This window comes from Pan troglodytes, chromosome 3 (assembly GCF_028858775.2).
Source record: "Pan troglodytes isolate AG18354 chromosome 3, NHGRI_mPanTro3-v2.0_pri, whole genome shotgun sequence".
In the NCBI taxonomy this organism is placed as follows: domain Eukaryota; kingdom Metazoa; phylum Chordata; class Mammalia; order Primates; family Hominidae; genus Pan; species Pan troglodytes.
In genome coordinates, this window is record NC_072401.2 from 136,365,886 (window position 1) to 136,437,974 (window position 72,089).

General features: G+C 36.0%; 2 long non-coding RNA genes and 2 pseudogenes across 3 annotated transcripts; 2 read left to right on the top strand and 2 right to left on the bottom strand.

The window, feature by feature from the left end:
- Positions 1–14,315: 14,315 nt before the first annotated feature.
- Positions 14,316–15,801, bottom strand: LOC134809837 (uncharacterized). Its single transcript, XR_010156396.1, has 2 exons — positions 15,245–15,801; positions 14,316–14,644 (listed from the first exon to the last, which is right to left on the bottom strand). It is a non-coding gene; the product is annotated as an uncharacterized LOC134809837 (long non-coding RNA).
- A 55-nt stretch (positions 15,802–15,856) lies between these two features.
- On the top strand, positions 15,857–28,607 carry LOC107974114 (uncharacterized). Of its 2 annotated transcripts, none has more exons than XR_001716660.4 (5): positions 15,857–16,021; positions 16,109–16,260; positions 21,881–21,912; positions 28,167–28,271; positions 28,410–28,607. It is a non-coding gene; the product is annotated as an uncharacterized LOC107974114 (long non-coding RNA). The 2 variants fall into 2 exon arrangements; XR_001716661.4 differs by having other exon boundaries at positions 28,167–28,207.
- Positions 25,896–26,144, top strand: LOC100609677 (cytochrome b-c1 complex subunit 8-like; annotated as a pseudogene).
- A 5,172-nt stretch (positions 28,608–33,779) lies between the features above and the next one.
- LOC100611126 (small ribosomal subunit protein uS5-like) lies at positions 33,780–34,523 on the bottom strand (annotated as a pseudogene).
- Positions 34,524–72,089: the final 37,566 nt, after the last annotated feature.

Consider the following 72,089-nt stretch of genomic DNA (forward strand, 5'->3'; position numbering starts at 1 on the left):
AGACAGATATTGAGTAGTTCAATTATAGTAAGTAATTTGCATGGGATTACAAGATGAGAATCTTATTTAAGTGCAGACATGATCTAGTTTTCTTATGTGGACTTACATATTACTATGAGATAGCTTTTTGTCCAAGGAAAACAAATATGACCAAAAGTTAAAATAATTTCAAATTAGCATCTTTGATTCTCTGAATCACAAAAGATGAAATTACAACTCAAAAGTTCTTACTACTACTACTAAGTCTTCTAAGTGCTTTTAAAATTCATTTAATCATTTAAATATTTCTATGAGGTTGGTAACATTATTATTGCCATTTCATAAAAAGGGATTCAGATACAGACAGCATTGTAACACAGGAAGTACACACAGCAAGGAAGTGGAATTCCTACCCAGGCACTTGGGCCTGGCCCAGTGTCTCTGCTCTCTATCATGAAACTGTTCAGCCTATCGGTAGACTAATGTATTTAGTTAATTAATTACATATAAAAACCATTAATAAAATATCATGAATTATTTACATTAAACCTTTCTCTCAAACTTTTAGTTTTTATTTTGTGTGTTATAATGTACATACTACTCCAGAGTAGAAGTATATGTAAATAACCTACATTTCGGAAGTTAGATTGTAAACCATCTAAACCACCTGTGGCTGGTAAAGGGAAACCTATCAGAGCCTTTTAGTTCACAACACATTTTTCCTCTTTTTGTTTTTTACTTTTCTTTCCTAATCTTCTACGTTTCGATTTCTATTATATTCTTCTCACTATCTGAGGGGAAATATGCATTTATATAATACAGTTTAATATATTTGCTATAATAATACACAAATATCTGTATAAATGCATAAAATACAAATATATATTTGTATCATATGTATTATATAAAACAGTTTAATATATTGAAATAAAATTTAATTAAGGTGTAATTTTATTTTTAAAGAAATCAAATGCTTGAAGAGCCAGTGATATGCAATGTTTTCACAGTAACATATATAAAGAGAATATTTGTTTAAGTTCCTTTCTTTATTGTGGTGTTTCAAAACCAGGGTAAGTAGTCATGTCTATTCCTCATACTCACTGAAATAGTTTTTCTATTATAAGGCATGAAATTTTATTTTAATTCATAGCTTTATTTATGTACACATTTCACTATACAAAATGCTCTACCTTCATGCTAAAACATGTTCTGTTAAGTAGTGCTCAGATAGTTAAGAATATATTACAGTAAAACAATATTTACTAAATATGTAGAAAAAAGAAAATGTTTTTAAAGCTTCATTTTTTATTTCTATTATTTTGATGTAGAGAAGAAGCAAAGAAGAGGTCCATTGTATATAACCAGAAAGCCTCTACTATTATTATAATAAATAGCTTTTTTACAATAGATTTTAAAATATATTATTATTTTTATATGCTCTAGAATTACCATTTTTATATAACTTAGTAACTTTATTAGAAAATAAGTACTAATTACTTTCATAGAAAAGTGATAGAAATTCTAAAATAATTTTTACATTGTATTTTTCTTTTAGCTTTCTTCTTTCTTGCTCAATCTTTCTTTCTCCTTGCAACTCCATACTCCCCAAACTTGCACTGCATTAAAAAAATGAAGCTATTACTTGATATCAAGAAAAATGAGAAGCCATATCCTTTCTTGGCTCAGAGAAAAGGAGAGAAGAGTATTCCTTCCTGAGAATTTTCAGCTGTGATAACAGTTTCTACTGCTGTAAGTTTAATCGGTTGCATAGCAGCTTACAGTAAAATGGGAATAGTTAATTAGAAGGGAGATAGCGACAAGTCCCTCAGGATCTTCACACCTTAATTCCCTAGACCTCTAATTTAGCTTCCAGAAATTTATTTTATTAACAGTGAGCGCTCCCTATCGGCAAGCCACAAATATTCTGTATCCACGATATTCATTGGTAACTCATGCTTTTTATATTATTTAGATTATCTAATATTGCGTTCAAATCTACTTAATTCAAATTCTACTAAAATGCTTTAGTACCAGGTGTTCAAGACTGGGTGTTCAGATTTTTCAAGCATTTTATTAATATCCACTGGCCAAGAAAATAATCATATTGGAAGAAATGGGCTGGGCGTGGGGGCTCACCTCTGTAATCCCTGCATCTACGGAGGCCGAGGCGGACGGATCGCCAGAGGGCAGGAGTTAGAGACCAGCATAGACAACGTGGTGAAACCCCGTCTCTACTAAAAATACAAAAATTAGCCAGGTGTTGTGGCACACACCTGTAATCCTAGCTACTAGGGAGGCTGAGGCAGGAGAATCGCTTGAACCTGGGAGACGCAGGTTGCAGTGAGCTGAGATCGGGCCACTGCACTCCAGCGTGGGTGACAGAGGGAGACACCGTCACAAAAAAAAAAAAAAAAAAAAAAAAAAAAAAGATTGGGAGAAATGGAGTTAGATGTAGTGTCAGAATAGATCTGTTCAATAAATCTTTTTATGCCTTTAGAAAAACTGGAAAAGTATTTCTCATGATATTTGTATTTTTTTTCACAACTCATTTGTGGAATCCTCACATGATGTCTACTTCTGATCACCCTATGTAAAATTTCTCTCCTTACCATCTCATTGTTTTATCCTCCTTTTAACAGTAGGTGACACATCAAAAATATTAAATTATGTAAAAATTTCTCAGATATATTGCCTCCCTTAGTGTGATTGCAGACACTAGGAGGCTAGGAATCTGTTTCATTAACTAATCTAAGCCAAGTGTCTAAAATAGGACCTAGCACTATGAGGCATTCAATGTATACTTGTAGAATGTATCAGATCTAGCTTTAATGGTTTTAACTTGGATATTTTAGTTTTACTAGATAATCACATTTATTTAGAGCTTACTTTACATCATCTACCATTCAACATACTTCAAAATATCAATTTACAAAATAACCAAAAAAATTAAAGGCGGGTGCAATGATTACCCATATATTACAAATAGAAAAACTAAAGTTTAGTGACGTGTGTTCTCTATGTTCGATATATGTTTGATATATGTTTAACAAGTATAAAAAAAAAAGATCTTGACTTGTAGTGTTTGCCACTTTCTATGGTGCAAACATTTTTAACCACAGGTGATTCAAGCTACGAACATGACATTCACTGGCTCACAAAATTTCAGTAGGATCACAAACACTGATATTAGCCACTGCAAGCACTCCACTGTGAAAAGTTACATATAAATTATCTAAGATGGCTTAGTAAGAAAGAGAATATCTAGGTTATAAAATCAGAAATATTGGCAATGCCTTCCGGGTGCAGAGTCTGGTGAGAATTTTGAATAATATTCTCAATTTATATCAGGTAACAAAAGGTATAATTAATCTTTTTTTCTGAGTATTTCCTTCCAAAATACTTACATTTATTTTTCAACTAATTGTCATCCTGGTTACTGTAGTTACTAAATTAATATTCTTATTTTAATTACTAATATTTTATTGGATTGCATTTGTCTATAAAATATAACAATGTTGGATTGATAAAGTCATTTTCCTATTGCAGATTTTCTTTTCCTTTGATAAATATTGCTCTACCTAGCAGTAATATTTTGAGGATTGGGAGAACTATCTATCTTAAAGGATATATTGGATTCATCCATTTGAAATCCCCTAGCACATATTGCAGTAGACTAAAGTAGGCATTTTGAAATTTGAATCAAAATATAAATAGCAGATAGTCAAATTAAATCTCAAGGGTGAGAAGATGGAGGACATTTGAATCATATTACCAGATGTTCAGCCTCTACTGTGAATTCAAAAACAAGAAAAAAAAAATGTTAATTGGAAATATTTTGAGGTCATCATATATTTTAAAAATACATTTTAGATCTTTATATCATAAGCAAATGCAAGTCTTAAATTAAAAATGTTTTAAAACCAAAACACTGAGAGAAAAACTATATAAATAGCTTGATTTTCCAGACTTATAAAAGGATCTTACCTCTCATAGAACTGACTCTTCATTCTCTTTGATTTTACATGGCAGATTTCTATTATTCAGTATTTCAACTATAGGCACAATAACCAACTCAAGTATTGAAAATTCTATCATTCCATTTTAGTAAATTTCAGTTCCTATGATCTAATGCATTAATGGTTAGACAGAGAGAGGGTTCAATATTAAATCCTTTTTTTTTTCAATCAGTTTCAGGTGGTTCTATTTCCAAAACTATTCAAGCAAAGGCATTAATTATACATTTCCATTATGACAGAGCCAACATCAGCAGTCACTAAGGCATAATTTCTTTAGGAGGAGATGCAGCCTGTTTTCTGATCAAGTTTTGTTTCCCACAGGGAGGCATCAGTCTTATGTTACATAGCAAGCAGGCAAGAGAAGGGAAGCAAATTATAAGCACTTCACAGGGGAAAAAAGAATGAGGATCTGACTCAGGGCATCCTATTGAAAAAATAAAATTGTCTACTTCTGTTAGTTATTTTGATTCACACACACTTATATGCACACTTATATACAGACTAGACATTCAAGATATTTATGAATTTTATTTATTTTGTTATCTTAGTAGAAATTTTACTTGACATTTTCAGGATTATTTTTTTCTTTTTCTTTCATCTTTTTTTATTATTATACTTTAAGTTCTAGGGTACATGTGCATGACATGCAGGTTTGTTACATAGATATACATGTGCCATGTTGGTTTGCTGTATCCATCAACTCGTCATTAACCTTAGGTATTTCTCCTAATGCTATCCCTCCCCTAGCCTCACACCCCCTGACAGGCCCTGGTGTGTAATGTTCCCCGCCCTGTGTCCAAGTGTTCTCATTGTTCAATTTCCACCTATGTGTGAGTACATGTGATGTCTGGTTTTCTGTCCTTGTTATAGTTTGCTGAGAATGGTGGTTTCCAGCTTCACCCATGTCCCTGCAAAGGACATGAACTCATCCTGTTTTATGGCTGCATAGTATTCCATAGTGCATATATGCCACATTTTCTTAATGCAGTCTATCATTGATGGACATTTGGGTTGGTTCCAAGTCTTTGCTATTGTGAATAGTGTCGCAATAAACATATGTGTGCATGTGTCTTTATTGTAGCATGATTTATAATACTTTGGGTATATACCCAGTAATTGGATTGCTAGGTCAAATGGTATTTCTAGTTCTAGATCCTTGAGGAATCACCACACTGTCTCCCAGGATGGTTGAACTAATTTACACTCCCACCAACACTGTAAAAGCGTCCCTATTTCTCCACATCCTCACCACCATCTGTTGTTACCTGACTCTTTAATGATCGCCATTCTAACTGGCATGAGATGGTATCTCATTGTGGTTTTGATTTGCATTTCTCTGATGACCAGTGTTGATGAACATTTTTTCATGTGTCTGTTGGCTGTATAAATGTCTTCTTTTGAGAAGTGTCTGTTCATATCCTTTGCCCACTTTTTGACGGGGTTGTTTATTTCTTTCTTGTAAATTCGCTTAACTTCTTTGTAGATTCTGGATATTAGCCCTTTGTCAGATGGGTAAGTTGCAAACATTTTCTCCCATACTGTAGGTTGCCTGTTCACTCTGATGGTAGTTTCTTTTGCCATGCAAAAGTTCTTTAGTTTAATTAGATCCCATTTGTCAATTTTGGCTTTTGTTGCCATTGCTTTTGGTGTTTTAGTCATGAAGTCCTTGCCCATGCCTATGTCCTGAATGGTATTGCCTAGGTTTCTTCTAGGGTTTTTATGGCTTTAGGTTTAACATTTAAGTCTTTAATCCATCTTGAATTAATTTTTGTATAAGGTGTAAGGAACGGATCCAGTTTCAGCTTTCTACATATGGCTGGCCAGTTTTCCCAGCACCATTTATTAAATAGGGAATCCTTTCCCCATTTCTTGTTTTTGTCAGGTTTGTCAAAGATCAGATGGTTGTAGATCTGTGGTATTATTTCTGAGGCCTCTGTTCTGTTCCATTGGTGCGTATATCTGTTTTGGTATCAGTACCATGCTGTTTCGGTTACTGTAGCCTTGTATTATAGTTTGAAGTCAGGTAGCGTGATGCTTCCAGCTTTGTTCTTTTTGCTTAGGATTGTCTTGGCAATGTGGGCTCTTTTTTGGTTCCATATGAAATTTAGTTTTTTCCAATTCTATGAAGAAAGTCATTGGTAGCTTGATGGGGATGTCATTGAATATACAAATTACTTGGACAGTATGGTCATTTTCACAATATTGATTCTTCCTATCCATGAGCATGGAATGTTCTTCCACTTGTTTGTGTCCTCTTTTATTTTGTTGAGCAGTGGTTTGTAGTTGTCCTTGGAGAGGTCCTTCACATCCCTTGTAAGTTGGATTCCTAGGTATTTTATTCTCTTTGAAGCAATTGTAAATGGGAGTCCACTAGTGATTTGGCTCTCTGTTTGTCTGTTATTGGTGTATAGGAATGCTTGTGATTTTTGCACACTGATTTTGTATCCTGAGACTTTGCTGAAGTTGCTTATCAGCTTAAGGAGATTTTGGGCTGAGATGATGGGGTTTTCTAAATATACAATCATGTCATCTGCAAACAGGGACAATTTGACTTCCTCTTTTCCTAATTGAGTATCTTTATTTCTTTCTCTTGCCTGATTGCCCTGGCCAGAACTTCCAACACTATGTTGAATAGGAGTGGTGAGAGAGGGCATCCTTGTCTTATGGCAGTTTTCAAATGGAATGCTTCCAGTTTTTGCCCATTCAGTATGATATTGGTTGTGGGTTTGTCATAAATAGCTCTTATTATTTTGAGATATGTTTCATCAACACCTAGTTTATTGAGAGTTTTTAGCATGAAAGGCTGTTGAATGTTTCACAAAGGCCTTTTCTGTATCTATTGAGATAATTATGTGGTTTTTGTTGTTGGTTCTGTTTATGTGATGGATTAAGTTTATTGATTTGCATATGTTGAACCAGCCTTGCATCCCAGGAATGAAGCTGACTTGATCATAGTGGATAAGCTTTTTGATGTGCTGCTGGATTCGGTTTGCCAGTATTTTATTGAGGATTTTTGCATCAATGTTCATCAGGGATATTGGTCTAAAATTCACTTTTTTGGTTGTGTCTCTGCCAGGCTTTGGTATCAGGATGATGCTGGCCTCATAAAATGAGCTAGGGAGGATTCCCTCTTTTTCTATTGATTGGAATAGTTTCAGAAGGAATGGTACCATCTCCTCTTTGTACCTCTGGTAGAATTTGGCTGTAAATCCATCTGGTCTTGGACTTTTTGGTTGGTAGGCTATTAATTATTGCCTTAATTTCAGAGCCTGTTTTTGGTCTATTCAGAGATTCAACTTCTTCCTGGTTTAGTCTTGGGAGGGTGTATGTGTCTAGGAATTTATCCATTTCTTCTAGATTTTCTAGTTATTTGCATAGAGGTGTTTATAGTATTCTCTGATGGTAGTTTGTATTTCTATGGAATCAGTGGTGATATCTGCTTTATCATTTTTTATTGCATCTATTTGATTCTTCTCTCTTTTCTTCTTTGTTAGTCTTGCTAGTGGTCTATCAATTTTGTTGATCTTTTCAAAAAACCAGATGCTGGATTCCTTTATTTTTTGAAGGTTTGTTTGTGTCTCTATCTCCTTCAGTTCTGCTCTGATCTTAGTTATTTCTTGGCTTCTGCTAGCTTTTGAATGTGTTTGCTCTTGCTTCTCTAGTTCTTTTAATTATCCTGTTAGGGTGATGATTTTAGATCTTTCTAGCTTTCTCTTGTGGGCATTTAGTGCTATATATTTCCCTCTACACACTGCTTTACATGTGTCCCAAAGATTCTGGTATGTTGTTTCTTTGTTCTCACTGGTTTCAAAGAACATCTTTATTTCTGCCTTCATTTCGTTGTTTACCCAGTAGTCATTCAGGAACAAGTTGTTCAGTTTCCATGTAGTTGTGCGGTTTTGAATGAGTTTCTTAATCCTGAGTTCTAATTTGATTGCACTGTGGTCTGAGAGACAGTTTGTTGTGATTTCTGTTATTTTAGACTTGCTGAGGAGTGCTTTACTTCAAATTATGTGGTGAATTTTAGAATAAGTGCAATGTTGTGCTGAGAAGAATGTATATTCTGTTGATTTGGGGTGGAGAGTTCTGTAGATGTTTGTTAGGTCCACTTGGTGCAGAGCTGAGTTCAAGTCCTGGATATCCTTGTTAACCTTCTGTCTCGTTGATCTGTCTAGTGTTGACAATGTGGTGTTAAAGTCTTCCATTATTATTGTGTGGGAGTCTAAGTCTCCTTGTAGGTCTGTAAGGACTTGCTTTATGAATCTGGGTGCTCCCATACTGGGTACATATATATATATATATAGGATAGTTAGCTCTTCTTGGTGAATTGATCCCTTTACCATGATGTAATGGCCTTCTTTGCCTCTTTTGATCTTTGTTGGTTTAAAGTCTGTTTTATCAGAGACTAGGATTGCAACCCCTGCTTTTTATTGCTTTCCATTTGTTTGGTAGATCTTCCTCCATCCCTTTATTTTGATCCTATCTGTACATGAGATGGGTCTCTTGAATACAGCACACTGATGAGTCTTGACTCTTTTTCCATTTTGCTGGTCTGTGTCTTTTAATTGGGGCATTTAGTGCATTTGCATTTAAGGTTAATATTGTTATGTGTGAATTTGAACTGTCATTATGATGTTAGCTGGTTATTTTGCCCAATAATTGATGCAGTTTCTTCATAGCATCAATGGCCTTTACACTTTGGCATGTTTTTGCAGTGACTGGTACCAGTTCTTCCTTTCCATGTGTAGTACTTCCTTCAGGAGCTCTTGTAAGGCAGGCCTGGTGGTGATGAAATCTCTCAGCATTTGATTGTCTGTAAAGGATTTTATTTCTCTTTCACTTATGAAGCTTAGTTTGGCTGGATATGAAATTCTGGGTTGAAAATTCTTTTCTTTAAGAATGTTGAATACTGGCCCCTTTCTTCTGGCTTGTAGGGTTTCTACAGAGTAATCTGCTGTTCCTCTGATGGGCTTCCCTTTGTGGGTAGTCCGACCTTTCTCTCTGGTTGCCCTTAACATTTTTTCCGTCATTTCAACCACGGTGAATCTGACAATTATGTGTCTTGGGGTTGCTCTTCTCAAGGAATACCTTTGTGGTGTTCTGTGTATTTCCTGAATTTGAATGTTGGCCTGCCTTGCTAGGTTGGGGAATTTCTCCTGTATAATATTGTGAAGAGTGTTTTCCAACTTGGATCCATCCTCCCCATCACTTTCAGATACACCAATCAAATGTAGATTTGGCCTTTTCACACAGTCCCATATTTCTTGGAGGCTTTGTTAGTTTCTTTTTACTCTTTTTTCTCTAAACTTATCTTCTCACTTTGATTAATTTGATCTTCAATCACTGATCCCCTTTCTTCCACTTAATTGAATCGGCTATTGAAGCTAGTGCACACATCACGAAGTTCTCGTGTCATGGTTTTCAGCTCCATCAGGCCATTTAAAGTCTTCTCTACACTGTTTATTCTAGTTAGGCATTCTTCTAACCTTTTTTTAACCTTTTTTCAAGCTTCCTTGCTATGAGTTAGAACATGCTCATTTAGCTTGGAGAAGTTTGTTATTACCGACCTTCTGAAGTCTGCTTCTATCAACTCATCAAAGTCATTCTCTGACCAGCTCTGTTCCATTGCTGGTGAGGAGCTGCAATCCTTTGGAGGAGAAGAGGCACTCTGGTTTTTAGAATTTTCAGCTTTTCTGCCCTTTTCTATCTTTATCTTTAGATAAAACCATCTTTGTGGTTTTATCTACCTTTGGTTTTTGATGTTAGTGACTTACAGATGGAGCTTTGGTGTAGATGTCCTTTTTGTTGATGTTGATGCTATTCCTTTTCATTTATGTTGATGCTATTCCTTTTTGTTTGTTAGTTTTCCTTCTAACAATCAGGTCCCTCAGCTGCAGGTCTGTTGGAGTTTGCTGGAGGTCAACTCCAGACCCTGTTTGCCTGGGTATCCCCAGAAGAGGCTGCAGAACAGCAAATATTGCAGAACAGCAAATACTGCTGCCAGATTCTTCCTCTGGAAGCTTTGTCCCAGAGGGGCACCCACCTGTGTGAGGTGTCTGTCGGCCTCTACTGGGAGGTATCTCCCAGTTAGGCTACATGGGGTTCAGGGACCCATTTGAAGAGGCAGTATGTCTGTTCTCAGAGCTCAAATGCCGTGCTCAGAGAACCACTGGTCTCTTTGGAGCTGTCAGGGAGGGATGTTTAAGTCTGCAGAAGTTTCTGCTGCCATTTGTTCAGCTATGACCTGCACAAAGAGGTGGAGTCTATAGAGGCAGTAGGCCTTGCTGAGCTGTGGGAAGCAGTTTGAGCTTCCCGGCCACTTTGTTTACCTGTTCAAGCCTCAGCAATGGCAGACACCCTTCCCTCAGCCAGGCTGCAGCCTGGCAGGTCAGTCTCAGACTGCTGCACTAGCAGTGAGCAAGGCTCCATGGGCCTGGGACCCACTGAACCAGGCACGGGAGAAAATCTCCTGGTCTACCAGTTGCTAAGACTATGGGAAAAGCACAGTATTTGGGTAGGAGTGTCCCATTTTTGCAGGTACAGTCTGTCATGGCTTCCCTTGGTTAGGAAAAGGAAATCCTCCAACCCCTTGCACACTTTCTGGGTGAGGTGATGCCCTGTGCTACTTTGGCTCACCCTCCGTGGGCTGCACCCACCATCCAGCCAGTCTCAATGAGATGAACCAGGTACCTCAGTCGGAAATGCAGAAATCACCCGTCTTCTGCATTGATCATACTGGGAGCTGCAGACCAGAGCTCTTCCTATTCACCCATCTTGGAATGGAAAAACCTCTGTTTCTTTTTTCTAAAAAATGTAATTATTACCTCACAAGAATTATTTTCATAATCAAATAGTTATTCATTGAAACTAAGTAAAGCAACTGTTTGATTTTGCTGTACTCAAAAATATTGTGTACTTAACTTCATTAACTAACAAAATATTGCCGTAAAAAGTAGCTCTGTTAATTCTTCAGGCTAATAAGTGACACATAAAAGTGCAGGGTAAACTCTTAGAAGATAACATAAAAGTAAACCTAGACAACCTTTGGTATGACAATGAGGTTTTATTTGCAAAACAAAAGGCACAATCTGAGAAAGAAATCATTGATAACTTGGACTTTATTATACATAATTTGGTAAAAAAATTATCTGTTCTACAAACCCCACTGTTAGAGAATGAGAAGACAAGCCACATACTAAAAGAAAATATTTGAAAAAGAAATAAAAGATAAATGATAGTCATCCATAATGTATAAAAGAACTCTTAAAACTCAACAATAAGAAAGTGAGGCTGGGCACAGTGGCTCACACCTTAATCCCACTAGTTTGGGAGGCTGAAGAGGGCAGATCACTTCAGCTCACCAGTTTGAGATCAGCCTGGGCAGCATGGCAAAACCCCATCTCTACAAAAAATACAAAAATTAGCCAGGCGTGGTGGCACACACCTGTAATCCCAGCTACTCTGGCGGCTGAGGTGGGAGAATCACTTGAGCACAGGAGGCGGAGGTTGCAGTTAGCCGAGATTGCACCACTGCACTCCAGCCTGGGGAAGAGAGCCCAATCTTGTCTCAAACAAACAAAAAGAGAAAGAAGAGAAGAGAAGAAGAAGAGGACCAACCCAGTAAAAAAATTAGCAAAATATCTGAACAGTGTGCTCAGATTGCAAATAAGCATATGAAAACTTATTCCATAATATATGTCATCAGAGAAAGACATATTAAGGCAACAATGAGATACTACCACACACCTATGAAATAATCAAAATCCGAAACACTGACAATACCGAATGCTGGGAAGAATATGGAGAAACAGGAACTTTTCATTCATTGCTGCAGGCAATGAAAAATGGTACAGTCACTTTTGATGATGGTTTAGCAGTTTCTTACAAGGTATACATAGCTCTGAACAGAAATTTTGCATCTTGGCATTTACCTAAATGAGTTGAAAACATGTCCACCAGAAAACCTGCACATGGATGGTTTATAGCAGTTTTATTCATAATTGCCAAAATTCGTCATTAACAAAATAACTAGAGGTCCTTCAGAAGATGAATAAATAAAAAGTGTTTTTTATGGGATGTTATTCAGTACTAAAAATAAGGGGATGTTATTCAGTACTAAAAAGAAATGAGCTATCAAACCAAAAAAAGACACAAAAGAATCTTAAATACATATCACGAACTTTTTTTTAAAAAGCCAATCTGAAAAGGCTATGTATTGTATGATTCCAACTGTATGACATTTAACTCTTATGCTATTGCTAAAAGTTTCTAAAAATTTCTCTCTGACACTGTGATCATATGACTGATATATTTCTCTACCACTTCAGTATATGAGCATTATCACTAAAATTTTCCTTCCCAACTTATTTATTTTCTACCTTGTCCTTGATTGAAACTGTGCTCTCCAACCTACTTTGAAGGCCACAGCGCAGGTACCTAAGCGAGAGTTAGTAGGATTACAGGAGTGGTTCCAATGGAGTAAAGAAGGCCACAAGAGTTTTGCCAATTCTCACATGAAGACATATAGTCAAGTTTCCTTTCCTTTGAATATGGGGTGCCCTTGATACTTACTGTGACAAATAAGATATGACATAAGTGACATTATGATACTTCCAAGGCCAGTTTTTAAATAAAACCAGCAGTTTCTACTTCCTTCCTCTTCAGGAGATGCAGCCATCATAGTACAATACTACATACTACATACTACAGCCATCACATGGTCAGAGTTCATAAGTAACGAGGCATCTCACAGAGAGAGAAAGGCCAGGTAGAAAGCCCTCGAGACCCAGCTATGAGCGTGAAGCCTTCTTGGACCCTCCAGCTCAGCCTATTCTGCCTGCTGAATTCAACCAAGTGGGTGACTTCAGCCAATACCAAGTAGAGCAGAACAGCTATGAGGTGAACTTATTTGAAAAGGAATAAATTATTCTTAGGTCAATAAATTTGGGGATTGTTTTTAATGAAGCCATATATAAATGAAATCGTTTTTGACTTTGGCTGAACACTTGAATCAACTAGATGGTAACAATTTTAAATGATCTGGAACCAAGCCAAGAAAATTGACATTTTTAAGGGTAGAGTCTTAGCATCCCTATTTTTAAAGGCTCCCAAAGTGACTGCAACACACAGGCAGTGTTGAGAACTATGTAGTTAGTGTTGCTTGTGCCCAGTTCTGCTTCTAAATAACTTCTCCTGTAACATTTAAAAATTCCCCACAGTTTAGCCTTATGTCATCTAGCTCTGTTGCTTTCAATTCTTTAGTCTGAAACGTTTTATTCTTCAAGAACACTCAGTCCTAAGCATTCTGAAAATAATATATCTGTTTGATGTGAAGTGTAATTAATGGATCATAACTTTAATGATTTGGTTTTCTATGTGTTTGTCTGCTTGCCTGTTTTTAACAGTCTGTTTTGTGTATCTGCATATATCTCAGTAGAAAGAGAGTCAATAAATGAATAATCAACTCATTTCTGACATATGACTCATCGAACATATATCTAAATCTTCAGAGATCATTTTTTTTAACAACTTTTTCAGGTGTTTTAAATCTTACATTGCTAATGTGGGAAGTTGTCAGTAAATGATTCAGTGTTTCTATAAGCAGATAATTTCAGTATTTCAAATTTCTTTATATGCCTAAGAGAGACAGGTATCTTTTCCAGATGTTAAGTAGAGACATAAATGCGAACTTAGATTCAATTAGCAAGTTCATAAAATAGCTTATATACTTAATAGATACAATTAACTGATATTTTGGCTTTTATCAAAATAAATCTTCTTTCAAAGATTAACACATTTTTATTGAGGAGTAATTCTATTGGGTTTATAAAAATCTTGAGAGTGAAAATGAGTCTTGCCAGTTCTAATTTATAATTCATTACTGAAGTGCTTGCATTAAAATACATTGGAGATGGACAAAAACAATCATTTGAATCTAGGTTCCACCAATAACTGACTGTGTGAACTTGATGAAACCACTTAGACCCTCTCAGTTCAGTTCCTCATTTATAGTAATAATAGTATCTATATCCCAAAGCTATTTTGAGGCTTAAAATAAGATAATGTTTCACTTGCAATTCTTATAGGAAAATTAACATTAAGTAAATATTATCAATCTTAATTATGTCTCAGTATCATAATAATGAGCTTGTTGAAACACAGCTAAGAAACACCTCCTACACATCATACCTCTCATCCTTCACTCCATGGAGAAATAAAAGAGGCAGGAGATATTTGAGAAGAAATTCATGAATGGCAACGTAGATTAATTGCCCACCCCTTAAAACAAACATGGATGGCAAAAAATAACATTTGAAAATATGCAAAAAATGAATGAACATTTATTGAATGCCTACTATATGCTATGTACTTTGCTAAGAGTCAACCAAAAAGTTAACAACACACTTCAGGAAGAAAGATTATTGTCAAGTCTTATCAATTATAGATACAATTGTCTCAGAATGTTCTTGGGGTAACCAAAATCTTGCTGAATAGTGTTTAGCTAGCAGAGTGATTTTAATTAGGATCACCTGATTAATACTAGCTTAGTATCCAGGAAGCTAATTTCATTTCTATTTATGCATAGAATCATGTGTAGGATCCAAGACTCCCGAGTTCCAGAGAGGTGCGCTTTCCATTACAACTTGCAGCTGTAGAAATAAAAGAGAACAGTAAATGCTACTTGAATTTCATGATTTCAAATATCCAGTAAAGATGAATTCACTTGCTGCACCTGCTTGTTGTTTTATCATTCCATTTCCTATCTCCCATGTGAATTTGCCCACAGACACAACATCTATTTAAAATGATTGGATCTTGAAAAAATGTAAATTGATATTTTATACCCCATAAGTTCTTCTGCACTGGTAATATCTGTGCTATATGCACATTGAAAATTAAATCATTTTTAAGCTAGCATAGGGCCTGTCTAATAAAAATCCTTCTGAAACCCCACTGTGTCTTCTCAGTAGCAGCTTTTCACAGTGAAGCATTTAAGCTTTTAAAAAGCACAGAACAAATGTGATTGATTATCAGTTCACTTGCCAGATTCTGCATTGAAATTAAAGAAAGTAAAAGCTCTTCTATGAAAGTGATATAACCACCTGCAATATTAAACCAATAAAATATGTGTTCAGCTATTTATGAAGTGTCTTGACCCAGATATATAAAGTAGCCTTCTAGTATGTAGGAGACTTATATAGTAACTGATCAATCCTTTCTAACTGTGGCAAAACAGTAAAAAAGCATACCAAATTGAATAAAAGGCCAAAACACTCTGAAAGAATTCCATCGTTGAAACAAATATGAAGTTAGCCACACTTGTGATAAGCAGGACAAATGAAAAAATGCAGCCTGTTAGTATGGATGTAGGAGATATTCTAAGAATTATTAATTCATTAAAAAAGATTCCCGGTGCCTGACACATAACAAAACTAGATTTGATTGAGCATTCACTTGTTTTTCTGCTTATCTAAATATTAGACAATGCCCTGATGATTTTCAAGAAGCTGATACAATTCTTTGCAAATAGCTCTGTTATCTATAAATACCCCATTTCTACTTAGCCTCCATATCATCTATTTTAAATGGCTACAGATAATATTTGTGCATGCTTTGTTGTTTAAGAAGTATAAACACAACCAATAAATGCTTAATTATCTAATAAATAGTAACTTTGGGATTCAATTTAGAGAGAAGCCAATCTGAAACTTGGATGAATCTATTCAATAAATCTTCTTTTTGGAAGGGAAGATCTTAGCAACAGAGAATACAAGGTAGGCTAGAGCAGCATGCGATCAACATCAAAGGTTACTAGGTTCCAGGTTCCTAGGCTACCAGGAATTTCCCAGAATGCTGATAAAGTATTGAAAGCGTCTTGTAGCTGTGGGTTACGTAAACCTATATGAATGGGTGACAATGAAAGGGCAAGTCTTCATTAAGTAGGAGGACCATGTTTTAAAAAGGCAACAACTTTGCCCCAGACAAATAGAATGATTGACTATGGGACAAGATGGACAAACTAAAATGTGAGAGAAATCAATAATGGATTACTAAAACATGGGTGTAACTCAGAGAATTGGTTATAAGAAACAAAGATATTTCTTATTTTACAGGAATCACCGAACAATGTTAAATCAGTGACAAAAACAAGAGACAAATAAACCCATTCATTTACTTCATCCTGGGGCTGCTTTAGATTTAGGCCTTTGATGTGGTTTATGCAGCCTCACACGTATAGTATACGGAGACAGTGGCAGGCATGAAGGTAAGCTTCTGGCAGGGAAGAATGGCATTTATTCCACGTATAGCAGAATTCTTCACCTTTGGGTGTGTATATGGGTGTGTGAATGAAAATTTTCTGTTTGTATTGCTTCATGCAACCACTATTTATTGATGATTTAAACATCCTCAATTAGGGCAAGATTTTAATGTACGTATATTTAATTTTTGAAATAAAAATTCCATCAACAACGTGATATTAAAGCCAAGCCACTACCATAATGAGTAAATATAAAACTGAAGATAGCAGCAAGATAGAGCCGCAGATATAAATAAAAATCAGTAAGCCTAATATTCTGGGAATATTCATCAATTATTGTTTAAAGCAAGTCCAACACAAAAGTTCAAAATGTTTTAAGTCATGACTACATGATCATAAAATAAAGAGGACATCACCAAGGTGGCCAACTTATTTGACAACCAATTCTGGTAACGATAATGAAATATTTCTATGATGTATAATCACACCGTAAATATCGATAATTCTACCCAAACTTTGTAGCAAAGAAATACATTTTTGTCTTCTACCTCAAAACTTTGTATAATAGAAATGTAGACACTATGTTAAATATTATGAACTATATTGTTCATATTTTCAGAGCAAGAAATAAATGTTTACTTAAAATTGAAGTTGTTTTTCTTCAAAAATTACTTATTCATATATGGAATAAATAGCCAAGAATAAATACAAAATATTGAGTCTTCTGATTGTCACAGTTTCAGTCATAGGTTCTGGATTTTTCATCGAATGTGCATGTATTCACAGGATTGATAATCCAATAAATTGCGCCCTACTCTCAGTCTGATGATGGATGAGGCAGTGGCAGTGTTGCTCTATACATGAGCACCCCCTTCTGGCCCAACCTGGATACCCATTTCTACTGTAACAACAATTTATTTGGAATATCCCTTACTATATCTTAGATAAATGCTATCCTATGCAAATATGTAAATAGTGATATCACCTCAAGAACTTAGCTCAAGGTACCCTGTGAATATTTGTTTCATTTTAAAAGCAAACAGAATGAACAATTAGATTAATTTATATTACTTTCCCATTGCTACTGCAAGAAATCACAACACTTTTAGTGGCCTAAAAGAATGCAAATTCATTATTTTACAGTTCAGCAGGTCAGTTGTCTGACATGTGTCATTCTGGGATAGAATCAAGGTCTCAGAAGGGTTTTTAGTCCTTTCTGGTAGCTCTTAGGGAGAACGTTTCTCTGCCTTTTTCAGCTTCTGGAGAATGTCCACATTCCTTAGGTCATGGACTATTTCCTCCATGTTTAAAACCAGCAAATTTGCATTTCTCTGTATTTTTCTCTCATATGTCTCCTTCTTTTTCTCTCCTCCACATACTACTACCATTTTAAGGACCCTTGTGATTACATTGCTTCTATTCTGATAATCCAGGTTAATGCCTTTTTTTAAAAAAAATCAGGTGACTAGCAACTTAAGCTCATCATGCCATGACCTGAACATATTCACATGGTCTGGGGATTAAGACCTGGGCATTGCTATGGTGTGGATGTGTGTCTCCCCCTACCCCCGAGCCCTGCATTCATATGTTAAAATCCTAACTCCCATGGTGATAGTTTTAGGACATGAAGGCTTTGGGGGGATGATTAGGTCATAGAATGGGAGCCCACATGAAAGGAATAAGTGCACTTATGAAACAGGCCCAAGATAAGCCCCTCATCTAAATAAACTCAAAATAAAGACTCAAATAAAATCAGAAATTAAAAGGGTGACACCCCAACTGATACCACAGAAATACAAAGGATTACAAGAAACTATTATGAATAAATATATGCCAACAAATTGGATAACCTAGAAGAAATGGATAAATTTTTTGACATATATAATCTACCAACATTGAATTATGAAGAAATAGAAAATCTGAACAGACCAATAATGAATAAGGAGATTATAATTAGTAATAAAAAGTCTCTCATCAAAGAAATTCTCAGGACATGATAACTTCACTTTTGAATTCTACCAGACATTTAAAGAAGAACTAATACTAATTCTTCTCAAACTTTTCCAAAAAATTAGAGAGGAGGGAATATTTCCACATTTATTTTACAAGGCCAGTATTATCCTGACACCAAACTCAGACATGGACATTACAAAAGAAGAAAACTATGGGCCAATATCCCTGGTGAACTTAAGTGCAAAAATCTTCAACAAAATATTTTCCAACCAAATATTATGGAATATTTAAAAGATCATTTACCATGATAAGATGGGATTCATTCCAAGGATGCAAGGATGACTCCATACGCAAGTCAACTAATCTCATACATCACATTAACATAATAAAGAAGAAACACCATATGATTATTTCAATAGGTGTAGAAACAGCATTTTACAAAATGTCACATCCTTTCATAATTAAAAAAACCTCTTAGCAAATTAATTACAGAAGAGATGCATCTCAATATAATGAGGACTGTATATGACAATCCCACAGCTAACACCATACTCAATGGAGAAAAATTGAAAGCTTTCCATCTAAGATTGAGAACAAGACAACAATGGCCAAGCTAGCCACTTCTATTTAACCCAGTACTGGAAGTTCTAGCTATAGCAATTAGGCAAGAGGAAGAAAGAAAAGACATCCAAATTGCAAAAAAAAGGTAAACTGTCCCTGTTTGTAGATAACAAAATCTTAGATATAAAAATCCTAAAGACTCCACCAAAAAACTGTTAAAACTAATAAATGAAATCAGTAAACTTACAGAATACAAAATCAATACAAAAAATCAGTAGCATTTCATACACTAATGGTGAGCAATATGAAAAAGCAATCAAGAAAACAATTTCATTTACTATGGCTAAAAAAAGATATAATAATTAGAAATAAATTTAAACGAGGAGGTGAAAAATCTCTACACTGAAAACTATAAAACAGTGGTTAAAGAAACTAAACAAGACACAAATAAATGTAAAGATATCCCATATATATGGTTTGGAAGAATTAAACTTGTTAAAATGTCCATACCACCTAAAGCGATACACAGGTTCAATGCTATCCCTGTCAAAATATTACTGTCATTCTTTACAGAAATAGAAAAAATAATCCTAAAATTTGTTTAGAACCACAAAAGTCTCTGAATAGCTAAAGCAATGTTGAACAAGGAGAACAAAGCTGAAGGCGTTGCATTACCTGACTTCAAAATATACTACAATATAGCAAACAAAAAAGTGTAATACTAGCATAAAACAAGACACATAGACCAATGAAACAGAATAGAGAGCCCAGAAAATCCACACCTTAATAGCCATCTGATTTTTTATCAAAGTGCTAAGCACACACAATGGGGACAGGACAGTCTTTTCAACAAATGGCGGTGGGAAACTGGATGCCTGCATGCAGAAGAGTGAAATTAGGCCCTTATTTCACGAAAAAATACAAAAATTAACTCAAAATGCATTGAAGACTTAAATGTAAGACTCGAAACTATGAAATTACTAGAATAAAACACAGAGGAAAAGCTTCATGAAATTGGTCTTGACAACTTTTTTTTGGATATAACTTCAAATTGCAGGCAACAAAAACAACTATAGACAAATGGGATTACATCAAACTAAAAATGTTCTGCACAGCAACAGAAAATATCAAGAGTGAGGAAACACTCTTGAGGTTTGAAAATATTTTCTTGAGGAAGAAAATATTTGCGAGCTATGCATCTGATAATGGGATAATACCTAAAATTTATAAAGAATTCAAACTATTCAATGGCAAGAATACAAATAACCCAACTAAAAAATGGGCAGAGGACTTAAATAGACATCTCTCCAAAGAAAATATACAAATGAACAACAGATATATGAAAAAAAATCCTTAACATCACTAATTATTAGGGAAATGCAAATTATACTGTGATGACATATTACCTCACTTCTGTGAGGATGGCTATTACAACAAAGACAAAAGATTACAATGATAGCGTGGATGTAAAGTAAAGGAAACGCTTGCACACTGTTGGTGGAAATGTAAATTAGTATACTCATTACGGAAAACAGTTACGGAGGTTCCTCTAAACTTAAAAATAGAATTACCATGTAACCCAGCAATCCCATTACTCAGTGTATACCTAAAGGAAAGCAAGTCAGTATGTCAAAAGCATATCTGCCCCCATATGTTGACTGAAGCATTATTCACAATAGCCAAGATACAGAATCAACCTGTGTCCATCAATGAATGAATGAATTAATTAAAAAATATGACATAGACATATCTTGTTTCATTGCACTTTACTTAATTATGCTTTACAGATTTTAGATTTTTAAGAAGGTTTGTGGTAACATTGCATCAAGCTAGTGTATTAGTGCTACATTTCCAATAGTATAGTATCACTTCGTGTCTCTCTGTCACACTTTGGTAATTCTCACAATATTTCAAACTTTTTTCACGGTTTTATATCTGTTATGGTGATCTTGGATCACTGATGCTTTATGTCACTGTAATAATTGTTTGGGGGCACCACAAACCTCAAACACCCATGTAAGACAGTGAACTTAATTGATAAATATTGTTTGTATTTGATAGCTTCACTGACCAGCCATTTCCCCTTCTCTCTTCCTCTCCTTAGGCCTCCCTCTTCCCTGAGACACAACAATATTGACACTAGGCCAATTAATAACCTTACAATGGCCTCTAAGTTTTCAAGTAAGGAGGGTTGCATGTCCCTCACTTTAAATCAAAGCTAGAAATGATTAAGTTTAGTGAAGAAGGCATGTCAAAGACTGAGATAGCCTGTAAGCTAGGCTTATTGTACCAAACAACCAAATTGTGAATGCAAAGGAAAAGTTCCTTAAAAAAACTAAAAGTGTCACTCCAGTGAATACATGAACAATAAGAAAGTGAAACAGTCTCATTATTGATATGATATGGAGAAAGTTTTAATGGTCTGAACAGAAATCAAACCAGCCACAGCATTCCTTTAAGTCAAATCCTAATTCAGAGCATGACCCTAGCTCTCTTCAATTCTCTGAAGGCTGAGAGAGGTAAGGAAGCTGCAGAAGAAAGTTTGAAACTATCAAATGTTGGTTCTTGAGGTTTAAGGAAAGAAAGCTCAAGGTAAAACAGCAAATTATCCAGAAGATCTAGCTGAAATAATCGATGAAGATAGTTACACTAAATAATACATTTTCAATGTAGATGAAACAGGCTTCTATTGGAAGAAGATACTATCTAGGACTTTCAAAGCTAGTGAAAAGCCAATGTCTGGCTTTAAAGCTTCAAAGAACAAGCTGAGTCTCTTGTTAGGAGCTAATGCAGCTGTTAAATTATTTCTTATTTTAAAAAACTGCCACAGTCACTCCAGTCTTCAGCAACCACCACCCTAATCATTAGCAGCCATCAACATCAATGCAAAATCCTCCGCCAGAAAAGAATTATAACCTACTGAAGGCTCAGAGAATCATTACCATTATTTAGCAATGAAGTATTTTTAATTAAGGTTTACACATTGTTTTTTAAACATAATTCTATTGCACACTTGATAGACTATTGTATACAGTAAGCAAAACTTTTACATATCCTGGGAAGTCAAAAAATTTGTGTGACTCACTTTATTGTGATATTCACTTTATTGCAGGGTTCTGGAGCTGGACCCACAATATCTTCAAGGTATGCCTGTATGTATACACAACGAAGCACTATTCGGCCATGAAAAAGAAGAATAATCTGTCATTCATGACAACATGGAGGACATTATGCTAAGTGAAATAAGCCAGAGAGAAAGACAAATACTATATAAGCTCACGCATGCAGAATCTAAATAAGTTGATCTCATAAAAGTAGAGAATAAAATGGTGGTTACCAGAGGTTGGGGTGGCTGTGAAGAGGACTGGGGAGACATTGGTCAAAATATATAAAATTATAGTTATATAGGAGTTATAAGTTCATGAAATCTGTTTTTCAACATAGTGACTATACTTAATAATGATGGATTACATTCTTAAACAATGCTAAGAATGAATGTTAAATGTTCTCACCATAAAAATAACTGTGAGGAAATGCATATTTTAATTAGCTACACTTAACCATTCCAAAATGTGTAGGTACTTCAAAACATCACGTTACATATGATAAATACATTCAATTTTATGTCTCAATTTAAAATAAATAATTTTAGAAAATTAATTTTTAAAATTGATGTATAATATTTGTATATATTTATGGGATACAAAGTGATGTTTCAATACATATATGTGTCGTGATCAAGACAAAAGTAATTACCTCTGGTTATAGCACCCCAAAAAAACTGATCATCATCTTTAACTCTGACAATCTCTAGGTGTGGGAGAACAAAAGCTGTTTTCATCTTTAACAATGCATTGGATCAAAGTTTGTATTATCAAGAACATACATTCTTTCAAATGTTTTTCCAAAAAGGAACATGTATTTTTAATATTTTAACTCCCCAATTGGTTGGTACCCATATACCAACCAATCTCATTAAGCTGTCACGGCTGTTAGCTTTTCTTCTTTTCTAAACCATTAAATTAAAAAAAAAAAAAAACGCAAAAGATTTTATAGATCAAAGCCAATTAATTGGTACCCTGGTATGCACAAAGTTAAGGACCGAGTTGTTTTATTTGAATAGTCACACTGAGAAAGCTCAATATTAATTCACTCTGTCCCCAAACATGCATATTTTAAATGCAAATCCTTTTAGAAAACAAGGGGAACATAAGATAGTGCTTGATTCTTTTTCCTAAATGCTTTTTCTTTCCTTCTTATTAATTTGAAAGAAGGATACATTAGTTAACTTTTTTTATACCTTTAAGAAGATTTAATTTAGTGTTTCTACCAGGCACTGTGAAAAAAAAATTGCTTTAAAAGACAAACAATAGCAAGAAATACATTGAATCATTATTCTAATAGGGCGCAAATACATTTGAATAAGCGATTAAATAGACATTTCAAACAAATTAATAAAAACATTGATTCTAACTTTAGTGAGATAACACTGATGAAAGAGTCTCTTAGTAATGGGAGGGGAACAGCATACTTTTCCAGAGAAAGGAACATAGCTCTAAGTCTCCAAGAATGAGTGAGTATTATGAGGTAAAGGTCTAGCAGGGAGGTCAGCAAGCGCTAAAAGTGGGGAGAGTGGAATATTCTGTTGTTATCAAGGGAGGAAGAGTAAAAACTTCGATGTAGACTAAATAGATATGGTGAGTAGTGTGGAGTAGGAATGAGGCAAGATTTAAATTAAACTGCATGTCAAGAACTTCTGGTTTCTAATCCAACATGTAAGGAACTTTGAAGCCATCACTGCATCCTAACCACAAGTAAAAATCTGATCAAATTGAAAACTAAACTGCTCTTCTTAGATTGACTAGAGACCTGAGGTCACAGAACAAACTGCTGTGGAGTTTGTAGAGAGGCAGCTACAGAGAATTCAACTTAACAGAGCAGAAACATACTCCTGCTGGAGCCAGTACCAGGGTAGGAAAGCTTGAATTGTCATTAATGCTGGAGGCTTAGTGTGGACAAGTCTAAGATGAAAAATAAAAATAAAAAATAAAAAAAAACTCCAGGGGACCCAGTCTTAGTGAGGCTTTTGCATTTTTTTGAGTTTTATCTTTAGCTCTACGAAGTTCTCAAGATGAAGATTAGAGAAAAATTTCTTTGGGCTTCTCGCAGGGGAAGGAAAAGTAACAATTTTAAAATACACCACAGCATTCCATTATTCTTAAGAAGACCTTATCTTGAGAAAAACTATTTTGCCAGAGCCTAACCTACTGGGGTTTTAGCAGAGCCTAACTTATCTGGGGGAAAGGAGGTACCTAACTCCATCCTCCACTAACCATCCTATATCACATAAAGAGCAGAAAGAAAAAAATTGAGATGCATTTGTGAAATTCACACCACAGGAGCAGAGGCTCACTAAAAGAGTAAAATCTAAACATGGGGCTGCGGAAAGCTTCCGCTCCCTCTACACCTTACCATGATGTTATAAAACTCTATTTTCCACATTTTCCTTTACCAGTGCATCACATCTGCTGTTTAACAACAACAATAAAAACCATTAAAAGGCATACTTGAGAAACAGAGCAATGGGGTGGCATAAATGTTGAATTTATCAGATTCAGTTATGACAGAAATGTTGACATTATCAGACCATGAATATAAACCATATTTGGTTAATATGCTAAGGGCTGTAATGAAAAAAAAATACACAACATTCAAGAACAGATGAACAATGAAAGCAGAGAAATTGAAATTATAAGAATACATAGAAAATAAATGCTTACCATAAAAACCTGAAACAAAAATAAAGAATGGCTTTGAGAGGATCATTAGTAGACTGGACAAGCCTACGGAAAGAATCTCTGAGCTTAAGGATATGTGAATAGAAACGTCCCAAACCAAAAAACAAGGAGAAAAATACACCAGAAAAATGCAACAGAATATCCAAGAACTGTGGGACAACTACAAAACTGTAATATCTACATAATTAAAATAAAAGGAGAACAAAGAGAGAAAGAAATAAAACAAATAGAAGTAGTAATGACTTAGAATTTCCCTAAATGAATATCAAACACCAATCCACACATACAGGAAGCTCAGAGAACACCAAGTAGTATCAATATAAAAAACTACACCCAGGAATATCATATCTAAACTGCAGAAAATCAAAGATAAAGATCAAATGTTGAGTTAATCCAGTGAGAAAAAATACCTCTCCTATAAAGTAGAAAATGTAAGAATTAATCCAACTTCTCAAAAAAAATATAAGCAAGAAGAGAGTAGAGTGAAATATTAAAAGTATTGGCAAAAGAAAATAAAGCAAGACATACACACACACAAACCACGTCACCTTGAATTCTTTCGCTTGTAAAATTACAATGCAAAAGTGAGGGAAAACTAAAGACTTTCTCAGACTGGTGAAAATTGCAGGGTTTGTTGCTAATAGACCTACCTTGCAAGAAATGTTAGAAGTTTTTTAGAGAGAAAAAAAGTAATGTAGGCCAGAGACTTGGAACTGCATGAAGAAATAAAGAATATTAGAGAAGGAATAAATGAAAGTAAGATTGTAAGTTTTAGTTTTCTTATTCCTATCTGATTTAATAGATAATGGTTTGTTCAAAATAAAAATAACAATAATGTAATTGATGATTACAGCTTTTGTATAAGTGAAATGAATGGTAACAATGCTACATGTGATTAGAGGGAGGAATTAGAAGTATGTTGTTATTATAAGGTACTTGCACTACTTCTGAAATTGCATTTCAAAGCAACCACTAAAAAAAAAAAATAAAAATAAGTATAGTTGATACAGTAAGAAGAGAGAAAATGGAATCATATAAAATGCTTAATTGAACCTACAAAAAGCAGAAAAAGAGGGGAAGACAAAATAGGAACAAAGAGCAAGGGCATCAAATAGAAAACAGTGACAAACATGATAGACATTAATGTGACTATATCAGTGAGTACTTTACATATCAATTGTCTAATAATACTAATTTAAAAGACAGCAATTGTCAGGGTGAATTAAAAAACAAGACTCAACTATGTGTTGTTTATAAGAAATCAACTTTAGGAATGAGTCCGCCGGATCGGTGACTGCGGAGGGCTAGGTGACCCCGGCCGCCGCCATGATGGGCAGCGAGTTTGGGAATCGGACGTAGATGCAACATGTGATCTCCTACAGCTTGTCACCTTTTGAGCAGCGTGCCTTCCCGTACTACTTCCGTAAAGGAATCCCCAACGTGCTGCGCCGCACTCGGCAGTCTTTCCTTCGCGTAATGCCGCCGTTTGTAGTGTTTTATCTTATCTATACATGGGGGACTCAAGAGTTTCAGAGATCCAAGGGGAAGAATCCAGCTGCCCATGAAAATGACAAATGAGCAACACATCTGGATGATGGTTCCCTGTCCCTGGAAGAGCTTTCTCTGGAAGAGGAGTCTGCATTTTAGTGTCTTAACGACACAATAAACTTCCTATGTTCTGCAAAATAAAAAGAAAAAGAAAAGAAAAAGAAAAAGAAAAAAGAAAAAAAGAAAATCAACTCTAAATATGAAGACACATATAGATTGAAAGTGAAGGGATGGTGAAAATATGCCATACTAACACAGATAAAAAATCAAGTATCTCTATCCACTATAATAATGTCACACAAAACACACTTCAGAGCTAGGATAATTATCAGGGATAAAAAGAGGCATTACAAAATGATAAAAGATTGACTCTCCAAGAAGATAGCAATTCTTAAGGTATATGCATCTCACAGAATGCCAAAATACATGAAGCAAAAGCTGATAGGACTGCAAGGAGAAATAAATGAATCAATTACTATAGTTGGAGACAGCATCACTTCTCTATCAAAAATGCATAGATCCAGCAGGCAGAAAATTAGTAAGGACATACTTTAACTCAACACCACCATCAGTTAACAGGATATAATGAATATCTACAGAATAATTCATTCAACAATGCAGAATACACATTCTTCTCAAGCTTACATGAAATTGCCACCAAAATAGACCACATTTTTGGACATAAAAGACAACTTAACAAATTTAAAATAGTAAAAATCATGTAATGTCTACTCTCAGATTATGACTCAATCAAACTAGAAACCAGCAACAGAAAGATAGCTGGAAAAAACCTCTCAAAATACTTGATTAGAATACATACTCCTTAATGATACATGATTGAAGAAGAAATTTCAACAGAAATTTAAGGTGTTTTGAATTAAATACAACTAACAAAATGTATGAGATTCAGTGAGCAGTGGTTAGAAGAAAACTGTAGCATGTACCAGAAAATAAATTTTAAAAAATCAATTATCTACATGTTCACCTTAGGAACCTACAAAATAAAATAAGTTAAATTCAAATAAAGCAAAAGAAAAAAATCAGAGCCAAAATCAATTAAAGCAAAAATAGAAAATCAATAAAGAAAATCTATAAAATAAAAATTGTTTTTTTTTTTGAAAAAAAAATCTGTACAAGTGATAAGCCTCTAGACAGGCTAACTTTTAAAAAAGAGAGAAAACACAAATTAGTAATAACAAAAGTGAAAATGGTGCCACTACTGCAGATCTTATAGACATTAAATAAGTAATAAAGGAATACTACAAACAACTTCATGCCCCACAATTTAATAACACAGATTAAACGGCCTAATTTCTGGAAATAAACAATCTGCTAAAACCTACCTAAGATGAAACAGACAATCTGAATACGCCTATATCTATTAAAGAAATTAAGTCAACACTTAATAACATTCCAAAAAGAAATCACGAGATCTAGATGATTTCACTGGTGAATTCTACCAAACACTTAAGTGAGAAATTATAAAATATTTTCCAGAAGATAGAAGCAGAAGGAAAACTTCATAATTCATTCTATTGCTATGTAACCAACACCATCCTAACACCAAAACCAGACAAATATATTACCAAAAAAATCTAAAAACCAACATCTTTTGTAAACATAGATGGCAAAATCCTCATCAAAATATTAACAAATTAATCAAAAAAGTATCAAAATAATTATACATTATGACCACATGAGATTTATTTCAAGTATGCATGGCTAGTTCAACATTCAAAATTCGATTTATATAATCCAACACATTAACAGGATAAAGAAAAAAAACTACATGATCACATCAGTAGATGCAGAAATAACATTTGAGAAAATTTAATACCTATTCATGATAAAAACTCTCAGCAAACTAGGAATAGAGGGGAACTCCCATAACTGGATAAATAACATGTACAAATAATCTATAGCTAACACTATCCATAATGGTGAGAAACTTGAAGCTTACCTGTAATATCAATGTTTAGTCCATTTTCTGTTATTTTGAATAGAATACCTGAATTTGTGTAATTTATAAGCAAAGGAATTCCTTTCTTACAGTTCTGAAAGCTGAGAAGTACAATGTCAAGGGACTACATCAGGTGAAAGTCTTCTTGCTGGTGGGAACTTTCTACAGAATCTCCAGGTGGTACAGAGTATCACATGGTGAGAGGGCTTAGCATACTAATGTGCTAGCTCAGCTCTCTCTTCCTCTTCTTATAAAGTCACTAGTTCCCCTCCCATTACGAGCCACTAATCCAGTAATCTATCTATTAATTCATGAATGTATTAATTCATTCATAGGTGCAGAACCCTCATGATCCAATCTCCTATTAAGGGCCCCACTTCTCAACACTGCCATACTGTGGACCAAGTTTCAACATGAGTTTTGGAGGGGACATTCAAACCACAGCAATCTAGAACAATGAAAGGATAACGCCTCCCGCCATTCTTTATCACATCATACTACAAATCCTTCCTAATGCAATAAAGTACATAGAATGGAAAGGAAAATATAAAACTGTCTTTGTTCACAGATAATATGATCAACTATATGGAAAATCTGAAAGAATCCACAAACTCCTGGAACTATTAAGCAGTTACAGCAAGGTTATAGTGTGTCCGGAATTGGTGGGTTCTTGGTCTTGCTGACTTCAAGAATGAAGCTGCGGACCGTCGCAGTGAGTGTTACAGTTCTTAAAGATGGTGTGTCCCAAGTTTTTTCCTTCAAATATTCAGATGTGTCCAGAGTTTCTTCCTTCTAGTGGGTTCGTGGTCTTGCTGACTTCAGAAGCGAAGCTGCAGACCTTCGTAGTGAGTGTTACAGCTCTTAAAAGTGGTGTGTCTGGAGTTGTTTGTACCTTCCAGTGGGTTTGTGGTCTCGCTGGCCTCAGGAGTGAAGCTGCAGACCTTTGTGGTGAGTGTTACGGCTCATAAAGGAGGCGCGGACCCAAAGAGTGATAAGCAGCAAGACTTATTGCAACAGCGAAAGAACAAAGCTTCCACAGCGTGAAAGCGGACCTGAGTGGGTTGCCACTGCTGGATCAGGAGGCCTGCTTTTATTCCCTTATCTGGTCCCACCCACATCCTGCTGATTGATCCATTTTGACAGAGCGCTGATTGGTGCATTTACAAACCTTTAGCTAGACACTGAGTGCTGATTGGTGCATTTACAATCCTTTAGCTAGACACAAAAGTTCTCCAAGTCCCCTACCTGATTAGCAAGACACAGAGTGCTGATTGGTGCATTTACAAACCTTTAGCTAGACACAGAGTGCTGATTGGTGCATTTACAATCCTCTAGCTAGACATAAAAGTTCTCCAAGTCCCCACTAGATTAGCTAGACACAGAACACTGCTTGGTGCATTTGCAAACCTTTCGCTAGACACAGAGTGCTGATTGGTGCATTTACAATCTTCTAGCTAGACATAAAAGTTCTCCAAGTCCCCACCAGATTAGCTAGATACAGAGTGCTGACTGGTGCATCCACAAACCCTGAGCTAGACACAGAGTGCTGATTGGTGCATTTACAATCCTCCAGCTAGACATAAAAGTTCTCCAAGACCCTACCTGATTCAGGAGCCCAGCTGGCTTTGCCTAGTGGATCCTGCACCAGAACAGCGGGTGGAGCTGCCCACCAGTCTCGCACTGCGTGCCTGCACTCCTCACCCTTTGGGCGGTCGATGGGACCGGGTGCCACAGAGCAGGGGGTGGCACCTGTCAGGGAGGCTCTGGTGGCGTGGGAGCCCACCAGTGGGGAGTGGGGCTCAGGCGTGGCAGGCTGCAGGTCCCAAGCACTGCCCTGCAGGGAGGCAGCTGAGGCCCGGTGAGAATTCGAGCATGGCAAGGGCAGGCCAGCAGTGCTGGGGGACCTGGTGTACCCTCCGCAGCTGCTGGCCTGGGTGCTAAGCCCTTCACTGCCCTGGGCCGGTGATGCCGGCTGGCTGTTCCGAGTGCGGGGGCCGCAGAACCTGCGCCCACCTGGAACTCACCCTGGCCTGTGAGTGCCGCATGCAGCCCTGGTTCCCGCTGGCGTCTCTCCCTCCACCCCTCCCCGCAAGCAGAGGGAGCTGGCTCTGGCCTCAGCCAGCCCGGGGAGGGGCTCCCACAGTGCAGCAGTGGGCTAAAGGGCTCCTCAAGCGTGGCCAGAGTGGATGCCGAGGCCAAGGAGGCACCGAGAGCGAGCAAGGGTTGCTAGCACATTGTCACCTCTCAATAGGATGTAAAGTTAATATACAGAAGTCAACTGCTTTTCTACAGACACACACAATAAGTCGAATTCGAAACAAAAAACCATAAAATAAATAAATGATATAAACTTATCATTTTCATTTGCACCTCCAGAAATGAAATACTTAGATATAAATTTAACTATATATATATATAATATGTATATTAGGAGAATTATACAATTCTGATGAACGTTACAAGGAAGGACCAAATAAATGGGGAGATATTCTAGGTCCATAGATAGGAAGACTCAATATTGTCAAGATGTCAGTTTTTCCTAAGTTGATCAATACATTCCTAATCAAAATTCCAGTAAGTCTTTTTGTGAATATTGACAACCTAATTAGAAAATTCATATGGAGAGGCCAAAGACCCCAGAATAGCTAACTCAATATAGAAATAGAAAAAAAATCAGAAGACTGACACTATCTGACTTCAAGGCTTTCTATAGAGCTACTGCATCAAAATAGTGTGATATTTCCAGAAGAATAGGTAAATAAATCAATTAAACAGAATAGTAAGCCCAGAAGTTGACTCAAATATAGTTAGTTGATCTTTGACAAAGAAGCAAGAGTAATGCAATGGAGAAAAGACAGTCTTTTCAACAAATGGCACTGGAATAATTGAACATTCAGGTTAAACAAAAAGGATTAATACACTGTTTACAAAAATTAACTAAAAATAAATTATAGACATAAATAGGAAATGCAAAACTATGAAATTCCTAGGAGATAATATTTTTAAATATCTGAATTCCTTTGGTTTTGCTGATGATATATAGAGATAATACCAAAGCCATGTTTTTTGAAATAAATAATTAATAAGCTGAACTTTATTAAAATTTAAAACTCTGCTCTTCAAAAGACATTGTGAAGAGAATGAGAATATATGCCAGACTGGAAAAAATATTTGAAAAAGACATATCTGATAAACAACTGTTACCCAAAATATATTTTAAAAACTCACTTAAAACTCAACAATAACAATAATACTTGATTAAAAATGGCCAGAAGATCTCAACAGGCACCTCATCAAGGAATATAAACAGATGGCAAATAAACATATGAAAACAAGCTCCACATCATGTCCTTAGGGTATTGAAAATTAAAGCAACAATGAAATACCACTAAACACTTATTTAAATGGTTGAAATTAAAGCACTGAAAAAAGCTGGTGATGATGTGGGGCAACAAGAATTCTCATTCATTGCTGGTGGGAATAAAAAATGTTACAACATCCTTGGAAGCCAACTTGTCAGTTTCTTACAAAACTAAATATACTCTGGCCATACTATTCAGCCATGACACTCCGTGGAATTTATTCGAATGAGTAAAAAATTTATATTCACACAAAAATCTGCACATAGACATATATGTAGCTTTATTCCTAATTGTCAATATAGTAAGAATTTCATTCAGTAGGTGAATTGATAAATAAACTGTTGAACATGAATACTTTAGAATATTATTAAGTACTGAAAAGAAATGACTTATCAAGCCATAAAAAGACATGGAGGAAACTTTAATGCACATTGCTAAATTAAGAAAGCCAATGGGAGAAGGCTACGTACTATATTAGTTCAAAATATGACATGCTAGAAAAGACAAAACTATGGAGACATAAAAAAGATCAGTGTTTTCAAAGGGTAAGGGAAGACCCATAAAATCCATAACATCAAGAATGAACCTAATGTCAAAACTATGAACTTTGGCTGTGTAGGTTCAGTAATTGTGACTAATTTACCACTCTAGTGCAGGATATTGATAGGGAGGAGGTTGTAAACATGTGAAGATACTAAGTATACGGTAATTCTCTATACTTTCCACTCAATTGGTCAGCAATCCTAAAAGTCCTCTACAGAATAAAATCTATTTAAATTTTTATGTCAAAGTACATGTTTAGTGTTCATTTGGCGAGCAATTGGAAATCATTACTACCTTTTGCATATAAAAAATGAATTCCTTTAAATCTGTTGCAAGAAAGAAAATAACTCACCAACTGGTGAGTTAACTCACCTACCAATCTCATTAAGCCTTTCTTATCGTAACATTGTAACATTGTGGTATTATGATTCAAATACTTCTTTAATGAGAAGAAAAGATCAGTGTCTTAGTAGACACTTGATTTATCTGAATTTTTAGGCCCATTAATCTTGCTATATTTCTTGGCAGATTACGAACTACTCTATAGCCACTGTGTTAGATTACTAGATTAATTGATGAGACTATTGTCAAAATAAGTGAGGCCATTGAGCATTAGAATAAAGACTCCAAAAATATTTTCCTTTGTTTAGTTTTATTTTTTAACAAAATTAAAGTCGTGGTTTTCCCTTGTCACCAGTTGTACATTCTTCACTTCAGTTCTTGCTAAAAGAAAGAGATCTAAGTAGTAACCTCATAATTCTCCAGCTGAATTGAATCTTAGCTTTCAATGGAAATAATTATTTAACATCAAATATTCAAACCAGCCTCTTTGTCATATCTCCAAATAAACATTCTATTGATTCATTTAATCCTTAAACAAATATTTTTAGTACCATGTCTAAGTACAGTACATTTCAAGTCCTTCAGAAATTCTGAAATAAATATGACATATAACCAAGGTGCTTAATATATCGTGAGCACTGACTAATCAAAACACATACTCAACTATTAAAGAAAATTTTGGCTGGTATTCTGCATAGTTCTTTGCATTTGGAGTTCACAGTATAATGGGAAAAGAGAGAGGAATAAATGACTATAAGTAAGAAAAAAAATGTAATGTCCAAATTATCGCATATGCAAAAATAAGCAAATAGCAGAGAAGGCAGTTAGAAAATTTTGAGAGAAAATTTAGGATTTGAGCTAAAAGTTGAAAATCAAAGACAGAACAAAGAAAAAAACTTATAAAATTGAAAAATAACCTCTCCAAAACCAAAATAGAAATAAAATATAGACATAGTGATTAATAAAGTTATAGTATATATGTGTAACACAAATATTAAATGTTTGTGCTGTCTATATATCAAGGATAGAAATAAACTTAATATTTAGCCCAAAAATTACTGTTCATTTTGGTGTGTATAAACAAAACACTGAAGAAATGTACCAGCCCACTAGAAATGTGCATAATTGAAATTGAAACTTGCTATAACTGAAGTAATAACTCTTCACCAATTAAGACTTACATTTTAAAACACTAGTTAAAACAGTATCTACAGATATTCATCTGTAGATTTAGGGAAAGAAGATAATTTATACATTACACAGAGTATATTTCTATAATGAATATATTGCTCAGGATTGATTAGCTTATGCTGCCATATTTAACACAATTAAGTTTTCTTTTTCACTTACCCAAAATCTGTTCATACCTAGGTGAATCATTAGGACAGTTCAATGATTGATGTGATATCTATCTCTAAGTCCCATCATTTTCTTTTTTTTTTTTTTTTTCAGGCTTAACTCACTTTATTTTTCTTGTATAAAAACCCTGTGTTGTAGCCACAGCTGGAGCCTGGGTCTGCTGCACGGAGACTCTGGTGTGGGTCTTGACGAGGTGGTCAGTGAATTCCTGATAGGGAGACTTGGTAAATACAGTCTGCTTCCAGAGGTCGGGGGTCAGGTAGCTGTAGGTCTTAGAGATGGCATCAAAGGTGGCCTTGGCGAAGTTGCCCAGGGTGGCAGTGCAGCCCCGGGCTGAGGTGTAGCAGTCATCAGTACCAGCCATCATGAGCAGCTTCTTGGGCACAGATGCAGAGAAGATGCCAGTGCCCCTGGGTGCAGGGATGAGGCGCACCAGCACAGAGCCACAGAGGCCTGTCACCTTGCAAGGGACGGTGTGGGGCTTGCCAATCTTGTTCCCCCAGTAGCCTCTGCGCACGGGGACAATGGAGAGCTTGGACAGGATGATAGCCCCACGGATGGCGGTGGCCACCTCCTTGGAGCACTTAACACCCAGGCCTACGTGGCCATCGTAGTCCCCAATAGCAACAAACACCTTGAACCTGTGCGCTGGCCAGCATGGGTCTGCTTCTGCACCGGCATTATCTTCAAAACCTCGTCCTCGAGAGAGGCCCCCAGGAAAAAGTCAATGATTTCAGATTCCTTAATGGGCAGGGAGAAGAAAGAGATCTCCTCCAGGGACTTGATCTTCATGTCCTTGACCAAGCGGCCCAGCTTGGTGACGGGCATCCACTCCCTATCCTCGCCTTGCCTCGGCGAGCTCTTCAGCCTCGGCCAGGCCCTGTCCACGGCCACGACCCCGGCCCCAGATGCCACTACCGAAACCTCCGCGGAAGCCACCGCGTTTGCCCATCCCAGGGCCACCAGAGCCTACACGCCCCCATCCCCCGCACTGGCGTCATCCGCCACATCATTTTCAACAAGTGGGCTACAGAATATGGTGACAGAGAAGTGTCCTGGAGAGCCCAATTTTATTCCCTTGATTCTGAAGATACACACTCAAGTTGTACTCACAATTCATTGGCCAGAACGCGTATCTTGATTGCCCAATGACTTCCAGAATGCTAAGAAGTATGCCCAGCAAGGAGAGGGGAACTAGATACTGGTTTTCACAATTAATGTCTCCTAAAAAAACACTTTCATTACATCTACTTTGACAAGTAAACATGGAGAGTAAACATACCTGTAATCAAATATAAGGAAGATTGAAGGGTTCATGACTTTACTGTTTGTTTTTTTTTAAAGAAGAGAGGATGTGTTCAAATTGTTTGTGTAGTCTATGATTTCTTTCAGCAGCGTTTTATAGTTTTCTTCGTGGAGATCTTTCACCCCCTTGGTTAGGTGTATACCAAATAATTTTGTTTCATTTTTTGCAACTGCTGTAAAAGGGGTTGGGTTTTTGATGTGATTCTCATCTTGGTTGTTGTTGGTTGTTGGTTAATATCAATAGCAGTGCTGTTGATTTGTGTACACTGTTTTGTATCCTGTAACTATACTGAATTCATTTATCAGATCTAGGAGCATTTTGGAGGAGTCTTTAGGGTTTTTTAGGGATACCATCATATCATTGGTGACTAGCAACAGTTTGACTTCCTCTTTACTGATCTGGATGCCCTTTATTTCTTTCTTCTGTCTGATTGCTCTGGCTAGCACTTCTGGTACTATGTTAAATAGAAGTGGTGAAAGTGGGCATCCTTGTCTTGTTCCAGTTTTCAGGGGGAATGCTTTCAATTCTTCCCTGTTCAGTATAATGTTAGCTGTAGGTTTGCCATAGATGGCTTTTATTACCTTGATGTATGTCTCTTGTATGCTGATTTTGTTGAGGGTTTTAGTCATCAAGAGATGCTGGATTTTGTCAAATGCTTTTTCTATATCATTGAGATGATCATATGATTTTTGTTTTTAATTCTGTTTGTGTGATATACTACATTTATTGACTTGCAGATGTTAAACCATCCCTGAGTTCCTGGTATGAAACCCACTTGATCATGGTGAATTTTCTTTTTGAATTCAGTTAGCTAGTTTTTTTAAAGTATTTTTGAATCGACGTTCATCTATGATATTGTCCTGTAGCTTTCTTTTAATGTTATGTCCTTTCTTGATTTTGGTATTAGGGTGATACTGGCATCGTAGAATGATTTAGGGAGGATTTCCTCTTTCTCTATCTTTTGAAATAATTTCAGTAAGACTGGTGGTCAATTCTTCTTTGAATGCCTGATAGAATTCAGCTATGAATTGATCTGGTCCTAGACTTTTTTTATTGGCATTTTTTCTATGACTGTTTCAATCTTGCTACTTGTTATTGGTCCGTGCAGAGTTTCTTTTTCTTCCTGAATTAGTCTAGGTGGATTGTATATTTCCAGGAATTTATCCATCTCCTCTAGATTTTCTAGTTCATATGCATAAAAGTGTTCGTAGTAGCCTTGAGAAATCTTTTGTATTTCTGTGGTATCAGTTGTAAATCTCTTATTTCATTTCTAATTGAGCTTATTTGGATCTTCTCACTTCTTTTTTTGGTTTATATGACTAATAGTCTATCAATTTTTTTTTCAAAGAACAGGCTTTTTGTTTTATCTTTTGTATTTTTTTTGTTCTGATTTCATTTAGTTCAGCTCTCATCTTTATTCTTTCTTTTATTCTGCTAGGCATGAGTTTGGTTTGTTATTGCTTCTCTAGTTCCTTGAGGTGTGACCTTAGATTGTCTATTTCTGCCCTTTTGGACTTTTTGATTTAGGCGTTGAATGTTATGAACTTTCCTCTTAGCGCCACTTTTGCTGTGTCTCATAGGCTTTGATATGTTTTGTCACTGATGTTGTTCAGTTTAAAGAATTTTTAAATTCATGATCATGAAGGAGTAGAATCAATATTGTGAAAATGGCCATACTTCCAAAAGCAATCCATAAATTCCATGCAACTCCATCCAAATACCATCATCATTTTTCACAGAACAAGAAAAAAAATCCTAAAATTCATATGGAACAAAAAAGGAGCCTGCATAATCAAAGGAAGACTAAACAAAAAGAACAAATCTGGAGGCATCAGTTTACCCAATTTTGAACTATACTATAAAGCCATAGTCACCAAAACAGCATGGGAACTGGTATAAAAATGGGCACATAGACTAATGGGACAGAATATAGAAGCCAGAAGTAAAGCCAAATACTTACAGCCAACTGACCTTTGACAAAGCAAACAAAAACATGAAGTGGGGAAAGGATACCACATTCAACAAATGATGCTGGGATAATTGGCAAGCCACACCTAGAAGAATAAAGCTGGAGCCTCATCTCTCAACTTATACAAAAATCAACTCGAGATGAATCAAAGACTAAAATCTAAGACCTGAAATTATAAATATTCTAGGAGATAACATTGGAAAAACTCTTATAGACATTAGCTTAGGCAAAGAGCTCATAACCAAGAACCTGAAAGCAAATGTAACAAAAACAAAGATAAATAGATGGGACCAAATTAAATAAAAAAGCATCTCCATAGCAAAAGAAATAATCATCAGAGTAAACAGACAACCCACAGAATGGGAGAAAATCTTCACAAACTATGCATCCAACAAAAGACTAATATCTAGAATCTACAAGGAACTCAAAGAAATCAGCAAAACAATAATAATAATAATAATTCCATCAAAAAGTGGACAAAGGAAATTAATAGACACTTCTCAAAAGAAGATATGCAAATGGCCAACAAACATATGAAATAATCCTCAACATCACTAATGGTCAGGGAAATGCAAATCAAAACCACAATGTGATACCACCTTACTCTTTCAAGAATGGCCACATTTAAAAAATTAAAAAATAACAGATGTTGGTGTAGATGTGGTTAAAAAAGGAACACTTTTACACTGTTGGTGGGAATGTAAACTAGTACAACCATTATGGAAAACAGTATGAAGATTCATTAAAGAATTCAGAGCAGAACTAGTGTTTGATCAAAAAAATCCCATTACTGGATATCTACCCAAAGAAAAATAAGTCATTATACGAAGAAGATACTTGCAAATGCTTTTTTATAGCAGCACAATTCACAATTGCAAAAGCATGGAACCAGCCTAATTGCCAATCAGCCAATGAGTAGATAAAGAAAATGTGGTGTGTATATATGTATATATCTATATATATAGAATATAGATATATATAGATATACTATATATAGATATATATATCTCAGAATACTACTCAGCCATGAAAAGGAATAAAATAATGACATTCACAGCAGCCTGGACGGAGCTGCAGACCATTATTCTAAGTGAAGTAACCCAGGAATGGAAAACCAAACATTGTGTGTTCTTACTTATAAGTGGGAACTAAGCTATGAGGATACAAAGGCATAAGAATGATATAATGAACTTTGGGGACTCGGGGGGAAATGGTGGGGTTGTGAGGGCTAAAAGACTACACATTGGATACAGTGTACACTGCTAGGGCGATAGGTGCGCCAGAATCTCAGAAATCACCACTAAAGAACTTTTCCATGCAACCATGTACCACGTGCTTTCTGAAATCTATCGAAATAAGAATAAAAATAGGCAGGGGCCAGTGCCTCAAATCTGTAGTCCTAGCCCTTTGGGAGCCTGAGATGGGCCAATCGCTGGAGGGCAGGAGTTTGAGATGAGCCTGGGCAATTTGGCGAAACCCAGCCTCTACGAAAAATATAAAGAAAAAAATATATAAGTCAGGCATGGTGGTGCATGCCTGTAGTCTCAGCTATTCACGAGGCTGAAATGGAAGGATTGCTTGAGCCTGGGAGGTGGAGGTTGCAGTGAGCCAAGGTCACGCCACTGCACTCCAGTCTGGGTGACAGAGAGAGAACCTATCTCAGAAATAAGTAGGTCAATAAATAAATAAAATAATGTGAAAATAAAATAAGCAAATAAAAACATAAAAAACTTACTGAATAGAATAAATTAATGAGTAAAAGAACAAAGAACATTTAATTAAAAACAAATAAAAAATAAAATAAAATAAAATTTTGCTCTTAAGACAGGAATTGGGCAGGATAGCCAAGGTAAGAGAAAAACTCAAAAAAGACCATTGGAGTGCTATTTAGTACAGTGTGTGCAGGTGCTAAGGGCCTGAATAAGAATGAAATTACAGGAATTTAAAAAATATATAAGGGAACTTAGGAAGGAAGCAAGCTTCAGTTTTCATAAATGATTGAAATTTGAGTATGAGAAGAAAAGAAGTCACAAACATGACTATGATTTTCAAAAAGAAGTAAAAAGACTCCTCAAGCTCTCTGTTTAGTACTTCTCTTCACAATGTAAAAGGAAAAAATTCATACTGAAAAAAAGAAAAACTATTACAACAAACCAGTCACAGAAATGTGTATAGTCACCTAAAATTATCTCTACCAGATTATGAAAACACCAGTTACATAGTAGCGGAATTCCTCAGTTGTTTCCCTGGCCATGGAAGAATACAAGCCCTTTAGGTGCCAGTTTAAGTTTCAGGGTTAAACACTTGAGGTTTCCTATCTTTGGCATAAAAATGGGGTCATACAGAGGATATATTGAACTGTTATTGAGTAGTTCTGTGTTTATTTTTCTGGCTCTGCCACTAAGGCTTTTTATGATTCTGGAAAATACAGCTTTTCTGGATCATTTTTTTCCTTTAAAGACCTTTCAATAAAAGATGACCAAAGTCTTTAGCTGAAACATTCTAACTTTACCAGGAATGATACATGTTACATTGCCTTATTTAATTTCTACTTAGGAAAACATACCAAATTAAAATAGTGATTAAAGGAGAACTTGAAAAATTCTAAAAATTATTTTTTCAAGATTCCTAGGATTTTTAGTTTATGACATTTTTACAGTGAAAGCACTTTATAAGATAGCCCTTGTTATACTAGGAAGTTAAATCAAGATAGAGTTGGAACCTAGATGGAGCTAGTTTTTTCAAAATAGAGTTATTTGGTTAACAAGAAATGTAATAATATCCGTATTTCAACTGTTATTCCAGGGTATTTGTAAACATGGGAATCTTTCTGATCTTTCCCAATAATTATTGGGAATCATCAGAAAGCATTTCTTTCAAATAACAGGCATGCTACCTTATTGTGGATTTTATGGTAAAGTTCTTAACATTTTACAATTTTCCTAAGAAATGTCTCTTTTTGCAAGTGCTATGTAATATGTCATTTTTAATGCATCAGCTATGAATACACTTATTTTCAATACAGCATTTGAGGATCAGGTAGTTTATTTATTATACCATTTTTTTTTCTTTTTTTTCCAGAGTAAAGGCAGAAAATAAAAGGCCTGCTAATAGTTAAAATATAATCTTTCTTTATGTTAGGGGGAGAAACAAGCCTGTGAACCTAAAATGGCAGCTAAGAAAGGATAGTATTTATAGAAGCTAGAATATGAAAGGAAATGCCAGGAGATGTCAAAATTGATTGAAACGCTCAAGCCTGACAGCTCTGAAATTTGCAGGTTGAATACCTGCCACAATTTGTGAATGATCCTCTATACTCTTAAACTGCTTGGTTTAGCTAGCATTGTATAGAAATGGATGAGAGAAGCCAAGAAACTATAAGCTATATCCCAGTGCCATTTCATTCCTAAAACTTGCCCTAATACATGTTACTCTGCAATTTAAAACCTGGCTAGAAAAGTATATATGGATGTTAATTAGAAATTTATCCTCTAGTGACTTTTTTGTATATCATACATGAATAATTTCAAAATGTAAATACTTTCAAATAACATCTTTCCTACTGAGGTGCTTACTTATTATTTAAGTGATTTGTACATGAATGTATGCTCTTTAATTAAATATATTTATTTACCCGCTATTTTATATTTACTTATGTACAGTTGTGTGTGTCTTATGTGTGTATGTAACAGTTAAATATTCACTTGACTTATGGTACTGAAGAATCTGTGCAGCTTTATTAAATAAGATTGGCTGAATTGCAGAATGCTCTAAACAACTAGGCAAGAAGATAATAAATAAGCATTGACCAAAGAAAATGCATAGAAGACAGTCAGGATCTCTTGGGTAATAAAGGGTAACACAGTCTATTTAAAGTTTACCATCTATTTAAAGCTTACTGGCGGGGATGTTTGCAAGTGTTGAAACAAAACCGGAATGGAAATAAAATGATTTGATTTTAGCTAAATCAAAACAAGGTAAATGGTAAAGCAGGGAGATATTTACTTTAGTCTTTGTAGAGCTTCTTTTTAGTCTAGCAAAATCCAAGTCCCCACTCTCTTTACCCTACATTATATTCTTTAAACACATATACATACCCACCCACACGTATACATAATATTTCAAATATAGAAAGAAATAACTGTAGCTATTATAGTTAAAATACTGTTCTACAATACACAACTCTACTAATATAAAAATTATTTGACTCTAACTGGTATTTACTCATAAAATAATGCCAAAAGTTGCATATTAGTAGAGACTGAGCATCTTAGCTGTGTTTTTTCTTTATTCTTCTATTAGAAGCAGTGATGTCTTTGTAGACGTTACATATTTTGTTAAAAAATTTGACAAACTACAAGTCCTCAATCTTTCTAAAGAACAATAATGCTAAAGAAAACATACAAAAGATTTAGCATTTCACTATTGAGGATAATGAATAATAATTTTCTTCTTTTTTAATAGAGTTTTTCAGAATTGAGAGAAACTGGAATATTGGCTTCAAAAAAACAGTTCCATAAAAATATAGTTATCCTTATATAACATCAGAAGATAGAAAAATTATATTCAAATACATACATTTATTTTTAAAATAAATATTATTAAAAGGGCTGATGTCAATAAATATCAACATCCTTAACAAATTTGAGAAATAGGTTCTGAAAATTTCACTACCAACAACAAAAAATGTAGAAAGCCCTGATCTAATTACTATGCAGGAATATAATTAATTTGTTGTAATTAAATAGGAAAAAGAAAAGCAAGTGAGAAGTTGACAAAGAGAAATACTTTAAATGTTTTTACCTTCCTTTAGGGATAGTGTACCCTTCCTATTTAGATGGACTCTATCATCATCAGAGCTTTGGTATATGTTTACTACTCCATCTTCATTTAAACCTGGTACTGTTGCCCCAGTCACTCCCAACCCATCCACCTCCAATTGAGTAGCCTGCCTTTCCTGTGGTTTTGTCATTTTATTCTATCCTTTACTGAATTTTAATGTCACCATTCCCCTATCTAGTTGAAATGATTATGACTTTAGAGCCAATGGCTGCAACTTTAGTACAATGCACTAAACTTTAATCAAATGGTGACTTTAGAGCCAATTATATGGCAAATATTAAACTCTCAAACGTCATTGGAATAAATGAATAAAGGTAATATAGCAGTGTGACAACTTCAGCTTGTGTAGTATTTATTGCAAATAACTTATGAGCAAAATAAACTATATTCAAATTGTATGTAAATATTTTAGAGTAGTCTAAAAGATAGCTTAATTGCTGATATAATCTGTCCGATAAATAGAAAAATAAAATTAGATAAACTTAGCTAAATCTAACTATGTAGAAATATCTTTGTGATAATAGGTGATGTGGTTTGGCTCTGTATCCCCACCCAAATCTCATCTTGAATTGTAATCCCCGTTGGTTGAGGGAGGGACCTGTAATTCCCATGTGTCAAGAGAGGGAAGTGATTGGATTATGACACTGTTCTTGTGATAGTGAGTGAATTCTCATGAGACCTGATGGTTTTATAAATAATAGTTTTTCCTGCAATGACACACATGCACTCTCTCTTGCCTGCTGCCATGTAAGACATGCCTGCTTCCCCTTTCACCAGGATTGTAAGTTTCCCGAGGCCTCCCAAGCCATGTGGAGCTGTGACTCAATTAAACCTCTTTCCTTTATAATGACCTAGCCTTGGGTATTTCTTTATAGCAGTGTAAGAATGGATTAATACAGTAAATTGGTACCACAGAGAGTAGGGCACTGCTATCAAGATACCCAACAATGTGGAAGTGACTTTGGAGCTGGGAAATAGGCAGAAGTTGGAACAGTTTGGAGGGCTCAAAAGAAGAAAGGAAGATGTGGGGAAGTTTGGAACTTCCTAGAAGCTTGTTGAATGATTTTGATCAAAATGCTGATAATGATGTGGACAATGAAGTCTAGGCTGAGGTGGTCTCAGATGGAGATGAGGAACTTATTGGGAACTGGAGTAAACATCATTCTTGCTATGCTTTAGCAAAGAGACTGGCGGCATTTTACTCCTGCCCTAGAGATATGTGGAACTTTGAGCCTGAGAGCTGATTTAGGGTATCTGAGAAGAAATTTCCAAGCAGCAAAGTGTTCTAGAGGTGACAGAGTGTAAAAGTTTGAAAAACTTGGAGCCTGACAAATGCAATAGAAAAACAAAACCCATTCTCTGGGAAGAAATTCAAGCCAGCTGCAGAAATTTGCATAAGTAACAAGGAGCCAAATGCTAATTGCCAAGATAATAGGGAAAATGTCTCCAGGGCACGTCAGAGACCTTGGTTGCAATCCCTCCCATCACAGGCCTGGAGGCCTGGGAGGGAAAATGATTTCATAGGCAAGCCCCAGGGCTTGACTGCTGTGTGCAGCCTTCTGAACATGGGGCCCTGTTTCCCGGGTTATTCAGCTCCAGTCTTGGCTAAAAGGGGCCAAGGTACAGCTTGCACTGTGGCTGCACTGAGGGTGCAGGCCACACCTTGGTGGCTTTCACGTGATGTTGGGCCTGTGGATACACAGAAGTCAAGAATTAAGGTTTGGGAACCTCCACCTAGATTTCAGAGGATGTATAGAAATGCCTGAATCTCTAGGCAGAAGTTTGCTGCAGGGGCAGAGCCCTCATAGAGAACTTCTGCTAGGCAATGTGAAAGGAAAATGTGAGGTTGGAACCCCCACTCATAGTCCCCATTGGGGCACTGTTTAGTGGAGCTATGAGATGAGGGCCACCATCCTCCAGAACCCAGAATGGTAGATTCACAGACAGCTTGCTCTGTACACCTGGAAAAGCCACAGACACTCAACACCAGCCTGTGAAAGCAGCCCAGAGGGGGACTGTATCCTGCAAAGCCACAGGTGTGGAGTTGCCCAAGACTATGGGAGCCCACCTCTTGCATCAGCATGACCGGGATGTGAGACATAAAGTTAAAGGAGATCATTTTGGAGCTTTAAGATTTAATAACTACCCAATTGGATTTCAGACTTGCATGGGGCCTGTAGCCTCTTTGTTTTGGCCAATTTCTCTCATTTGGAATGGAAACATGTACCCAATGCCTGTAACTCAACTGTATCTTGGAAGTAACTAACTTGCCTTTGGTTTTACAGGCTCATAGGCGGAAGGAACTTGACTTGTCTTAGAAGAGACTTTGGACTTTGACTTTTAAGCTAATGCTGAAATGAGTTAAGACTTTGTGGGATTGTTGGGAAAGCATGATTGGTTTTGAAGTGTATAAAGGACATAAGATTTGTGGGGGTGGGGGCAGGGGAAGAATGATATGGTTTGGCCCTTTGTCTCCAATCAAACCTCATTTCTAATTGTAATCCCCACAAGTCGAGGGAGGAAACTATAATCCTGTTTCCAGGGAAAGAAGTGTTTGAATTATGGGGGTGGTTTCCCCCATGCTATTCTCATGATAGTGAATGTATTCTCATGTGATCTAACAGTTTTATAAATGCGCTCTTTTTTTTTCTTTTTTAAAATTATTATACTTTAAGTTCTAGGGTACATGTGCACAATGATAAATGCACTCTTTCTTACCTGCGGCCACATAATATGTGCCTGCTTCCCTTTCCACCATGATTGTAAGTTTCCTGAGTCCTCCCCAGCCATGTGGAACTGTGAGTCAATTTAACCTCTTTCCTTTATAGACTACCCAGTCTTGGGTATTCTATATAGCAGTGTGAGAATGGACTAATATAACAAGAATATTAGCTTTTTGTTTTATGTAAGAGTTTAGTATTTTTTAATCATTTTGAGTTAAATACTGAAGAATAATGACATAGTAGAAAGAGCAGGTTATTTTTAAATAGTTAATCTGAACTTGAATCTCAGGTTTGTTATTTATTGCTGTCTGATCATGGGGAAGTTACAAGCACTCTCAGCCTCGATTACCTCTGAGTGCAAATAGGCATGTAATTAGTGTTGTAAATGAGAAAATACCCTAACTCAGTGATCATCTTTGGAAGTTACTTGGTAATATTTGGTCTCGCATTAAGTTGCCAGCTCTACTTTTTCCCATAAGATAACTCGTGTACTTAACATTTAAGATCCTAAAATCAAATGTGATATGAAATCAAAATCCAATAGAGAACTAAAGAAAGAAAAGAGATTTAATATCACCTCTGCCACTTGATGGGTGTGCACTATTGGGGAAAATACTTTAAAATCCAAGCCTCATATTTCTGAAAACTAAGGACAAAACTATGCAAACTACCTACCTCATATGGATGCTGTGGAGATCAAGTTAGAAAACACATGTGAATAATTGAAAATTATTTTTGTATAAAGTATAAATGAGACTAAAACTGAAAGTATGACTCAATATCATTCTAAATAAAAGTGAAAGAAAAGTGGGAGAGTAAGTCTTCACTGGATGATCTTTTGGTTAAAATTTGTTATACTACTTATTTTATCAAACTAGTGTTTATTTGAAAGAAAAAAACACGCACTTTTTAAACCATGCAAATAGAATTACATAGAGTAGTCAGTCAGACAATAACATGTTGAATATACAGATTATTTTGGAATTAGGGACAGTGGAGACATCTGAGGCATAACACTTGGTAAGATTTCTACTTTATCCAAAGAGAAATCTTCAAGCATGCCAATGTAAAGGCAAAGACTTAAGGTAACAGGTAGAACAATGAGTTGGAGCGAGGTCCAGAAACTGGGAACCTCCATAAAGCTGCTAGTCCCAGTCTCACAAAGTGAGTCGACTTTAAGCCCATGGCGGAAAGGATCAAGGTTTGTATCAAATGCAGGTAGTGTTTTCAAATTCAGTGACAGTGGAGAGTTAGGTGTGCGGACAGGGATACAATAGGGAGAACATAGCAAGGGTGATGATTGATAACTCATGAGGCAGGCATGAATTGGCAAACTATGTTTTTCAAAGGAAGTCCCTTTGTTAATAGGAGACAAATAGGAAAAACATACTCTAGCTTTTAGGATGAAGGGTTAGCAGTAGACATACCTAGGAGTGAACTGTAGAGGAGTTATGTGTATCTGTTGCTAGGTTTTCACAGAGAATGCATGCTAAATTTCACAAACAGAAGGGTTTCTCTATAAAAGCAATGTCATCAGTAAATATATAAAAAGCGCATGTGCCACATTTTATTAAAAACTATTAAATTACAAAATGATCAGGATACTCTCTTATTGTAATCATTTTTATCATGTTTATTATGCATGATATTAAAAACGCATTGTATATTATGCATATTATGGCAATTCTGACAAGTTTATGTAGAAGTTGCTCTCCTTTCCGTTATCTTCTTTTGTTTTGGTTTTCTTATCCTTTTTCATAGTGAAATTGTATTACAGCATATGATTCAGAAGATAGCTACTTTATTACATATATATGAAAGGAAATGAACCATATACTTGAAGTTTGTCATGGAGATAGAAAATCTCTTAATCTCTAAATATATAACATATCTCATTTATTTAAATCTTTCACCCATTACTAAGTTATTACTTATTCACTTATTTTATTAAAGACATTGAAACTTTAAAATTTAAGAAATTTAAGACCAGTATAATCTCCGCTTTTTAGTAATTATAGAAGAAATGAGAAAAGATTTGATTATTTTCTCTAAACAAATTAACTTTGAGACATCATTCTTTTATTTCTCCTGAATAAACTTCCAGCTTCTTAAATAACTTTTATCATAAAGTTTTTATACAACTTTTAAATGTAGATATTTTCATAAAATGTTACACAAAGTAGCTACACTTATTTATATTCCCACCAGAACAACTACAAATATCTCTGGAGAATTATGTTTTGTGAAGATGCGTTTTAAAATATTAATGACTTTGAAAATAAAGTAGGTAGAGAGAGGTGGAGCAAGATTGCCAAATTGAACCCCCACCCTCACGTGAGCACCAAATTAAACAATTATCCACCTCCATAAGATCCAAAAATCAAGTGAGTGATCACAGTACCTGGCTTTAACATTATGTAAAGGAAAGAGTCACTGAAGAGGGTAGGAAAGGCAGTCTTGAATTGCAAACAACTCCCCTCCCTCATGCCATGTCTGCAGCCTCATGGTGCAGAGAGAGAATCTGTGTGCTTGGGGAAGGGAATAAAGAGTGATTATGGGACCTTGTATTGAAACTCAGTGCTGCTGGCCACAGCAGAATGCAACAAAGGGCAGAATTCAGCCATCATCCACTGAGGGGGCATTTAGACCGGCCCTAACCACAGAGGAATCATTCATCCCAGGTGTCAGAATTTGAGTTCTGGCTAGCCCCAACACCATAAGCAAAAGTGTTTTAGGCTTCTAAATATACTTGAAAGGCAGTCCGGACCATAAGGACTACAACCTGGACAAGTTCTGGTGCTGTACTAGGCTTCAAGCTCGTGGACTTGGGGTGCACATAACCTAGTGAGAAAGCAGCTGGGGTGGCCAAGGGGAGTGCTTGCATCACCCCTCTCCAAAAATCAAGGCAGCATATCTCACAGCTGTGAGACCCCTTCCTTCTGCTTGAGGAGAGTAGAGAGGAAAATAAATAGAACTGTGTCTTGCAACTTGAATACCAGCTCAGGCATAGTAAAATGCAGAATCTGGAAGAGTCCTGAGGTCCCTGCTCTAGGCCCTAGCTCTTGAACAAAATCTGTAGACGCACCCTGGACCAGAAGGGAACCTGGTGTCTTGAAGGGAAGAAATAAATTCTGACAGGATTCATCACCTGCTGACAAAAGACCCCTTGGGGCTTGAATAAGTAACAGTGGTAGCCAGGCAGTACTTGCTGTGGGAGTTGGGTGAGAACCAGTTCCGTACTGGCTTCAAGTGAGACATAGCACATTCTTAGTCATGGTGGCCATGAGAAGAGACTCCTGGCTGAGGAAGGAGAAGGAAGAATAAAGGCGACTTTGTCTTGCAGCTTGGGTACCAACCAGCTCAGCTACAGTGAAGTAGAGCACCAAATGGGCTACTGGGGATCCTGATTCCAGACTGTGGCTCCTGTCTGGCATTTATGGACTCACCCTGGGCCAAAGGGAAGCCCGTAGCCCTGAAGGGAGAGACTCAAGTTTGGTAGCATTTACCATAGGCTATCTGTGGAGACCTTGGGCCTTGGGTAAATATTGGTGTTAGCCAGGCAGTACTTGCCATGGTCCTGGGGTGGTAGTGGCCATAGGGAAATACTCCTTCTCCTTGATGAAAGGAGAAAGAAGAGTCTGCTTGATGAAAGGTGAAAGAAGAGTGGGAAGAAAGTTGTCTTGTGGCTCAGGTGCTAGCTCAGTCATAGAAGAATAGAGCATCAAGTAGACTCCTGAGATTCGTGACTTGAGGCCCTGGCTCTCAGAAACCATTTCTGGACATGCTTTAGGCTTGGGGAAAGCTTGCCTCCCTGAAAAGAAAGACACAAGCCTGGCTGGATTTGTTACCAACTGACTGAAGAGACTTTGGGCCTTGAGTGATCACTGAAGGTTGCCAGGCAGTAGATGTGGTGGCCCTTGTGCAAGACCCACTGCTGTGCTGGCTTTAGGTCTGACTCTGCGCAATCTCAGTAGTGGTGTCCACAGAGGTACTTGTGTCACCACTTCCCCAGCTCTAGACAGCTCAAAATGGAGAGAGAGAGAGAGAGACTCTATTTGTTTGGGGGAAAGTAAGAATAAGAACAAGAGTCTCTGCCTGGTAATACAGGAAATGCTCTTGGTTCTTACCCAAGATTACTAAGGCAATACTTTATGAGTCTGCAAGAGCCATAATATTACTGGGATTGGGGTATCCTCTCTAATGCAGATATAGCTGCAGTGACCAAAAACATAGGTCACAATACCCAAATTCCTTTAAATACCAGAAAAAAACCTCCCACAAAAGGATGGATACAAATAAGCCCAACTGTGAAGACTGCAATAAATATCTTACTCTTCAATGCCAACATTGATGAACATCCATAAGAATCAAGACCATTCAAGAAAACATGACTTCACAAAATGAACTAAATAAGGCGCCAGTGACCAATCCTGGAATGACATAGATATGTGACCTTCCAGATACAGAATTCAAGATAGCTGTTTTGAGGAAGCTCAACAAAATTCAAGATAGAACAGAGAAGAAATACAGAATACAATCAGAAAAACTTGATAAAAGAGATTGAAATATTTTTTAGAAATCACACAGAAATTCTGGAGCAAAAAAATTAAATGGACTTATTGAAGAATGCATCAAAGTCTGTCAACAGAAGAATTTATCAAGTAGAAGAAAGAAATAGTGAGCCTGAAAACAGATTACTTGAAAATGTACAGTCATAGGAAGCAAAAGAAAAAAGAATAAAAATGGATGAAGTATGCTTACAAGATCTAGAAAATAGTTTCAAAGGGCAAATCTAAGAGTTAGTGGCCTTAAAAAGGAGGTTGAGAGAGATCAGGGTAGGAAGCGTATTCAAATGCATAACAACAGAGAACTTTCCAAACCTAGAGAAAGATATCAATATTCAAGTACAAGAAGGTTATAGAACACCAAGCAGAGTTAACGCAAATAGGAAAAGCTGAAGACATTTAATAATGAAACTTCCAGAGGTCAAGGATAAGGAAAGGATCCTAAAAGCAGTAAGAGGAAAAAGAAACAAATAACATGCAATGGAGATCTAATATGTCTGGCAGTACATGTCTCAGTGGAAACCTTACACATCAGAAGAGAATGGCATGACATACTTAAAGTGCTGAAGGAAAAAAAAAATCAGAAAACACCCTCAACACCAGTCCTATTCTACAAGAAAAGGTAAAGGGGTTTCTTCAATCTGAAAGAAAAAGATGTCAATGAGCATGAAGAATCATCAGAATGTACAAAACTCACTGGTAAGAGTAGGTACATGGAAAAACACAGAATATTATAACACTTGAATTGTGCTGAGTTAATTAGTTATATCTTGAGTAGAATGACTAAAAGATAAACTGATCAAAAACAATAACTACAACAAATTTTCAAGACATAAAGAGTACAATAAAATATAAACAGAAACAACAAAAAAGTTTTAAAACAAAGGGGTGAAGTTAAAGTGTAGGATTTTATTACTTTTTCTCTTTTGCCTTTGCAATCAGTGTTAAAAGTTGTCATCAGTTTAAAACAATTGGTTATAATATATTATTTGCAAACCTCAGGGTAACCTCAAATTAAAAATCCTACACCACTGATGGGTCTTGACTCTTTATCCAATTTGCTAGTCTGTGTCTTTTAATTGGAGCATTTAGCCCATTTACATTTAACGTTAATATTGTTATGTATGAATTTGATCCTATCATTATGATGTTAGCTGATTATTTTGCTCATTAGTTGATGCAGTTTCTTCCTACCATCGATGGCCTTTACAATTTGGCATGTTTTTGCAATGGCTGATACCAGTTCTTCCTCTCCATGTTTAGTGCTTCCTTCAGGAGCTCCTGTAGATAAAGAGTCAAGACCCATCATTGTGCTGTATTCAGGAGACCCATCTCATGTGCAGAGACACATAGGCTCAAAATAAAGGGATGGAAGAAGATCTACCAAGCAAATGGAAAACAAAAAAAGGCAGGGGTTGCAATCCTAGTCTCTGATAAAACAGACTTTAAACCAACAAAGATCAAAAGAGACAAAGAAGGCCATTACATAATGGTAAAGGGATCAAATCAACAAGAAGAGCTAACTATCCTAAATATATATATACCCAATACAGGAGCATGAAGATTCATAAAGCAAGCCCTTAGAGACCTACAGAGAGATTTAAACTCCCACACAATAATAATGGGAGACTTTAACAACCCACTGTCAACATTAGACAGATCAACAAGACAGAAAGTTAAAAACGATATCCAGGAATTGAACTCAGCTCTGCACCAAGCGGACCTAATAGACATCTACAGAACTCTTCACCCCAAATCAACAGAATATACATTCTTCTCAGCAACACATCGTACTTATTCCAAAATTGACCACATAGTTTGAAGTAAAGCAATCCTCAGCAACTGTAAAAGAACAGAAATTATAACAAACAGTCTCTCAGACCACAGTGCAATCAAACGAGAACTCAGGATTAATAGACTCACTCAAAACCGCTCATCTACATGGAAACTGAACAACCTGCTCCTGAATGACTACTGGGTACATAATGAAATGAAGGCAGAAATGAAGGTGTTCTTTGAAACCAATGAGAACAAAGATATAACCTTCCAGAATCTCTGGGTCACATTTAAAGCAGAGTGTAGAGGGAAATTTACAGCACTAAATGCCCACAAGAGAAAGCAGGAAAGATCTAAAATTCACACCCTAACATCACAATTAAAAGAACTAGAGAAACAAGAGGAAACACATTCAAAAGCTAGCAGAAGGCAAGAAATAACTAAGATCAGAGCAGAACTGAAGGAGATAAGAGACACAAAAAACCCTACAAAAATCAATGAAACCAGGAGCTGGTTTTTTGAAAAGATCAACAAAATTGATAGACCGCTAGCAAGACTAATAAAGAAGAAAAGAGAGAAGAATCAAATAGACACAATAAAAAATGATAAAGGGGATATCACCACCAATCCCACAGAAATACAAACTACCATCAGAGAATATAAACACCTCTATGCAAATAAACTAGAAAATCTAGAAGAAATGGATAAATTCCTGGACACATACACCCTCCCAAGACTAAACCAGGAAGAAGTTGAATCCCTGAGTAGACGAATAACAGGCTCTGAAATTAAGGCAATAATTAATAGTCTACCAACCAAAAAAACTCCAGGACCAAACAGATTCACAGCCAAATTCTACCAGAGGTACAAGGAAGAGCTGGTACCATTCCTTCTGAAACTATTCCAATCAATAGAAAAAGAGGGAATCCTCCTTAACTCATTTTATGAGGCCAACATCATTCTGATACCAAAGCCTGGCAGAGACACAACCAAAAAGAGGATTTTAGACCAATATCCCTGATGAACATTGATGCAAAAATCCTCAATAAAATACTGGCACACTGAGTCCAGCAGCACATTAAAAAGCTTATCCACCATAATCAAGTGGGCTTCATCCCTGGGATGCAAGGCTGGTTCAACATACACAAATCAATAAACGTAATCCAGCATATAAACAGAACCAAAGACAAAAAACACATGGTTTTCTCAATAGATGCAGAAAAGGCCTTTGACAAATTTCAACAGCCCTTCATGATAAAAACTCTCAAAAAATTAGGTATTGATGGGACGTATCTCAAAATAATAAGAGCTATTTATGACAAACCCACAGCCAATAGCATACTGAATGGGAAAAAACTGTAAGCATTCCCTTTGAAAACTGGCACAAGACAGGGATGCCCTCTCTCATCACTCCTACTCAACATAGTGTTGGAAGTTCTGGTCAGGGCAATCAGGCAGGAGAGATAAATAAAGGGTATTCGATTAGGAAAAGAGGAAGTCAAATTGTCCCTGTTTGCAGATGACATGATTGTATATTTAGAAAATCCCATCATCTCAGCCCAAAATCTCCTTAAGCTGATAAGCAATTTCAGCAAAGTCTCAGGATACAAAATCAATGTGCAAAAATCACAAGCATTCTTATACACCAATAACAAACAGAGAGCCAAATCATGAGTGAACTCCCATTCACAATTGCTTCAAAGAGAATAAAATACCTAGGAATCCAACTTACAAGGGATGTGAAGGACCTCTTCAAGGAGAACTACAAACCACTTCTCAACAAAATAAAAGAGGACACAAACAAATGAAAGAACATTCCATGCTCATGGATAGGAAGAATCAATATCATGAAAATGGCCATACTACCCAAGGTAATTTATACATTCAATACCATCCCCATCAAGCTACCAATGACTTTCTTCACAGAATTGGAAAAAACAACTTTAAAGTTCATATGGAACCAAAAAAGAGCCTGCATTGCCAAGACAATCCTAAGCAAAAAGAACAAAGCTGGAGGCATCACGCTACCTGACTTCAAACTATACTACAAGGCTACAGTAACAAAAACAGCATGGTACTGGTACCAAAACAGAGATATAGACCAATGGAACAGAACAGAGCCCTCAGAAATAATGCCACACATCTACAACCATCTGACCTTTGATAAACTTGACAAAAACAAGAAATAGGGAAAGGATTCCCTATTTCATAAAAGGTGCTGGGAAAACTGGCTAGCCATATGTAGAAAGCTGAAACTGGATCCCTTCCTTACACCTTATACAAAAATTAATTCAAGATGGATTAAAGACTTAAATGTTAGACCTAAAACCATAAAAACCCTAGAAGTAAACCTAGGCAATACTGTTCAGGACATAGGCATGGGCAAGGACTTCATGTCTAAAACACCAAAAGCAATGGCAACAAAAGCCAAAATTGACAAATGAGATATAATTAAACTAAAGAGCTTCTGCACAGCAGAAGAAACTACCATCAGAGTGAACAAGCAACCTTTAGATTGGGAGAGAAGTTTTGCAATCTACTCATCTGACGAAGGGCTAATATCCAGAATCTACAAAGAACTCAAACAAACTTACAAGAAAAAACAAACAACCCCATCAAAAACTGGGTGAAGGATATGAACAGACACTTCTCAAAAGAAGACATTTATGCAGCCAACAGACACATGAAAAAATGCTCATCATCACTGGACATCAGAGAAATGCAAATCAAAACCACAATGAGATACCATCTCACACCAGTAGAATGGCCATCATTAAAAGTCAGGAAACAACAGGTGCTGGAGAGGATGTGGAGAAATAGGAACACTTTTACACTGTTGGTGGGACTGTAAACTACTTCAACCATTGTGGAAGACAGTGTGGCGATTCCTCAAGGATCTAGAACTAGAAATACCATTTGACCCAGCCATCCCATTACTGGGTATATACCCAAAGGATTATAAATCATGCTTCTATAAAGACACATGCACATGTATGTTTATTGGGGCACTATTCACAATAGCAAAGACTTGGAACCAACCGAAATGTCCATCAATGATAGATTGGATTAAGAAAATGTGGCACATATACACCATGAAATACTATGCAACCATAAAAAAGGATGAGTTCATATCCTTTGTAGGGACATGGATGAAGCTGGAAACCATCATTCTCAGCAAACTCTTGCAAGGACAAAAAAACAAACACCACATGTTCTCACTCATAGGTGGGAACTGAACAATGAGAACACTTGGACACCAGAAGGGGAACATCACACACTGGGGCCTGTCATGGGGTGGGGGGAGGGGGGAGGGATAGCATTAGGAGATATACCTAATGTAAATGACAAGTTAACGGGTGCAGCACACCAACATAGCACATGTATACGTATGTCACAAACCTGCATGCTGTGCACATGTACCCTGGAACTTAAAGTATAAGAAAAAAAAATCCTACACCAGATAGACAAAAATAAAAACAAGAAATTAAAATATACCACCAGAGAAAATTACCTTGGAAAAAAGGAGAGGAAAGGAGGAAGAAAGGAAAATAAGACCACAAAACAACCAGAAAACAAATAATAAAATGACAGTAATGAATTCTTACTTATGTATAAGAACATCAAATGTAAATAGAATAAACTTGCCAATTTAAAGACATAGAGTGGCTGAATGAATTAAAAAACAAGACCCAATGACCTGGGTTTATAAGAAACACACTTCACCTATAAAGACACACATAGACTAAAATTAAATACATGGAAAAATGTATTACCTGCAAATGGAAACCTAAAACAGCAGGAGTAGCTATACTGATATGATATAATTATCAGATATAATTCAATATAAACACTATAAGAAGAGACAAAGAAGGTCATTATATAATAATAAATGAACCAATTCAGCAAGAGAATATAACAATTGTAAATATATATATGCACTCAACAATGGAACACACAGATATACAAAACAAATATTATTAGAGCTAAACAGACGTATGAAAACCAGTACAATGTCAGCTGGAGACTTCAACACCCCACTTTCAGCATTAGACAGATCTTTGAGATAGAAAACCAATAACAACAACAACAACAAAAATCATTGCACTTAATCTTTACTATGGACCAAATAAACCTAATAGATATTGACATAACATTTCATCCAATAACTACAAAATATACTTTCTTCTCTTCATCTCAAGGATAGGCCATAATTTAAGCCACATAGCAAGTCTTAAAACATTCAAAAAAATGAAATTATAACAAGTGTCTTCTATGATCACAATGAAATAAAACTAGAAATCAATAACAAGAGGAACTTTGGAAGCTATACAAACACAAGGTAATTCAACAATATGCTTCTGATTGACCAGTAGGTCAATGAAGGAATTAAGAAGCACTTTAAAAATTTCTTGAAACAAATGATAATTGAAATACAACATACCAAAACCCATGATATACAGCAAAGGCAGTACTAAGAGAAAAGTTTATAGCAATAAATGCCTATATAAAAATGTAAAAAACCTTCAAATAACCAACCTAAAAATGTATCTTAAAGAACTAGAAGCGTGAGCGACGCAGACGACGGGTGATTTCTGCATTTCCATCTGAGGTACCGGGTTCATCTCACTAGGGAGTGCCAGACAGTGGGCGCAGGCCAGTGGGTGCACGCACCATGCGCGAGCCAAAGCAGGGCAAGGCATTGCCTCACCTGGGAAGCCCAAGGGGTCAGGGAGTTCCCTTTCCGAGTCAAAGAAAGGGGTGACGGACGCACCTGGAAAATCGGGTCACTCCCACCCGAATATTGCGCTTTTCAGACCAGCTTCAAAAACGGCGCACCACGAGACTATATCCCACACCTGGCTCGGAGGGTCCTACGCCCACGGAATCTCGCTGATTGCTAGCACAGGAGTCTCAGATCAAACTGCAAGGCAGCAGCGAGGCTGGGGGAGGGGCGCCCGCTATTGCCCAGGCTTGCTTAGGTAAACAAAGCAGCCGGGAAGCTCGAACTGGGTGGAGCTCACCACAGCTCAAGGAGGCCTGCCTGCCTCTGTAGGCTCCACCTCTGGGGGCAGGGCACAGACAAACAAAAAGACAGCAGTAACCTCTGCAGACTTAAATGTCCCTGTCTGACAGCTTTGAAGAGAGCAGTGGTTCTCCCAGCACACAGCTGGAGATCTGAGAACGGGCAGACTGCCTCCTCAAGTGGGTCCCTGACCCCTGACCCCCGAGCAGCCTAACTGGGAGGCACCCCCCAGCAGGGGCACACTGACTCCTCACACGGCAGGGTATTCCAACAGACCTGCAGCTGAGGGTCCTCTCTGTTAGAAGGAAAACTAACAAACAGAAAGGACATCCACATCGAAAACCCATCTGTACATCACCATCATCAAAGACCAAAAGTAGATAAAACCACAAAGATGGGGAAAAAACAGAACAGAAAAACTGGAAACTCTAAAACGCAGAGCGCCTCTCCTCCTCCAAAGGAACGCAGTTCCTCACCAGCAACGGAACAAAGCTGGATGGAGAATGACTTTGACGAGCTGACAGAAGAAGGCTTCGGACGATCAAATTACTCTGAGCTACGGGAGGACATTCAAACCAAAGGCAAAGAAGTTGAAAACTTTGAAAAAAGTTTAGAAGAATGTATAACTAGAATAACCAATACAGAGAAGTGCTTAAAGGAGCTGATGGAGCTGAAAACCAAGGCTCGAGAACTATGTGAAGAATGCAGAAGCCTCAGGAGTCCATGCGATCAACTGGAAGAAAGGGTATCAGCAATGGAAGATGAAATGAATGAAATGAAGCGAGAAGGGAAGTTTACAGAAAAAAGAATAAAAAGAAATGAGCAAAGCCTCCAAGAAATATGGGACTATGTGAAAAGACCAAATCTACGTCTGATTGGTGTACCTGAAAGTGATGGGGAGAATGGAACCAAGGTGGAAAACACTCTGCAGGATATTATCCAGGAGAACTTCCCCAATCTAGCAAGGCAGGCCAATGTCCAGATTCAGGAAATACAGAGAACACCACAAAGATACTCCTCGAGAAGAGGAACTCCAAGACACATAATTGTCAGATTCACCAAAGTTGAAATGAAGGAAAAAATGTTAAGGGCAGCCAGAGAGAAAGGTCGGGTTACCCTCAAAGGGAAGCCCATCAGACTAACAGCGGATCTCTCAGCAGAAACCCTACAAGCCAGAAGAGAGTGGGGGCCAATATTCAACATTCTTAAAGAAAAGAATTTTCAACCCAGAATTTCATATCCAGCCAAACTAAGCTTCATAAGTGAAGGAGAAATAAAATACTTTACAGACAAGCAAATGCTGACCGATTTTGTCACCACCAGGCCTGCCCTAAAAGAGCTCCTGAAGGAAGCACTAAACATGGAAAGGAACAACCGGTACCAGCCGCTGCAAAATCATGCCAAAATGTAAAGACCATCGAGACTAGGAAGAAACTGCATCAACTAACGAGCAAAATCACCAGCTAACATCATAATGACAGGATCAAATTCACACATAACAATATTAACTTTAAATGTAAATGGACTAAATTCTCCAATTAAAAGACACAGACTGGCAAGTTGGATAAAGAGTCAAGACCCATCAGTGTGCTGTATTCAGGAAACCCATCTCACGTGCAGAGACACACATAGGCTCAAAATAAAAGGATGGAGGAAGATCTACCAAGCAAATGGAAAACAAAAAAAGGCAGGGGTTGCAATCCTAGTCTCTGATAAAACAGACTTTAAACCAACAAAGATCAAAAGACACAAAGAAGGCCATTACATAATGGTAAAGGGATCAATTCAACAAGAGGAGCTAACTATCCTAAATATATATGCACCCAATACAGGAGCACCCAGATTCATAAAGCAAGTCCTGAGTGACCTACAAAGAGACTTAGACTCTCACACATTAATAATGGGAGACTTTAACACCCCACTGTCAACATTAGACAGATCAACGAGACAGAAAGTCAACAAGGATACCCAGGAATTGAACTCAGCTCTGCACCAAGCGGACCTAATAGACATCTACAGAACTCTCCACCCCAAATCAACAGAATATACATTTTTTTCAGCACCACACCACACCTATTCCAAAATTGACCACATAGTTGGAAGTAAAGCTCTCCTCAGCAAATGTAAAAGAACAGAAATTATAACAAACTATCTCTCAGACCACAGTGCAATCAAACTAGAACTCAGGATTAAGAATCTCACTCAAAGCCGCTCAACTACATGGAAACTGAACAACCTGCTCCTGAATGACTACTGGGTACATAACGAAATGAAGGCAGAAATATAGATGTTCTTTGAAACCAACGAGAACAAAGACACAACATACCAGAATCTCTGGGACGCATTCAAAGCAGTGTGTAGAGGGAAATTTATAGCACTAAATGCCCACAAGAGAAAGCAGGAAAGATCCAAAATTGACACCCTAACATCACAATTAAAAGAACTAGAAAAGCAAGAGCAAACACATTCAAAAGCTAGCAGAAGGCAAGAAATAACTAAAATCAGAGCAGAACTGAAGGAAATAGAGACACAAAAAACCCTTCAAAAAATCAATGAATCCAAGAGCTGGTTTTTTGAAAGGATCAACAAAATTGATAGACCGCTAGCAAGACTAATAAAGAAAAAAAGAGAGAAGAATCAAATAGACGCAATAAAAAATGATAAAGGGGATATCAACACCGATCCCACAGAAATACCAACTACCATCAGAGAATACTACAAACACCTCTACGCAAATAAACTAGAAAATCTAGAAGAAATGGATAAATTCCTGGACACATACACTCTCCCAAGACTAAACCAGGAAGAAGTTGAATCTCTGAATAGACCAATAACAGGAGCTGAAATTGTGGCAATAATCAATAGTTTAGCAACCAAAAAGAGTCCAGGACCAGATGGATTCACAGCCGAATTCTACCAGAGGTACAAGGGGGAACTCGTACCATTCCTTCTGAAACTATTCCAATCAATAGAAAAAGAGGGAATCCTCCCTAACTCATTTTATGAGGCCAGCATCATTCTGATACCAAAGCCGGGCAGAGACACAACAAAAAAAGAGAATTTTAGACCAATATCCTTGATGAACATTGATGCAAAAATCCTCAATAAAATACTGGCAAATCGAATCCAGCAGCACATCAAAAAGCTTATCAACCATGATCAAGTGGGCTTCATCCCTGGGATGCAAGACGGTTCAATATACGCAAATCAATAAATGTAATCCAGCATATAAACAGAGCCAAAGACAAAAACCACATGATTATCTCAATAGATGCAGAAAAAGCCTTTGACAAAATTCAACAACACTTCATGCTAAAAACTCTCAATAAATTAGGTATTGATGGGACGTATTTCAAAATAATAAGAGCTATCTATGACATACCCACAGCCAATATCATACTGAATGAGCAAAACCTGGAAGCATTCCCTTTGAAAACTGGCACAAGACAGGGATGCCCTCTCTCACCGCTCCTATTCAACATAGTGTTGGAAGTTCTGGCCAGGGCAATCAGGCAGGAGAAGGAAATAAAGGGTATTCAATTAGGAAAAGAGCAAGTCAAATTGTCCCTGTTTGCAGACGACATGATTGTTTATCTAGAAAACCCCATCGTCTCAGCCCAAAATCTCCTTAAGCTGATAAGCAACTTCAGCAAAGTCTCAGGATACAAAATCAATGTACAAAAATCACAAGCATTCCTATACACCAATGACAGACAAACAGAGAGCCAAATCATGAGTGAACTCCCATTCACAATTGCTTCAAAGAGAATAAAATACCTAGGAATCCAACTTACAAGGGATGTGAAGGACCTCTTCAAGGAGAACTACAAACCACTGCTCAAGGAAATAAAAGAGGATACAAACAAATGGAAGAACATTCCATGCTCATGGGTAGGAAGAATCAATATCATGAAAATGGCCATACTGCCCAAGATAATTTACAGATTCAATGCTATCCCCATCAAGCTACCAATGACTTTCTTCTCAGAATTGGAAAAAACTACTTTAAAGTTCATATGGAACCAAAAAAGAGCCTACATTGCCCAGTCAATCCTAAGCCAAAAGAACAAAGCTGGAGGCATCACACTACCTGACTTCAAACTATACTACAAGGCTACAGTAACCAAAACAGCATGGTACTGGTACCAAAACAGAGATATAGATCAATGGAACAGAACAGAGCCTTCAGAAATAACGCCGCTTACCTACAACTATCTGATCTTTGACAAACCTGAGAAAAACAAGCAATGGGGAAAGGATTCCCTATTTAATAAATGGTGCTGGGAAAACTGGCTAGCCATATGTAGAAAGCTGAAACTGGATCCCTTCCTTACACCTTATACAAAAATCAATTCAAGATGGATTAAAGATTTAAACGTTAGACCTAAAACCATGAAAACCCTAGAAGAAAACCTAGGCATTACCATTCAGGACATAGGCGTGGGCAAGGACTTCATGTCCAAAACACCAAAAGCAATGGCAACAAAAGCCAAAATTGACAAATGGGATCTAATTAAACTAAAGAGCTTCTGCACAGCAAAAGAAACTACCATCAGAGTGAACAGGCAACCTACAACATGGGAGAAAATTTTCGCAACCTACTCATCTGACAAAGGGCTAATATCCAGAATCTACAATGAACTCAAACAAATTTACAAGAAAAAAACAAACAACCCCATCAAAAAGTGGGCAAAGGACATGAACAGACACTTCTCAAAAGAAGACATTTATGCAGCCAAAAAACACATGAAAAAATGCTCATCATCACTGGCCATCAGAGAAATGCAAATCAAAACCACTCTGAGATATCATCTCACACCAGTTAGAATGGCAATCATTAAAAACTCAGGAAACAACAGGTGCTGGAGAGGATGTGGAGAAATAGGAACACTTTTACACTGTTGGTGGGACTGTATACTAGTTCAACCATTGTGGAAGTCAGTGTGGCGATTCCTCAGGGATCTAGAACTAGAAATACCATTTGACCCAGCCATCCCATTACTTGGTATATACCCAAATGACTATAAATCATGCTGCTATAAAGACACATGCACACGTATGTTTATTGCGGCATTATTCACAATAGCAAAGACTTGGAACCCACCCAAATGTCCAACAATGATAGACTGGACTAAGAAAATGTGGCACATATACACCATGGAATACTATGCAGCCATAAAAAATGATGAGTTCATGTCCTTTGTAGGGACATGGATGAAATTGGAAATCATCATTCTCAGTAAACTATCGCAAGAACAAAAAACAAAACACTGCATATTCTCACTCATTGGTGGGAATTGAACAATGAGATCACATGGACACAGGAAGGGGAATATCACACTCTGGGGACTGTGGTGGGGAGGGGGGAGGGGGGAGGGATAGCATTGGGAGATACACCTAATGCTAGATGACAAGTTAGTGGGTGCAGTGCACCAGCATGGCACATGTATACATATGTAACTAACCTGCACAATGTGCACATGTACCCTAAAACTTAAAGTATAATAAAAAAAAAAAGAACTAGAAAAAATGGAGGAAACCAAACCTAAAATTAGTAGAAAAGAAATAATAAAGATCAGAGCTGAAATAAATGAAATTAAAATTTTAAAAAAAGGAAGATCAATGAAATGAAAAGGTTTTTTTTTAAAGATAAACAAAATTGAAAGACCTTTAGCCAGACTAGGAAAAAAGAGAGAATACCCAAATAAATTAATAATTAAATAAATTATTAATAAAAATAATTAATTAAGGATGTATCTCACACAAGTTAAAATTGCTTTCATCCAAAAGACAGGCAATAACAAATGATGATGAGGATGTGGAGAAAATGGAACCTCCGTGCACTGTTGGTGGGAATGTAAATTAGTACAACCACTGTGGAGAACAGCATGGAAAAACCTAGAAATAGTATTATTTTATGATCCATCAACACCATTGCTAGGTATACACCTCCCAAAAAAGGGAATTGGTATGTGCAAGAGATATCTGCAGTTCTATGTTCACTGAAGCACTATTCACAATAGCTCAGATTTGAGAGCAACTTAAGTGTCTATTAAAGATAAATGGTTAAAGAAAATGTGGTACATATACACAATGAATACTATTCAGCTGTATAAAAGAATAAGATTCCGTCATTTCCAAGAACATAGATGGAACTGTAGGATATTATGTTACATAAAATAAGCCAGATACAGTAAGACAGTCTTTGTGTGTTCTCACTTATTTGTGGGATCTAAAAATTAAAACAATTGAACTTATGGAAATTGAGAGTAGAACGATGGTTACTAGAGGCTGAGAAAGGTAGTTGGATGATGGGGGAAATGGGAATGATTAATGGGCACAATAATATATAGAATGAATAAGATCTAGTATTTGATAGCAAAGCAGGCTGATTACAGTCAACAATAACTTATTATAGATTTTTAAAAAAACTAAAAGTGTATAATTGGAACATTTGTAACAAAAAATGATAAATGCTTGAGGTGATGGATAGAAAACAATAAAGTATAGATTCCTTGATAAATGGGTACCCATCTGATAAAGCCCTTAGCCCTATTAACACAAAAGAGAAAAGTAATAATGGATAGTTCATAGTTCAAAGAATAGATTTTTATAGCTGTTATTTTAGTATGGATAAATAAGAATATTAATAGGTAACAAGAATAATTTAGCAGACAACAATATTAAATATAAGTATGTAATTGAATCTAAATTATTTTAATGGTCCTTTATAAATTTCAGATTTCTCCATAAACTAGAAATACTATATGTTACATAACTGGAATGCTAAATATAATAATGATTTAAGCTCTATTATCATTATATAACCACATTTTATGAAGTTATTTTAAATTATATTAAAACAAAAGACTAAAAATAACCTCCTACATTATGTTTTAGCCTCAAAATTCAAGCTCAAAATAGAAACAACATTATGGACAGATAAAATATTTTGGTTTTCATTTTAGTGCCTTTTGTATCTGGTGACAAGTAGAAAATCAGTTTTCTAGTCTGTATTGCCAAGGTTTTACAATCACTATTTGTATGTGGTGTCTGACTTCAATTTTTTGATATGTAACTAATAAAGCTTTAAAATCTCACTCTCCCTTCTTCCCTGTGTGCCCCACATCTGGTCAAGCTGATAAAAAGTCCTTCATACTCCTTCCTTTGGTGCAGGTGAGAGTTAACGTTTCACGCCCCCTCCTCTGTGAAACCTCATCCTGGCCCCACCACTAACCACAATAAAAACCCAGACCCACTCTTTTCCAGGCACTTTCAAGCCATTTTGGACTTCCCTGAGAGAGGACTGGCCTTGTGTGCCAAATATCCCAATTATAGGAATATTAAAACTTTTCATACTGTGATACTGTGTTTGGGGGGTGTGTGTGTGTGTGTGTGTGTGATCATCAGACTTCACTTCAGAATCAAATTGGGGCCGGGAGGTCCATGTGTTTTGGCAGATGATAATAATATTCATCCATCACATTAATTTTCTCATAGGTCACAAACTGTGGTATTAACTGGGGATAAAATGGTAAATAAAAAAGGCATCAGTTCTCAAGGAGTCAACAGTCTGTTGAGGTCAATGGAAGGTTAACATAAAATCAAAATAGAATATCAACATTCTATAGTAGAGAAAAACACAAGCAAAATTCCACAGTATGAGGAAAAAGTATGAATAAATAAACCTTTCAGGTTAGAGAAGACTTTCTGGATGACTGAGTTTAGGTTTAAAGGAAGAATAAGGCTGGGTGTGGTAGCTCGCGCTTGTAATTTCATCACTTTGGGAGACTAAGAGGTGGTAGAGTCACTTGAGCCCAGAATTTCAAGACCAGTCTAGGCAACATAGCAAGACTCTCTCTACCAAACATGAAAAATTCCAAAAATTAACCAAGCATTTGTGGCATGCCTGTACTTGTAGCTACCTGAGGGTCTGGGGCAGGAGGATCTCTTGAGCCCAGGAACCTGAAGCTGCAGTGATCTATGGTCGTGCCAATGCACTCCACCTTGGGCAATGGAGTGAGGCCCTGTTTCTAAAAAAAAATAAAGGATAAATTAGAGTGAACCATATAAAGAATTACAACAGCATGATTCCGAAAGAGGGATTATGAAAAACTATGAAGGCTTTTGAAAAACAGATTCATATTCTGCAAATTGCAAGTAGTTTTTCATGACTAGAAAGTTTACTTTAATATAAAAAATGGTAAAAAGAAAATGAAGCTATTTAGTGAGGGCCAGATAGTGAATGATTTTGTAAAATCATCTCTGAACTGTGGATTTTAATGTTATTCTTACTTTCAGTATTATTCCACAAACTACATATTAAAGACTCCATCAATATCTGTACATGATCTGTAGTGCCCAAAACATTTTTTAACAGTTATGTTGCCTGTATTTCATTAAATACATTTATATGGCTAGCTTGTTTTCATTCCATGTGTTACAACTAAAAAAAATATAAATTATGGAGCTGCCAATTTGAACAATTCTTACATGATTTATGGTTGTACACATAAAACATCTTGTATTGCTATTTATAATTAGCATCTTAATCTGTAAAATGAATCCAGTATTAACTCTCCCATTCTTCTTCACAAAATAACAAACCTATTTTGGTATAAACCTCATTTGTTCACTCATATCTGGTCCTTTCTTCTTCCAGTTATACACCCATCTGTAGTTAAGAATAGCTATATCGCTTGCTATGTTCAATGATATAGAAGTTGGAGTGATGTGTGCAATTTTCAATATGTATCTTTTCCCTGATACACAGGCTAAGGATGTCATAAATTCCAGATGCTATAGCTAAATGGATGGAGCAGCCTCCTTCATCCTGATTGCTGAACTGCAGCATTATGTGTTGAACCCAAAGATCCAAGGAGGCTTACAAAGAGTGAGTACTACATATCTATTCTGCTAAAACTTTGATATTTCAGTTTCTTCTATTAGTACGAGTGCAATCATGCATTAATGTAATTTCTTTTTAATAAATACTCAAATAATTAAATGATTTACATTTAATAACAATAAGAGAATAAATAATGATGAAGACATTATTATACTGATGAGATCTTCTGAAATTTATACAGGTGAGCATTTTTAAAATCATTTATTTATGTTTTCAGGAAGCACTTAGTTCATTTCTGCTACATGTAATAAGCACTGCACTTAGAATATGTCACTTGTTGAGTTTTATGAGATCAAAAACAAAGAAAAACTTTACCCCCCCAGGTTTTTATAGTCCTAATGAAGGAATTGTATGAGTAATAAATGGCTACAGTATATAAAAGATGATGAAGTATTTATATTTATTACCATCAGGTAAAAGTTTATAAATGGAATGACATTTGGTCTATGCCAAGTTTTTACCGTTATCTGTGTATACCAAATGTTTGAACTTAACCCTTTAGAAATTACTAGACTATGTGAACTAAGTCTAACCCGTGAATACCCGTCTCTCTTTGTCTCTTCCTAGTCAACCCTCTATTTGGATGTAACCTTTTGGATGCAAATTTTATTGAAATTAGACAGTAATATGAAAAATTGTCCGCTTTCCCTAGGTAGCTGCATACCTAGCTCCCTCACTTCGGGTGTCAGCTTAAATGTCACTTCATAAATGTCTACTTTTACCACCTTTATTTTCCTTCTTCAAACTAATACCTGACATGCTATTATATTGGATTCCTTGATATTTGCTATCTCTTCCACTTGAATATAATCTTCATGAAGGTAGATAGTTTATGTGCTATCATATCTCTGGCTCTAGTTTTGTCTTGGACATATGCTATTTATTTAGTAAATTGATAAATGAAAGAATAATAAATACATGTAATAAATATTTTCTAACCCTTTCTCTTATAGGTTAAAATTATATTATTTTCTACCTCCAGTGGCTAAAATTATATATTTGCATAGTACTACTGTCTTCCTTTTCTGATCTAGAAATAAATTAGGAGTGAAATATATGAAAATTTTGCTCACTAACATGTATTAATAAGTATCACAATATTTCTTTTTAATTCTTCTATATTTTATAAAAACGGCAAGATATAAATGGATAAATCGGTACTTTTTTCCCATCAAGTACTTTTGCTAACCCTAAATCAAATAAAAGCATTATATTTCTGTGTAGGTTCATAACACAGGTGAAACTGTTTACTCTCTAGACAAGTTTTAATTACAAATAGTAGACTTTGCTTCTCTTTTCCAATATCCTGCATATAGCAGTGAAGTGACATCCATGAAGTGAGTCAGGAAAGTGAGTAGGATTAGAGCAGAAATAATAGCACTGATGCTAATCATATTGTTTAACTTGCTATGAGTCTAAATTTAATGTAAACTTATGGAACACATTTGAGCGTGATAAAAATTCAAGTGTAATCATTTTTTCTGCTTCTTTAATTTTCTAATGGTTTTAAGTATGCATATGAATTCAGTGAAAAGGTGAATTGTCTGTTATTTAAATTTTTAGCTCAAATAAAATAGTAGAATACTTAGAGCATCCAGCATTATATGTGTTCATTTTAGAGATACTTGAGGAACTAAAGAAAATACACAACTCCCAGCAGGTTTTATGGAGAATTAGGCTATCTACAACACAAAGTAACTATTGTAGATCAACAGCAGTTCTAATATATCAATTGGAATGTTCAGCCATTCCCTCATTAGTAGGTATCCATTTGGCCTTGAATTTCCTTGCGTAATGAATCAGCTTAATGTGGTTTCAATTTTTCTTGACATTTATTTTTTTCCTATTCCTTCAACCACTACATACCATTTCTTTCTTCTGTCCAAAACTTTTGCTTAGTCTTGGCTTCTACTTTTATGGATCCTTGACTTTTGGCTTTCTCTGTTTCTATGTTTCACATTGTAGCATCTCAAGATAAATGTTATAATTCCTTTGGCAAGGCAGCTACTAACCAAGTGATAATGCCTGTGTTAGTGAGGTATCCTCTGCCCCATGGCTCCTGAACAACATACACAGGACTTTTTTTTTTTTCTTTAACTTTGTGCTGATCTCTATCCTATCTATGGGGACAGTATAAAAGTTTGTTAAATAGTACAAAGCAGAGCAAGTAACACATAAGTAATCCTTATGAGAAGAACTCGGCGGTTTAAAATAGCTGTTTATTTTTGTGCGAAGAATTGCAGTGAGGTCATTAATAACTTTAAAGCTGATCAAATCAGAGAGCTCATTTCAAATGTCAGCCTTAAGTGGCATCTTAACCCCAACTTTATTCCCAACCCTGAAATGATTTCTGGTAACATTGTCAGTGTCTGAATTTTTTTTTCAGGAAAGTAGAGCCACTTCAATTGAGTCTGAGAATTCATTAAATCTGATCACCACTCCAACCTCCTTAGAATAAAGACTTTCACTTCATTTCAGTTTTTCAAATCTCATATACTCGGACCTCACTGGCAAACTCTAACCTGGAGTCTTATTGAAAAAAGTCATTCTGGAAGACATGGGAAGAGACTAGAGGTTGTGCTGAGTTAACCACATACTGTCCAGCATAGGCAGCAAAGAGGTTCTGTGGATCTACAGTCTTTCCCTTGGGTGAAGGGGAAGATGAGGGAACAATCTTGAGATAGAGATAAAGAGATACCAAATCGTATTAATTTCATATGGCTAAGGACTTCTAGAATATGTCTCTTAAAAATATTTGTCTGATGAATGTCTAACTAGTCAGAGGTAAACATTGAGAAATACAATCTTTATTTTGCAAAATTGCAACAGATTTAATTAGTATTTCTCAGGTGGGAAGCATTTCTACAGCTAAAAATGAGTCTCAGCAGACATTTACTTTGAGATAACGAGAGCTTTTGGAGGCTATATATTATTGTATTGGAAATAAATGTGTATATTATAAGTTCAATGAAGAAGAATGTATTTACAATGGAAAATGGTGTATTGAGAAAAATCTGAACTTTACTTAAAGTTCTTAAAGTACTTAAAGAACTTTACTTAAGGTACTTACCTTCAGATTTTGAGTTTTGTTTAAAGAGTTACAAAATTTTTACATAAATGGCTGAATTATCAGAACATAAATCCATGTAAAATATGAAGTCATTTTATTTTATGTTAGATATCATTTGTCCTGATTACTTCTTCTTTTTCTCTATATATGCATACATTTATTTCATTGCTTACTGTGAGACCTTGGGTAGTTATAAAATATTTCCCTGATTTGGGTTTAACATCCATGAAACGGGGAATTTGGGCTAATAAAGCTCTTATAAGAGTGACTGGCACATATCTGAGTCTTATTTAATGTTATTATTAATGATTTTATTATTGTTATTATAAAGGTTTTTTTTGTTCTAGATTGTAATAACCCTAGGATCTATATTTAAGAAATGCCCAACTCACATGCATAAAATGTTCAATATTTAAACAAATTAATGAAGAGAAGAAAAAACAAAGCTTGTCAGAATTATCACAAGAAATATAGGATGACTAGACTGGATAATTTAAGAAGAGTTAATAGGACTATTGTGTATAGGAAAGGACTAGATACAGTAGAGTATCATTTCTATATCCAGGCCTAAAAGGTTGAAGAAAAAATAGTATCTGGAACTCAAAGAGAGAGAAAGCTGTATGAATGGCTAATCATTTTTATCACACAAAGAGTAAGTGAAGCCCACAGTGAACCCAAAGGGAGGAAGACAGGAGAATAAATAACCAGATCCTTTCATATCCCACCCTCCAATTTCTTGCTAATATGCCTTATTAACTGAATCCGAATTTTACCCAAAGACAAGGGAACTCTTAACATAAAAATATAGCTCACTTCACGCCTGTAATCCCAGCACTTTGGGAGTCCGATGCGGGCAGATCACCAGGTCAGGAGATCGAGACCATCCTGGCTAACACGGCGAAACCCCGCCTCTACTAAAAACACAAAAAAATTAGCCGGGAGTGGTGGCGGGCGCCTGTAGTCCCAGCTACTCGGGAGGCTGAGGCAGGAGAATGGCGTGAACCCGGGAGGCGGAGCTTGCAGTGAGCCGAGATCGCGCCAGGGCACTCCAGCCTGGGCGACAGAGAGAGACTCCATCTCATTAAAAAAAAAAGAAAGAAAAGAAAAGAATATATATATATATATATATATATATATATATATATATATGTATCTATCTCACTTTCTGGAAACCATAATAGAAACAAAATATTAAGCTTATCTTGAGGGACTAATAGATACTACCTGATACGTGTCTTTTAAAGTAATTATCTTATTAACCAATGTTTGAAATGGCAACTTTAATTGTATAAAAATATTAGCCAAATTCTAATGGCTAAATTTGAGAACATTCACTAAATTGGACAGAACTAGGTAAGTGTATTCTGTGTTACTTTTATATCAGGAAAAATGGCATTCGTTTTATATTACAGATAAAACAGTATCTTAATGATATTTATACATAAATATTGGCCAGTGTATTTGTTTATATTAGTAAAAAAGTTTGTGCTTATGACCTTTGAATGTCGGTATGTTTCAATTTTTAAAATTTGTCTGCTTTGAGATAATCAAATTGTTTTATTTAGAAAATTAATTCTTTCAAGATTCACTAGCTAACAATATTTACTATAATTGTTGAAGTGCAGGGTATACTACTAGCATTCCAATAGTTATACATTAATATTATAGTATACTATTCCATAAATATTAAAGGCCATTATTATCCTGAACTAAAATCAGTCCTATGCTTTATGTACATTTCTACTTGATATTAATCTAAATATCAACTTTGAAATGTATATTAATTTTTTCAAATAATACTTGTTTTAAATATAATTTAAATAATAGTTTAAAATAATTAAATTATTTTAAATAATTTTAAGTTAGTTTAAAATAATGATACTTATTTTAAACTAATAATTTTAACAAATCATTAGTTTCAAAGTCAAACAGGTTCATGAATATGAATGGCAATTGGTTTCTAACTTCAGTTCTCTTAGCAGCCATACCATACTTGTATCCTGATTTTCTAGCCCACTTCATAATCCCCTTCTTCTCAGTCTCATTAGATGACTTGAAATATGACTTATTTGTAGAGAATACAGAAATCATTAGGTCTATAGACCTTCAAAGTCTGTTTTTTTTCCACCCAACATATAAAAATTAATGCTTTACCCTAAGGAAAAAACTCCAAAATTTCTAGAAATCATATGTCTTCAATACATTTCAATTAACATTACAGATCAGCTACTCAAATTGATACCTATCACAAACACCTAAAAACTGTGTATATGGAATAACAAATATCATCTTATATGCTTTCATGGAAATAAAGAGACCCCTGGACCTTGAACAAAAAAGGGACTGCTATAAAAACTAGCATTAAAACTTTTTTTAAAGAGTGCTTTCAGACTAAAATGATGCAGAGATTTGGATTCTAATGAGAACATCAGGGACAGGAGATGATGCCTCTGGTCAAAATAAATTGAGTAACTAGAACTGAGATTTACATGTAAAGCCAGGATATCAAATGCCTACACACTCCAGCAAAGAGATGGCTAGAAGAAATCTTTTCATCAGCAAAATAGAAAGAAAAAGAATCACTGTCTTTATTTGGGCTTTAGGGAGAAAAATCAAAGCCTCCTCTTAAATATGAATTTTGATCATTAAAAATCCATGTTTTGTTCTCTGCTAGGTTTTGGTTTCAACTGATCCAGAAAAGGCAAAGTTAAGGAAAAGGTTTAACTGGTCTCGGGTTGATAGAGAATCAGGACAGCTATGAAAAGCAAAATGTGATCTCCTTAGTGGAGCATTTTCTCAAATCAGGCCTGGCAGCAAGAGCATCACATAGACCTCAAGTGAACATGAACATACTATAAAGCACCATAGCACATAGGTCCCCAGGACCAAGAGTCAGTGGAAACAATAAGTAGCAGAATTCAATCTCTAAGGACTTTTCTTATATACTATAATTGTCAAAGGCTGAACATAAAATTAAGTGTAACTAAAACTGGTACAAAATTTTCAAAGGGAGATTTGAAACTTGACCAAATAAAATGATACTATAAAAATGACAAGATTGATTTTTAAAAAGAGAGAACAAAACTCAAAAATATTATGATTAAAATTAAACCTACATAAATTGATTACCAATAGATTATGCATGATTTATGAGGGAATTAAAAGACAAATGAAGAAATTAGAGAGGACAAACTCAAAAAGGCAAAGAGATAGAAAATATTAATATTTCTGAATCATTAACGGAGAGGATGAGGATGATTATTTCTGTCCTAAATATTCCCAAAATTGTAAAAGAGACTAGATTAAGGAAAGGGACACTCATAAAATAAAAGCTTAAGCTGGTTCATAATTTATTAGAGATAATAATCTCAAATATAGTAAAGTACAAGAAAATCTATTAAGTGTAATTAAAAAAAAACTAGACACACCATAATGAAACTTTAGATCATCAATGACAGTAGCAGGACTTCAAGAACATCCAGAGGGAACAGATTCTAATGGACAAATCTAATTTAAATGACAGCAAACTTATCAAGAGCAAAAATGAAACAGAAAACAACAAATTAATAGCTTCAGCATTCTGATAGACAACAGATATTAATGTAGAATACTGTACTATGGTTAACCATTCTTTAAGAACAAGTTGAAAAGGAATTGTTCTTTAAAATAATGAGACAGGTTTCTACTAAAATATCTTAAATAAATTAGTAAGAAGTGCTCAATAATTTATTTCAAGGAGAAGAAAACTAAGATTCAAAAAAGACTCAAAAAAGACTAAAAAATAAATTAATAAGCATTTTGGTAAATATGAGTGAAAGTTGACATAAGTTAATGATTATAAAAATGACAACTTTGGGGATTTAAGTTTAAATATAAAAATATGATATAGGAAAATGGAGGTAATTGGAATTAAAATTCTAAATTCATATAGTTCAGATAAAAAAGAAATTTATTTCTTTTCACCTCCTCAGTAGATCAGGTAATGTTATGACCTGAATTGTACCCTGCCCAAAATGTATATGCTGAAGCCGTAGCCCCCAGTACCTTAGAATGTGACTGTTTCAGGAAATATTGCTTTAAAGAGAAAATTAAGGTTAAGTGAAGTCATAAAATTTGGGCTGCTAATCCAACACGACTGGTGTCCTTATAAGAAGAGAAAGAAACACCAGGGATGTGGATGTGAGCTGATATGAGAATACAGCCAGAAAGCAGCCTCAGAAGAAACCT